We start from the raw sequence: 71,674 nt of genomic DNA, 5'->3' as shown, positions 1-71,674 counted from the left end.
GCATCTAGATGTGGTGAAGACGACTTGAAGTTCAAACCGAGCATCAGAATGGGGAAGAAAGGGGATTTATGTGACTTTCAATGTGGAATGGTTCACTGCAAAAAAAAAAAATAATTAAAAATTTTAACTTAAAATTAAACATTTTTAAGGCAACCAGCTTCATCAGATTTTTGAGTTTTCTCAACTTGTTGTTTTAAGTTTATACAACAAGAAGTTGAGAATCTCCTACAAAAATAAGTTGAGAGAATTCAAAAATCTGCTGAAGCTGGTTGCCTTAATTTTAAATTGGCTCAACTTTTTTTTTTTTTTTTTACAGTGTATATATATATATATATATATATATATATATATATATATTAGATACAGTCTAATATTAAAATAAAAAGAGAAAATAATATGTACAAAAGACATAAAAATATTAATTATAATATTAATTGGTAATCACAATGGTAATCTCATTCAGGATTTCTTTTTAATCATTTATGAATGTTAGAGCCAACATGTGTAATTGGTATAAGAGAGACTAAATGTTTTTATGTCAGCAATGCAGTAGTGTACTGTATTCATCTACTTCCAGAAATTGTGTTTTGTAAATAATTCACAATAATTGCACGATCAAATCAAGAGTCAAGACTTTGTATCCTGCTGATCTCATGCTAGCAATGTGTCTCATGTACGGTCATGAAACCCACTAACAGACGACACAACATAAAGTACTGATGATTAATATGTGAACAGCCCATGACACTTTGCTTAGAAATCAAGAACTTAAGTGTGTTGAAAGATAATCAAAGATTGTCACGGTGCAGTGTGGTGGGAAGAACGCAGGAGATGCTGGACTAAACGGGCTTCGTTTTAATAAAATAAATAGACGAGTGAACGGACAAAGACTCAGGACTAATAAACACATGGGAAGTAATTAAGGAGAACAGAAACAGGTGCCAGGAATGATCAAATTAACTTAACAAGAAAAGGAACATAATCAAATAAGGAAACTCAGGAAGGACAGGGGTAAGATCAGGCAAAACAAGTCCCAATTCCTGACTAAGATACTGCCCTTAATATCTACTTTTATTTTGTGGAACACAACTATTATTTTCTTTCATGACCAGTTAGGATCTTAGTATTTTGACCTCAGTTAATTTAGCATATTCCTGTATTTATTATATTTTACATTAGTTTGAGGTTAGATCCTAAAATGTATTGCAGTAGTGTATCACTTCTGCCTTTGAAAATGTGAAGATCTTTGACTCCTGGTCTTCACTGTTTATACTGTTCACTCGCTCAAGCAACATTTCTCAACAAAACCCATGAAGAAAATCAGTCTGGTTAACCATGAACAAGAAAATGTAATGGGTTTAATGGTTATGATGGGAATTGTATTGGTTTTAATGGAAACTATAATGGTGTCTACTGGTATGTGATGGATTCTATTGGTGGGATGTTAAATGCCCAAAACACACTACAAAAGGGAATTTTCTAATGGTTTTACTGGAAAAAGCTAATGGTTTATAATGGTATTTTAATGGAAACCATTTCTATTGTTTGTTTTTTTTTAGCAGGGAGAAGGTTGGAATGGAAATATGAATCACTAATAGTGGGATGATTGTCACTGTGAAAATGTAAAAACATTGTGGTACATGCTTTCGAAGACACTTGGAGACAAAATGATTAATCAGTTTTCATTTGAAGTTTTGGCAGTCAAACCTCAGGTTTCATAAAAAAAAAAAGAAAAAGCTGATGAGATAAAATAAACATTTCAGAACCTTTTCTGAAAATTATGTTATCATCATCATCATTATTATTATTAATAGATAGCTTTTTTATTATTATTGAGAACTTCTAATATGCAACCTTTCAAATGTTTTGGGGTTATTAATAAAATGCCATTTATGACACAAACAAAAGATCCTAGAACGAACTTCTTCAGTAACATTGCTCTCATGTATGCAATGGGATATATTTATATATATATTTCAATGAAGTGTCACTTACTTTGGTATTTTGAATTGTAATATATAGAATTGTATTATGAAAATTAATTACATTTTAAGAGTAATTTAAGTGTTCTTTGTGGCCACTGTATAAAATGAAAATAAGAAATTAAGCTCTTAGGTTTTGTTGAAACCTGCTTACTGGTCAAACGTTTGGACACCTCTGTGTGTTATTTATTATTAATAATGTGCCCATTTTGAATAATAGTATCACATAAAATAAATATAAAGTACAATAATTGAACAATTAGATTTTTTTTTATTCACATGTATTTATATAGTGCTTTATAAAATAGAGATAGTTTAAAAGCAGTTATTTAAAATAATAATTAAATTATTATTATTATTATGAAAGTTTTACCAAGGCTCATCAAAACTGCATTTATTTCATAAAAAAAAAAGAAGCAGAATAACTTCCTTTTTGTGACTTTTTACAATTAACATTCTATTTTAATAAATTAAAACATCGCTATTTCTTCACAAATCACTCTATATGCTGATTTGGTGCTCACACAATATTTCTTATTATCAGTGGTGATATATTTGTGGAAGCCATAATGCGTTTCAGGATTTATTTATTTAGTATTTTATGAATGATGAGCATTTTTATTATCACAATTCGTTTTGGTCACCCAGAAATAGTGCAGAATATTAATTTTAGTTTGTTATAACATTTATTTGTTAAGATAATAAAACATGCTTTATTTAATTACTTTTTAGAAATTATTTAAATGTCCAAATATTTTGTGGCCGCTGTATAAAATCAAATAATGAAGTAAAATGAAAATGAAGTAGTAATTGTAAATGTGTCGCTCCACCGCTGCATGTGACGCAATGGCTGGGCGGGGCTTGTTTTCCGCTGCATGTGACGCAAGGGCTGGGCGGGGCTTGTTTTCAAACCCAGACGCTGGCTCACGGCACTGAAGATGGCGGCGCTGGGGTCCGCCAAATCCGCTGGACTGGGGCAGAGAAGCGCTCCTCTGAGTCTGGAGGAGGCCCGGTGCCCGGTGTGCTCCGAGATCCTGCTGGAGCCGGTGACGATGCCGTGCGGACACTCGGTGTGCCTGCAGTGTTTCCAGCGCACGGTGAAGCTGACCAGCCTGTGTTGTCCGCTGTGCCGGCTGCGGGTGTCCAGCTGGGCCCGCAAACAGTCCCGGGAGAAGAGCCTGGTGAACGCCGAGCTCTGGGAGCTGATCCGCCTCAGTCACCCGGAGAGATGCAGGCGGAGGATGGAGCAGAGAGACGGACAGATCGCAGACGGAGGTTCGTGGCGCTTATATTACATGATCATGAGTCTGAGGTTATTATTTACGCTTCGACTAATCGCGGCATGACAGTTTTCCAGCTTCACTGATTTCAGTCCAGTCGATACATTTGAGTGGTTAGAAATAAAACTAAAACATTTATTTTATAAATGTAATAATTTTGCACTGGACAACGTAACAACGCAAAGGTTAAAAAAACAAGTAACTTAAGTAGGGTTTAAAAAAGTAAACAAACTGGATTCTGGAGGAAAAGCAGCGGTGTTTTGTAGAGGGGCGTTCACACTCGACGCGTTCCGGCTGTTTATAAACGCCCCGTCGCGTCGCGTCGCGTCACTTCAGAAACATGTCTTCCACTGGCTACTCAACTAAAATGTTAAAGGCTTATTTTACACAAAACGTTAAACATAAGTGTTGGAATATGTAAATATTCATCTGATTTTATGTCAAACTGTTCATCGCAAGAACCTCATGGGAGCAATCACTCTAATTTGGTAAAACCTGATCAAATAATTTATTATGAACTAAGTACTTAAAATATTTTTTTCTTTTTTTAAGGGAAAACAAATGTTTATTACCCACATCTGACTTGCTATAACAAGACGTTTGTCAGTATTATTTATATAGTGGTATATATCCTGGTTGTGGAGAGTTGTCCAGGCATGTGTGTGTCCAGTGGGTGGAGCTAGTGACAGAACCCAGATTCTAGACAGTGTGTTTATTGTGGTCTGGTCAATTTAGTGAGCCAGTTGGCTATTTATGCTTTCATTTCTTAGACAGTTTTCGTGCACCTGTACCAATCCATAAGTCTGGAGAAATGCGTCAAGAGTATGAGAAACAAAAGATGAAGGTAAGCTACCGAGTAAAGTCAGTACACTCTTCATTGCAGTTTTCTCACATTAACATTAAAAAAACATATGTTTTTGGTACTATGGACTATGATAATACAATTCCTGAACTATTCCAACAAAGTGGAAACATCCACAAACGTCTTTTGTACGGCTGTAAAGAATAGCCTGCACTTATTTTATATGTAAAAATGCAAAGCACTTCTGATCTCTAATAAGCTTGTTTTATTATATGCTCTCTTTATAGCCTGAAATACAGTAAAAGTCATATATAAAGCTCAGTGTTATCTCTTTAGGGTGGAAGCAGTGAAGAAACAGAAGAGAGAAAGAAAAAAATCCACAGAAAAGAAGAGTGTGGGATGCTGAAACTTTGTCACTATCCTGTATGTTCAAAACTCTTCTTTCTGTCGTTAAACACGGACACATTCAGTTAATTCACATACTTCATCATTTGGGATATTTCTTTTATTAAAGGGATAGTTGACCCAAAAATAATATTTAGTCATCATTTACTCACCCTTATGTCGTTCCAGACCTTCCAAGTGTCTTTCTTATGTTGAACACAAACGAAGATATTTGAAGAATTTTGAGGAACCAAGCAGTTGTTAGTCCCCATAGTAGGGAAAGACATACTATGGAAGTCAACGGGGGGGACATCAACGTTTGATTACCGGCATTCTTCTAAATATATTTTATGTTCAACATAAGAAAGTAACTCATGCAGGTTTAGAACGACATGAGGATGTAAATGATGACAGAATTGTCATTTTTGGGGTGAACTATCCCTTTAACTGTTTAGTTACCGCTCAATTATGTGTGATCGTCCGTTTCTCACGGTAGTTTACTGTGTTTCAGCTCTGTGGTGTGTCCGACTCTGAGAATGAAGAGCCGGTGGGAAAGAGGACCAGACATGTCTCAGCATTTGTGCGAAAAACAAGATGCTCCCCTGCTTTCAATAGAGGGTATTGCACCTATATTTACTTTAGGATTTGACATGATCATTTTCTGATTTTTTTTTATTAAATATACTCATTATTAGTGGTCAAATTAATTTTTATTGTCTCTAGAGTGGAGGGCCTGAAATAATGGGGATACACTACTATGAAAAAAAAAATACTAATACTGTAGCAGTATAAAGGCAATTGTGAATTAAATTTTGATGCTTCTCTCAATAAATAGTTTTCTTATTGTGTTAAAAAGAGATACACGTCCATACGGTCATTGTGCTGTATTACAGTTGTCTTCATAGCAGTGCTGTTCAGAGGAGCAGGAGCTGTACAGACTCTGAGGATGGAAGAGGAAAAACCAGAGGTCACACACATCATGCCGTTCCTGACAAGGTATTATATTTCAGTTAATGCTTTAATGAGTATATTCAAATAATCAGCAGTCTAATTTGTTGTTTAGGGTGAATTGTTTGGGGGGGGGGGGGCAAAAAAAAACAACACCTGTCCTGTTTCAAAAAATGTATTTGGTTCTCATCTTTAGTTTCAGTGGTCTGAAAAAGTGTTGGCCCCCTTCCTGATTTTTTTTATTTTTTTTGCATGTTTGTCACAAATTTAAATATTAATCAAAGATAACACAAGTAAACACAACATGCAGTTTTTGAATGAAGGGGTTTTTTTTATGAAGGGAAAACAAAATCCAAACCAACATGGCCCTGTGTGAAAAAGTGTTTGCCCTCTAGCCACACCCAGGTCTGATTACTGCCGCACCTGTTCGCAATCAAGAAATCACTTAAATAGGACCTGCCTGACAAAGTGAAGTAGACCAAAAGATCCTCAAAAGCTACACATCATGTTGAGAGCCAAAGAAATTCAGGAACAAATGAGAAAGAAAGTAATTGAGATCTATCGGTCTGGAAAAGGTTATAAAGCCATTTCTAAAGCTTTGGGACTCCAGCGAACCACAGTGAGAGCCATTATCCACAAATGGAGAAAACATGGAACAGTGGTGAACCTTCCCAGGAGTGGCCAGCCGACCAAAATTACTCCAAGAGCACAGCGACGACTCATCCAAGAGGTCACAAAAGACCCCACAACAACATCTAAAGAACTGCAGGCCTCACTTGCCTCAGTTAAGGTCAGTGTTCATGACTCCACCATAAGAAAGAGACGGGGCAAAAATGGCCTGCATGGCAGAGCTCCAAGACGAAAACCGCTGCTGAGCAAAAAGAACATAAAGGCTCGTCTCAGTTTTGCCAGAAAACATCTTGATGATCCCCAAGACTTTTGGGAAAATACTCTGTGGACTGACGAGACAAAAGTTGAACTTTTTGGAAGGTGTGTGTCCCATTACATCTGGCGTAAAAGTAACACAGCACTTCAGAAAAAGAGCATTATACCAGCAGTAAAATATGGTGGTGGTAGTGTGATGGTCTGGGGCTGTTTTGCTGCTTCAGGACCTGGAAGACTTGCTGTGATAAATGGAACCATGAATTCAGCTGTCTACCAAAAAATCCTGAAGGACAATGTCCGGCCATCTGTTCGTGACCTCAAGCTGAAGCGAACTTGGGTTCTGCAGCAGGACAATGATCCAAAACACACCAGCAAATCCACCTCTGAATGGCTGAAGAAAAACAAAATGAAGACTTTGGAGTGGCCTAGTCAAAGTCCTGACCTGAATCCTATTGATATGCTGTGGCATGACCTTAAAAAGGCGGTTCATGCTCGAAAACCCTCCAATGTGGCTGAATTACAACAATTCTGCCAAGTTGAGTGGGCCAAAACTCCTCCACAGCGCTGTAAAAGACTCATTGCAAGTTATCGCAAACGCTTGATTGCAGTTGTTGCTGCTAAGAGTGGCCCAACCAGTTATTAGGATTAGGGGGCAAGCACTTTTTCACACAGGGTCATGTGAGTTTGGATTTCGTTTTCCCTTCATACTAAAAACCCTTCATTTAAAAACTGCATGTTGTGTTTACTTGTGTTATCTTTGATTAATATTTAAATTTGTTTGATGATCTGAAACATTAAAGTGTGACCAACACTTTTTCACACCACTGTAAAATTTTGTAGTAAGTAAAACTATATAGAAGCAGACTTATTTATCCAAAGCAACTTTTCTTACTTTTCTTCATATATAGCACCAGAGGTCCACTGTTCTGCAGAGTTTACACCCAACTCTAATTAAACACGCCTGAAAAAACTAGTCAAGGTTTTTCAAGGAGTTTGAAAAACCTCCAGGGTCAGATTTAAAGAACCCTGGTCCAGAGCAGTGGTTTTTAACCTTGTTCCTGGAGTATCTCCTTTGAATGAAACACCTATTTCAGATCCTGGAGTCTCTACTAATGATGATCTGAATCGGGTGTAGTAGTGGTTGGAACAGTATATCAATAAGGCTGATGTATCAGTCGATACTTACCATTTTTTTTAAATTATCAGCGGATACGTTTTTCTGTCGGGTCGACGTTTCAGAAAATGCCAGTCTCTGAGTGCACAGAGCAGCCATTCACCATGTTCATGAATTTTCTTATTAGATAGAATTATAAAGAGAAAACGTATTACAGCGTTTCCTTTGTTACTGATAAATATTGGTCAACGTTGTAATACTTTAATCATCTACTGTCAGCATTCAGCAACAAATCTAAACTTAATTTCAGAATTTGTTATGCATGTGTTTTTACTATTTTTAATTTAAATAGTGTGATATCTGCTTTCAAAGATAGCAGCATTGGCCATTTAAAAAAAAATATTTGACTACTTATCAGATGTGTTTAAGGAGCCATGCAAAATGTGCACTGTTGGTGGGGGACTCCAGGAACAGGAACAAAAACACCGCCCTAAAGAAACCTGAGGTTATAGGCCCAGGTATGTTCCGTTCCATTATGCACATTTGAGCACACAAACCTCCTTTGACCATGAGCATGGCTAGAATATTTCTTTCCAAGTGTTCAAATCACATGTGGCACTGTTGTCTGCATGGTCACACAGACAGGCCACTATCCGGCATGGATTGTGGAAATGAGAAGTTCGGCCTTGCTTACGTCCACACGGATGATGGTTCAGACCAGCCTTACTTTGTTTAAACTACACCAAAAAAACACTGGCTAACACATTTCATTTTGAAAAGTGACACTTGGTCATTCAACCAAGTTTTAACATCTACACCACACCAAAATGAGGTGTGGTGTAGATGTCCACATCATCACATAGCCTTCACCATACCTAGAGGTTGGCATGGAGTACTTTCCATAAGATCATTTCTCAATGCAAATCAAACCAGCTATTAGGCTAACTGAAATAAAACCATGCCAATCTCTAGGTATGGTGAAGGCTATGTGATGATGTGGGGCTATTTTAATTCCAAAGGCCAAGGGAACTTTATCAGGATGCATAGTATCCTGGATCCATGCAGTAACTGGCCTTTAAAAATAAAAATCTGCCTGCCTCTATGGGAATTTAACATAGGGGTGCCCAGACTTATGCACCCTGTATTTTAAGGAAGAACATTTATTTATTTACGATACATTATTCATTCACAAAGAAAATTGGTGTCCTTAAAGGTTGGATTTTTCCAAAAAAAAATTTAATTAAGGCATTAAGTTCAATTTCCAAAAGATGATTTTTTTTATTTCTCTTTTTAGTCAACTTTAGCATGGGTGTCTAAACTTATGCATAGCACTGTATATCATAGATGCAAACTCCTCACATTTCACTGACAACTCACTTTTTTGAGCTCACCTATGAGATTTTCTTAGATCCAATGAGAAAGTGTTTTTATGGGGGGGTCTTACAAGGGTAAATAAATAATTGTTTAGACTAGTCTTAAAGTTAGTCATCTAATTTTTAACTCTTAACATGGTGGCTAGGTTCATGCAACTGGCCCCTGGTTGTTTCAGTAAGTTTGTATAGTATTTTCTTTACTTCAAAAGCTGTGTCTAAAAAGGGTAATATTTTATGTATTTGAGGTTTGAGATGAAGGGACGGTAAAGAGAGAGAGAGGGCAAACATTTTGCATTTTAGGTCAGCATTGCCATAAGCCAATATTGTCTTTAATAGCCTGCATAGCACTTCATTTTTTTATAACATGGGATTTTGACCAAATATATTCAATCATTTTTGTAAAATGTTGCAATTTTAAAAAATAAGATAAAATTGTGAAAAATTACAGTGGATATATAAGGTAATATAAAAATATATATATTTATATATATAAAAAACTTAAAGTAACTACAAATGAGCATGTAATGCAAATATCTTTAAAGGAAATTCCCCGATCCGTGCAATGTTCTCACCTTTTTTCCGCCTTACCTATTTTCAACTCTATATTCTGCTTCTGAAGTTTAACTCCAATCCTGTTGAAACACACCTGAACTTCTAATTAAAATCTTTAGGATCACTGGAAACTTCCAGACAAGTGTGTTGGGGCAGGTTGGCATAACACACTGCAGGGTGTTGGCCCTTTAGGAGCAGGACTGGACACCCCTGTAGTGGAAAATAGCAAATGTTGTGGCAGGATTGGCAAATTAGTCATTTATAGTCAGTGATGCTACTCTACTGCTCTTTCCCCACTCTAGGCTATCATCACTCATAGTTACAACGCTGGAATCCTTCTCTCCTCTGAAAACAGTCGCTCTTTCTCAGCCCCGGTACTGAGCCTAGATAAGAGACACCACTGGCGGGGCATCCACACCTCGTCTGCGTCACTCGTGCTTCAAACGAAACCAGAGAGGTCCATTAGCCCCGAGAGCAACGATAGCATATCGGAAGAACTCAACCATTTCAAACCTATTGTCTGCTCGCCGTGCACTCCACCCAAAAGGTTGCCAGATGGGCGACTCTTGGAGCCTACGATTGTGAAGTCAACCCCTAGGAACTTGGCACGCACTCTGCACAAGTCCACAAGCTACGAGGCCAGCCCGACCATCTTGCAGAAGTGGAAGCAGATAGAAGTTGATCGTCAGTGCATGAAGGTGACCTCAAAAGGTACAGTCACGAGTCCGATCGCAGAGGATCTAAGCCTTAAACTGAGTCCCGTTGAAGAACAGGACAGCCGACTCTGCAGCTGTGCTGTAGCCAAGGACAGCTCGCAGGATCATCAGTGCATTTGTGATTCAAGTGCTAAGGATCAGAAGGAAAAACCTGTGATCTGTAATAAACGACGGCTTGTATTTGATCAGTGTAACAAAGAGGAAGGTACACAGCCTGCTAGCACTCACATCAGGTCGACAACTCAAACCATCGCAGATACTTTATCCGCAAAAAGGCGTAGCAGATGTGAAGAACTCTGTGAACCCACAGAAATTTGTGAAGCGATGCTTGATAAACAGGCTGGACACTGCAATCAGGGTACGAAAGACCCCGAGAACTTCGTAAATGAGCCTACCACCAGGAGCTGTGTCCTTAACAGACCTACCTCAAGAAGGGGCAAGAAGAGAAGCCACAAAACTAAACATTTGGAAGACACCCTACAGACAAAAATGTCCCGGACAGGTGCTTTTGACAGGCTTGATGATATGATTGTCCAGCGAATGAATCAGGAAAAGGAGGATGGAGAACTGGCACTAAAGCTACAAAGACAGTTTGACAGAGAATGTCAAGAAGTGGACAGACACAAAATGAGTTGTAACAAATACGAACTCCGGTCCTGGGCTATAAATGATGGGACGGTAGGACACAATACACGCAGATCAGGAAGAATCTCCAAAAGAAACGAGCACTTTAACTACAGCTGTTAAAGCGACCTCCGGTTATGGTAGTGTTTTATTGTAATGATTTGTTGCAGTCACAAACATTTTCTTTGTTGAGGCACTACAGAGGCTTTCTAACATCTGGATTAGTATTGCAAGATAAGGTATTTACTTCATCCAAAGCAACTTGCATTAATTGCATCCACCTAGAGCAGAGGTGGCCAATCCTGTTCCTGGGGATCTTAAAGTTCAGTTTAAGCCCTGATCGAACCCAACTGAACCAGCTATTTACGATCTTCAGGAGCATTAGATAATTACAGACAGTTGTGTTGGATCAGGGTTGGATCTGAACTCTGCAGGTAGGTCTCCAGAAACAGGATTGGGGACCCCTTGTCCTAGAGCAAGCTGGGGTTAAGTGCCTTTGCTTGGGGCAAAATGGTGGTAGGACAAGTTTGGACTCTCAGCAACTTTCCCATGTATTGGGAGCTGGATTTTAAGCTGCAATGTCTTGTTTCAAGCTCTGCTACTGTTAAACTGGCTTCTACTACTCAAAAAGAGAGGAAACTGTGTATGTGTTGTTCGGGGGAAGAAAAACATACAGAATTATTTATAAGGCTTTTTAGTACTTCAAGCCAGTGACGACGATACTCCTTACAATCTCTTTGTGCTCATCACAATTGCTCCTCAAGAAGTTTGTTTGCATGTTTAAAGGTTATTATAAGACAGTTGTTGAAACTGAAGGTGTTTTGTACAAAATTGTAGCATAACCCTTTTTCTTTTGCGTTTCCTGTTTCCAGTGGCTTTGAAAGATTTCTCTTGACTTATCCATCTATCAGACAACTCGTACAATTTTTTTTGTGAACAATTTACGTGGAAATTAGTAAAAATTGTAGACTTAGGCCAGAAAACTACTCGACACAAGTACATAGATGCAAATGCTTGCTCAACAATTTGCAAGACCGCAGTCCTGGATGTAATCTGTTTACTTTGTTCTTGTTGTACTGTTGTGGAAACAAACCTCAGTACTCAAGTATATTTGTGCCATTAACCAAAATGTATTTTTTTAGCTGACTAGTTATGAATATGTTGGCAGTTAAAGGCCAAAATACACTCTTAAAAATAAAGGTGCTTCACGATGCCATAGAAGAACCTTTTTGTCTAAATGGATCCATAAAGAAGCTTTAACATCTGAAGAACCTTTCTGATTCACAAAAGCTTCTTTGTGGCGAATAAGGTTCTTCAGATTATAAAAAGATAAGCAAGAGATGGTTCTTTAAAGAACCTTTGAATGAATGGTTGTTTGTGGAACCAAAAATGGTTCTTCTATGGCATCGCTTGAAGAACCTTTTGAAGCACTTTTGGAGTGTATACTTGGGTTTTTACACGTATGGTGTACAGACGCAAATTCCACCATCAACATAGTACTCGAATCATCCAGTTTTTGTACTTTGTACATGCAAGTCACACATGTGCATTGACTTGGCTTTGCACTATTCAGTTGTTCTACAAACAGGCAGCAACAAAATAGCAGAGACTGCAACAACAACAGCAGCAACTGTAGTTTAAAAGAGTACAAGTTTAGAGTACAATATCTGTATCATAACTTCTGGAGAAAAATGGAGCAGACGTTGGACGAAGATGAAGCTTTCTAGAGCACAGGTGTCGACCACCTGCGTTTGCGCATGCTATCAAAAGGAGTATACTTTGAAAGGCGTACGCGTCGTGTACAAAAACACAGTATACTTTGGGCTTAAGGCAGATTCTTGTCATAATTTGGTTATCTGGCTATTTATATGGCATCTGAAAACAATGATTGACTGTTGTACAACTCCAATAGCAATTTAGTTACATCAAGGCAATAATTTGATTGGTTTATGAGGATTGGTTTATGTTTTTTTGGCTGTGAAGATTGGTATCTCCCCGTACAGTTAAACTTGTTGATGTAGGTTATTTACAGAGAGGGCGAAGGAAACTAAACATCAAGGAAGGTGGCGAGTCGTTCACCATAGAAACGCCATTGAAGATGGCAGATAACTGATTATTCCTGTGCCTGCTAGCACCCCTTGTGGCAGTGAGAAGAATGCAGGCAGTACTCATTTTGTTACACACTTCATGTAAAATCAAACTTGAGTAGCAAGAGTTGCATTTGCATATTTGTGTGGAGTATGTTTTAAGCCTAACTGTGCTAATATGTTTTACACTATTAAATAAAATATATATAATATGTTTTTTAAAACGCTAAAAGGCATTGTGTAACAGTGTTGACAGTTAATATTTCTAAAGAAATCTGATTGTTTTATTTGTCTTTATTTAAAATCTATGTTTTCCGTTTTCTCTCCAAACTGTCCATTTGGACACTTCTTCAGAAGATATAACACCACAACAACAAATCTAGCATGCTCACACAAGCAAAACAAGTATGAGACTTTGCTTTAAGACATTGGTTTTCTGTCGTTGTATTTTTTGTAGTTTATCCATGTTTCAATTTTAGCTTGATGGTTCACACTACTCTTAAGGGCTACTTTCATTTCAGAACTTTATCTATTAAGCTTTGATTACCAGAAAGATCTATTTTGTGACTTATGTCTGCTAAGAAAGCTTTAATGTTACTTTTGCTGAAAAATGACACATTCATTTGGACCACATGTAAATGCACATTCATTTAATCCTGTCTGCCATCGATCCTGATCTTTTTTTTTTTATTATTATTACAAACACATTGATTTCTATACTGTATACGTCTTTGTAATGTGCCAACATGTTTGATTTCTGCAAATCAGGCAGTCTTTCCTTTTGTGTTTTTTTTATTTTATTTTTTTTTATTTAGGTAATTTAAGTTATGTACAATTCTGTAGGCTACCGGGTGTACTATTGGAGAAGATAAAACAGATTTTTATACATTACTGTACTATTTTGGAAATATGACTTCCCTATATTGAAACTGATGCAAAGATGTTAATAGGAACTGTTTCTGACAGGCCTTCAAAGCACTTGGACTGTCTTCCATTGTTGAAAGGTATTGCTGGATTTGAAAGAAAATATTGCATATGTTTTGATTCTGTGGAGATGTAAAGCACACATTATATTTATTTCAACAGTACTTTGCCATAATGTCATCTTTTTAAATATTGCATTTAAAAAAAAAAAAAAAATTCATTCAGAATTTACAAATAAGTTTTTGCCTTTTGTGTTTTCAAAAGTAAAGTTTTTTTTTTTTTTTTTTTTTTTTTTCTTTAAGTATACTTACCTTGCTCCCTTATGACACATTTAGTCTTTTCTAAAGGTGGTCATTGTCAACTTTTTTTTTTTTTTTTCACTTGATACGTTTGCCAATCATTCTTTTCATATTTTGTCATGTTTACCTTGAAGGAATTCATTGAAGAAAATCAAGAAAAAAAAAATTGAATTAATAAAGGAAGATAAAAGTTAAATCTGAATTAGAGGTCTTGGCCTTTACTTCATAGCTTGACAAATATACCTCTGTAAAGAAAGGTGCTAAATGTAGGCAACCTGAATGAAATAACTCTAGGGCCCGGTTTCATAGACAGGGCTTAGACTAAGCCAGGATTAGGCTATAGTTCAATTAGGACATTTAAGTAATTTTATAAACATGCATTAGAAACAAATATTACTGCTGTGCATCTTGAGACCAAACAAAGGCACTGATATATTTTAAGATCGGTCGATGCAAGTTTCTTTCATTTGAAACAGCTCAGACTTACATTTTAGTCTAGGACTAGGCTTAAGCCTTGTTTGTGAAACCGGGGGTAGGTATATTATCTTGGTGGAAACCCTGGATCAGCGTGGGCTCAAAAAGTGAAACGGATAAATCTCTTGAGCAGATAAGATTTTTTTCTTTTTTGGAAGTTTAACCAAATGTGACCCTGGACCACTTAAAATAGCCAAAAATACACTGTATGGGTCAAAATGATCATTGTTTATTTTATGTCTAAAATCATTAGGATATTAAGTAAAGATCATGTTCCATGAAGATATTTTGTAAATTTCCTACAGTACATATATCAAAACTTCATTTTTTATTAGTAATATGCATTGCTAAGAACTTCATTTTGACGACATTTTTTTTTTATATATATATATATATATATATATATATATATATATATATATATATATATATATATACAGACGTCTCTTATCCTCATCAAGCCTGCATTTATTTAAAAAATAAAAACTGGAGTAATGATGCTAAAAATTCAGCTTTAATCACAGGAATGCATTATATTTTATTAATAGAACTATTATCTTGAATTGTTATAATATTTAACAGTATTACTGTTTTTACTGTATTTTTGATTAAATAAATGCAGCCTTGATGTGCATAAGAGAAATCTTACTGATCCCAAACCTTCATATGTGACCCTGGAGCACAAAACCTGTCTTAAGTCGCTGGGGTATATTTGTAGCAATAGCCAAAAATACATAGTATGGGTCAAAATTATAATTTTTCTATGTCAAAAATCATTAGGATATTAAGTAAAGATCATGTTCCATGAAGATATTTTGTAAATTTCCTACCGTAAATATATCAAAACTTCATTTTTGATTAGTAATATGCATAGCTAACAACTTTAAAGGTGATTTTTTGCACCCTCAGATTCCAGATTTTCAAATATGTTTCGGCCAAATATTGTCTGAATTTATTATTGTCACTTAAGACGTGGTCCAGGGTCACAAATAAATGCTTAGGTTCTCAAAGTTAGCCTAGGCCAAAATCTAAATGTGTTGTTCTGATAAAGCATTGTGGTCTGGAACAAGAAATAAAAAATAATATTTCATCACTGTCTTACAGCAAAGGGCTTTTTCTAACTTTAAAATGTAACGTTGTGGATGTTGATTTCAAGTGACATGGACTGGCATCTCAGCAAACTAAAATAACAAAAGGAGGCTTATTTCTTCAAAAGATTGTAATCATATGACTGCAACCATCAAATCTGTTTTTTTTTTTCACAGGTTTAAATAAACGTCATCGCGTCTAGCCAATCAAAGAGCTCGTCCTTGCCTCTTAATCCCGCCCTCAAGCCGCTCTCTTTCAGATCGATTTCTATTGGACGGTTTTTGTGTGATTTTAGCCAATCACACTCACCCAGGTCACAGCAAATGAACAGGAAGAAAAGATGGCGGCGAGGAACGGAAAGAATGGTCTACTGGAAAAAGTAAGACATATTTATTGTATGCTGCATTTTTAGAGATACGTTTATTTATTATTTGCGCAGCCATCCTTAGAGCCCAACAGAAATGTATTATTTTATATATGTTTCATCATTTGCACTCGTTGCTCGGATTGTTGATGCGACCGTCGCTTGTGTTTGCGTGCCAGGGGCCAAAACGCACATTATTCATTGTGCATTTGTATGTTATTAAACGAGCATGTATATTAAACAGCTTTTGATGTCGTGCACATGTGGAGATACAGAAGATTACACAACATTGCATAAGTTTTGAGTCGTGCTCATCATCATCATCATCTTCAAGCATATGGTGTTAGAAACTAGGAAGCTGATGTCAAATGTGGCTTTATGTGTAGTTCATTTGTCTGTCATTTACTCAAAATGCATATTACAATGCGCATCGCTGTCAGAAGCGGGTTTAAATAAAACACGTCATGTATTTAAATGCACGAGCTTTTAAAAATTCTTCCCTTTTAGGATAAAATGCCAAGGGGAAAAAAATCAATAACCCATCTTACAGTTACCAACCATATAATTTAAAAGGAAAACTATATTGCATGCACTTTTATGCAAGCTTTATAAATGCAAAATACCCTTGCGTTTTAAAAAATAATAATTTTTAAGGTGTCCCGCCCCCATTTGCTTTCTATCGCTTGTTGCAAATGTTTTCCAACTAAAATAGTTGTTAATGTGTTGTAACATCCTGTCAATACTGGTTGATGTTAGTTCACTATCTCCTCATTTGGTGAAGGATTCATTGAACTGATAACTTGTTAATAACACAAGTCTTTTTGAGGGATTCATTAAAAGAGTCATGCTGCACTAGTTATGTCAGTGAAGACACTACAATAGACTGACAGCTCCGAAAACTATGATTTACTCTATGCCTGTGAATTTAGCAGCAGCTCACTCAGACTGTGTTTAGTTTGCATTCCTATCTTTTCTGCAAATATGACCGTTTTAAAAGTAATGTGGGTCTGAGAGTGAGATCTAAAATCGTGTGTACCTGTAGTGTATCTTCATTAATTCCTTGATTTCAGTGGAGGATTGATGAAAAGCCAGTCAAGATCGACAAATGGGATGGTGCCGCGGTGAAGAACTCTCTAGATGATGCAGCTAAGAAGGTGTGTGTTTTTCTATATATAAAATTATGGTATAATAAATTTAATGCATTTATTTTTTAATATGATAAAAACGGTAACTTAACAATAAGGTTCGTTAGTTAACATTACTTAACAACATTAGTAAGAATGAACAATACTTCTACATTAATCTTCAGTGTTTACTAAGTTGTGTTTAACATTAGTTAATGCGCTGTGGACTGACATGAATAAACAACGAACAACTCTATTTTTATTAACTAACATTAACAAAGATTAATAAATGGGGGCAGTCGTGGCTAATGGATAGAGAGTCAGACTTGTAACCCGGAGGTCAATGTCTGTTCATGTTAGTTAATTCATTAACAAATGACACCTTATTGTAAAGTGTTACCATAAAACAGTAATATTGTGAAATTATGTAAAATATTTGTGACCCTGGACCACAAAACGGGTCAATTTTTGGAAATGTAGATTTATACATCATCTGAAAGCTGAATAAATAAGCTTTCCATTGATGTATGGTTTGTTAGACTATATTTGTCTGAGATACAACTATTTGAAAATCTGGAATCTGAGGGTGCAAAAAAATCTAAATATTGAGAAAATCTCCTTTAAAGTTGTCCAAATGAAGTTCTTAGCTATGCATATTACTAATCAAAAATGAACTTTTGATATATTTACTGTAGGAGATTTACTAAATATCTTCATGGAACATGATCTTTACTTAATATCCTAATGATTTTTGGCATAAAAGAAAAATCAATAATTTTGAGCCATACGATGTATTTTTGGCTATTGCTGCAAATATACCCCAGCGACTTCAGACTGCTTTTGTGCTCCAGGGTCACATTTGTTTGTGTCATTACTCCAGTCTTCAGTGTCACATGATCCTTCAGATATATTATTTTATATTATATCATATTACAGAAATTCCCTAATTCTGATCTCACCTGTATGTGCGTGTATATATTTATCATTTGGTTTATTTGCATATTTTTGTAGTAAACTTATGCATCAGATGAGTTTTAAATGAATCACCTTTCTGTTTCAACCATAGGTTCTGATCGAAAAATATGGCTACATTGAAAACTTCAACTTAGTCGATGGACGTCTGCTCATTTGCACGGTCTCCTGCCTTTTCGCCATTGTAGCTTTAATTTGGGATTACCTGCACCCATTCCCAGAATCCAAGCCTGTGCTGGCCTGCTGTGTCGTTTCATATCCTTCACTGAGCAAACTCCAAACAGAATGGAGATTACAATTTGAATCGGAGGTTTGACGGTGTAAATTAACATATATCACTGCTTCAGTTCTTATCCTTAACTGATCCACACATACTTCATAATGATGGGTATTTTGACCCTCTACACCTCTTACAACGAGAAGAACATCTTCCTCGTGGCCATGCAGAAGGACCCAGCTGGCATGGACCCGGATCACAGCTGGCAGCTCTCCTCCAGCCTAAAAAGGTTTTTTATTTTAATTTATTAAAGGGGATAATTCACCCAAAAGTGAAAATTCTGTCACGTATTACTCGCCCGTATGTCTTTCCACACCTGTAAGACCTTCGTTCATCTTCAGAACAATCAGTGGATAGTGTTTTAGTATGAATTGGTTATTTTGAGTAGAAAATCAACTCCAGATGTCACAAAACAGTAAGTTACTAAACCTAACAAAAACAGTGTCAATACATCTCGAAAACAGCAAACAAGTTAACCTTATTACTTATGCATGCCCAAGTGCATGATGGGAACACCAGGATCATGACTTTGATATTTACTTAAAGAATTATTGTAAACATAACAATTCCAATATAATATACTTATGTTCAAACGTTATTTTCTACAAGCTTAAATTGAGTACTAATATAGAATGTACTTTAATACAATTTTTGCCTATATATTTAATGTAGAAATTACATTTGTTTTTATGTAGTATTTACTTCGCCAAAAAATAATTTTTATCAGGGTCTCTGAAAATATCCGGATTTTGAAATCATCCCGCAAACTCTCATTTTATTAGGCGTTAAAGTCAACTAGATGATTACAGTGCATTGAAAATATACATAACCGGAAATAACTGAGCCGTAATATTTGAAAACGGAAGTGCGTCTGTCCATTGGTTGCAACTAACGGACTTGTTTCCATTAGGTTTGATGACCAGTATACGTTAAGAATTAGTTTCACTGATGGGAAAACCAAGCGGTCGAGGGAGATGGAGTTTACCAAGTCAGTCGGGGTGTTCTTCGACGAGAACGGGACGCTGGTGATGGACCAATATGAGAGATGTGTCTCAAAGCTTCACGACACACTGGCCACAGACAAGAAGACAAAGTAAAGTTTAGTAGAAACTGACGGCGCCGGCCTTCAGCGACCCAGCACACTCAGTAACGGTGGCTTTAGTGGGACAAAACACAGATGTTATTCAGGCTAGTGAGTGTTATCAGAGTTTAGCTCACAGATGTGACATTACATAAGGTCAACAGTGTTTTTTATTGCTTCTGTTAAAGAAATGGTCCAGTTTTATTTTAACTTTTTTTTTTTTTTTTTATGCAGTTTGGTGTTTGAATTTAATGTTCTTATTAAAAATCCAGACGTTTCTACAACAAGCATGGATCACAAAAACAGCGTTCTACACTATCATTAAATTTAAATTTCACCCAAATATGAAAATTTGGTCTATATGTTTTTTGTTGGGTTTTTTTTCCATTGTAATCATGAGCAGAAGTTTTTAGGTGTTGGGAGGATATTTATATCTTCATAAAGCAGAATATGTCACTCCTTACTTTAAGAGTGATTTTGGAGGTGACCTACATTAGTTCTCCCATATTTCATGATGCCTTGTGAAGATATGTATATGTATATTTTGACCTGAGCCTTATTAAATGTGTCTTTTCAATCTGCACTTTTTTTTTTTCTATTCTGAATTTGACTTGTTTAGGCTTTGAGTGACGGTGGGCTTTGTCCATCTGTTGTGTTGTCCCCTTTCTGCTTTGATACTTTTGTTTTTGGCCATTTAAGCTTAAACCAGGGATATTTGTTTTATGATCTTTTTTTTTTTTTTGGACCATTGGATCAGTTTTGACCTGTTTTCACACTCAGGAGTGAATGGACCTTAAATTTCTGTTTTTCTTTCTGTGTTCTGTCAACAAAAAAAATCAAGTAGAATTATCTATAATTTATTTTGAAAGAACAGGACGTCTGGATGCAGTTTGTTTCTCCACATTGTGAAATATTAGGCTTGCTGAATTCAACAAAGCATTTCTAGCATTTTTGTCCAATGATATTCAGCTTTAGCTACCCGTATTGTATGTGCCTGTTATCAGTCAAGAAAAAAATACAAAATAAAGGCATTTTTACATTTCTGTTCTGATGTCAATGTTTTATTTTAGTAACTTTTTTTTTTTTTTTTTTTTTTTTGGCCACCTTTACTCATTTTCCAGTTAAAAATGCATATTCTGATTGAATATTTACATGACAAGATTATTGCTATATTAGTCACCATTATAAAAAAAATAAATAGGAATGCACCATGTAAATGGTTTCAACATTTAATGTAAGCCACTTTTTTTTTTTTGGTTAAATACAAAATTACTGTAAAGTTACACTGCATAGGTGTCACATTAGTGCTTTGGAAGTGGCATTTGGGTGTATTTACACACAGTATTTCATGCTGCTCGGAGGTGAAATGAATGCATTTACACAGCATACTTGATGCTAGAGGCTGAGGTGGGTCAGAGCAGGCATAATTTAGTCTGGCTCTTATGCAGCATTGCATTTTTACACATTACACATTTTTCTTGCAAACACTTTTTTTTTTTTATAGTATCCACTTTTTAAAACAACAATGTATGTCTTGTATGAATGTATTGCTTGAATTTACATAACTATTTCACCCAGACTTGCTCTCAGACAAACATACAGAATATTTGATAAAAACATAAGTATTTAGTATAAGGTGTTTGTTATCCTAAATTCCAGTTGACTGAGAGAATTCTGGAAACCGTAATATTAACTTCACTGTTTATATAATGCAAATTAAATATACCACCATATTCCCATAAAATGTTATTTTTTGAGCTCAGAATTAAAAAAAATTAATAAACTTTCTTACAATCAACTGCAAGCACTCATTTAGATCTGCCTCCATCCACTCAACAGCCGAAAAATAGACCCAAGTTCTCCTACATTTTTTTTTTCAACAATCCTTTTATCTCAAATGTATCACCATATGGAAGAAAAATACATTACAATTTTAAGATCAACTGTGTAAGGTTTGCATGTTAGATTATATACCATATAACAACTGTAGGGTGCAACAAATGATATCTGAAAAACACTAGTAGAATTTTTTAGCATAGGCCTTGTATACTCTGAAAGTGAGTCTGTGGCCTAGACATTATTGTGACGGCAGAGCCTGTGTAAACAGATCTGCGGGGGTTTGTTCCATTGTGCTTCTAACATGCTGACCGACTAGCGTATGCACCGATGGAATGACTCACATTTGGCCCCGTCCAAAAAAGTGGATCTGTGAGTGATCCTGCACGTGCCTAAAACACTGCATTAGTTACACTCCACCTTTGAACTTGGTGGATATATAGTTTAGATTTGTCTTTTAAATCTGAATATGACCCATTTCAAAGTCCCACACATTTACATATTTTGAAATGGCTTAACATAACATTAGGGCCTATGGAAGCTCATTTCTGCCACAAAAAAAAAGATGTTTACATCTCTGACAGAATTGTGCGATATAAACTCGTAATTGCGAGTTACAAAGTCAGAATTGCAAAACTCACAGGTCTGATTTTTTTTCTTCCGAATGTCCAGATTATATATCGCAATTCAGACTTCACACAGTTAAAAAAAGAAAGAAAATATCATAATTGTAAGCTATTTTTAATCAGAATTGGACTTGCAGTCTAATAATAGACAATAGATCAATCTATTTTGAGTACATACTGGCTGATCCTTTTGACAATCAAAATGTATATCTTATTAGCTGTAGCTTTTATATCAGGTGATGGTTTAACTGAGGTGCTGACAGAAGAGTGCAAACTTTTGGTGACGTTTTGCAGCAAAAATCATTCTTGAGGTGCAGGATGGGGAATTTTGCATGAGGGTGAAAAAGTTGAAGTAGATTTCACTCTCGTGAATTAAAGCGATTTCGCCTCAGTTACCAGAAGAAGACTTCTTGGTTTGAACGTGGCTTCATATATCTCTACATTATTGACAATAGACCATTTTGCATGCAAAATTTGGCTAATGCGACCTCACCTTTATGCTAACATTCATAAATCAACACAGCATTTCTAATGTTCTGTGAAAGAAGAGGTTCTGCAAGCCGTCTTGGTGGAAAAGCTTCTTCATAAAGGTTAAAATCGCAAAGCACAGCACCTAAAAAAAGAATATAACATTTAGAATAAAACATTAAATTGAGAAGAAAAAGATTTCCTTTTCGGCAGGGATATGCTATTGCAGGTTGCTGTAATCTATTTTTGACAGATTGTTTCATACTCCATTGTAAGTGAATTTACATTGTAATAAATCATTGTATAATTCACAGCATGCAATGACGTCCACTGAAGAACATTTGAGTACCTGTATCTTCGAGGGCAACCATGGTAGCCAATCATGTACTCCTGCGCATAGCAGTGCTTCCTGCACAGCCCTCGATATCCACAAGTCCAGCGCTGCACATCCGTGTCGTCAGCTTTCAGGAAAAGATCAAACATAAGCCACAATCCACACTGTTCAGCAGTCATAACTCTTGTGTTGGCCAGCAAGTAGTAAATAATGTCATTAATCAACAAATGCACATCAGCAGCCAAACATTTCTTGGAATAATAGATGAAGACTTGTTATATTGTATGGTGCACATGCAGCTGTACCTTCACCCGCTGTCAGCAGCAGCAGAGTTATGATAATCAGTCCCAGTGCCCTCATGTTGTAGCTCATAGCATCTCTGGCCAGACGGCTGCCGGCGCTCACATTTATATTGTACATCAGCTCTGGTGGAGGGGAGGGAGGGTGGCTGTGGGCCCTGTCAGTGCTACTGTAAATAACATAGTTTTCATTCCACTGATGAATGTGTGTCTGTATTCTCTGTCTAATCACAGCACGTTTTGAAAAGAACCCGATTTACCCATAATGTAAAGCTTGTCTGCTGTTTCATAACTTATGCCCGTTGCATATGCATATTTGTATTAAATGTAAAAACTGCTTTTATTGGTTTATAATAATCTGATCTTAAATGTGATAGTTCAAAATTGACATTTTGAAAAACTTTAGCCTTAAAACAAGTATAATAGGCTGCTTATGTCATGCATGTCAATATAGTGATGTAACGCTGCATTGTGGTTGCAGGCTTTTCTTTCAGTACTATATACACAAGCTCTTAATATAGATGGTAAATTTTGCCTGTGTAAGTACAATTGTTTTAGGAAGTGTTTTATCCCTACCTCGATCACACTATTACACAAAAGTACAGATGGTAAAATTAATATCATTTTAGAGATAAATGCTACATTTAGAACTACATTTATTTAGTTAGTTTTAGTTTATTTATTAATTTATTAGAACTATTAGAATTGATGGATGTGTATTAATTGGTTATAACTGTAACAGAATTTCTTTCTTTCTACTTAATATATATTTCATATCACTTAATATGTTGCATTGTTTTGTACAAGTTATGGGGCATTTTACGCTAATACTCCTATATCAGTCAGCTATAGGACTATCATTGTTAATCTAAAAAGTAGACTGCACCATTGTGTGTAGAATGACCTGATTTCACACTTATATATGGAAACTCATTGATAAACAGGTAGTTGTGCAACTGCGTACAGCCAGGAATGCTGTCAGCAAAAAATGCACTATTCAGGACCCACTGCAGCGCAACAGCAGCTCACATGCAATACCTTGTGACTAGGACACACACACACACACACACACACACACACACACACACACAATCCATCCACACTCAGAAAACGTGTTGGGTAAAGAAACTTACCTAACTGAAAATTCTTCCATGTTATGCATGTACTTATGTATTTGTTCATTTATTTTTAATATAGTAGTAGTAGTACAGTCTGTGCAGTATTATTAGGCAAGTTGATATTCTCATATTTTTTTTTCCAAGAACATTTGACTAATTCCAAACCACATCAATGTTAATAACTACTACTGATTTTGTATTTAATCATTTATAAGTGATATATAATACAAACGACTTATTTCAGGTGTGCAGAATTATTAGGCAGGCTGTATTTTACAGATAAAATGAGCCAAAAAAGAGATTTGAACTCAAGAATAAAATTAAAATAAATTAAATGCCCATGAGAAGGATGCAATATTAATGCAATAATAGAATTAGCAAAGTTAAGGCATGACCATTGGGCAGTAAAATGCTCATTGGGTCAGCACGGTCAGAAAAAACAGGTGGAGAAGAAAAGACACGTTAACTGCAAAAGAATGAAGAATTAATGTGAAGAATTAGGTGAGAAACCATCAGGAACCATTTAGTCTCCAGCACCATCATTTTCCAGAACGGCAGCCTTCCTGGAGTCTCCACAAGTGCAATGTGTCAGGTTCTCAGAGACTTTGCTTGGGTAAAAAAAAATCTTTAAAATGGCCCTCAATAAGAATTACATGCTGAAGTGTTGTGAAATACATGAAGACTGATTTTGTATAGGCTTTATGGACGGATAAGTTGAGAGTGACTCTTGAAGAACCAGCATCACATCCTCTTGAACTGTTTGAAGAATTTATCTTCCAGAATCTGGCCGTAAGTTTTGGGATTCTTGAGTTCAATCTCTTTTTTTGGCTCATTGTATCATTCTTTTTCCAGTCAGCTCCGGGCTCTTCACATTTTTGAATAGCTCTGTTTATGCGTTCATCGCTTCTGTAATTTGGCCACCAAGTGACACCTTCCTCAAACCATGACTCATTTAAAAAGATGATCCATAAGATATATAAAATTTAAAACACCCCTTTTGAGATTTTGCTTCATTCCATATATTATAATTATTTGATAAATTCTGTTATCACCAGTATAGCTGGATGATGCAGGACCCCTCCATTTTGTGGTGGATTCCCACATCATCCTGGATGGTATAAATAAATATATTAATGAACATCATTACTTGTGGATACTCACATTGTCCACAAGTATCCAGAAATCTTTGTGGAGTTCAGCTGCTCTTTGTCAGTTTGTGAGTTTTAAGTCAGCAATTGTTTAGTCTATCACTATCTAACCCTCACCACCAACAAACCCCATCTACATCCTGCAAGTAATAGATCTGTGGGTGTGCAAAAGGGGCATGACAACAAATCTATATTTGTAAGGAAGGAGCAAACACTTGTGACAGACCTGTGATGCTTTGGCAACCTTGAATGCTCCTGTAGGTTGAGAGACAATATATACTCTGAGAAAATCTGAGGTCATTGGATAGCTGTAGAAATTTTCCATCTGTGTGAAAACTTTAAACGCCACATATATTCCATACACAGACTGAATGATGTTATGATGACACAAATGTCTTTGTCTATAGCAAAAACATTATCCCCTGTGGAAACTTTCATTGACCACTGTTCAGTCTTCAGCTGCCTGTACTGTGCTGTAGCTTGAAGGCCATCAGGAACAGGTCCAACATAATGTTGCATTCTTAAAACTTTACAGGGCAACTCAACATTACTGATTTCTTCAACCTCTGATAGGCTTCTTATTATCTGCGCAAGAGGAAATTCTGGCTCTCTCACAAACTTCTTCAGGGTACGGAGGTAATTTTCATAAGGAAAGGCTGAGATGGAGTCTAAAGAACCATGCACCTGGGCATCAGCTGACAGGTGGACCAGGGCATGCACATTATACACTAATGCATCTTTTCCATAAAGCTCCCCAACATGACTTACAAATGTTGTGAGCAGCGTGTTAAACAAAGAATACAGCTGTGGACTGACAAGGATGCTAATACCAGTATACAATAACAAAGTTATTATATATAAAGTACTATCTAAATATGGTAACAGAGCTAATATACAACAGAAACTGTCTTAGTTCCGTGGCTTTCCAGCGGTCTAGCTCTCTGAGAGATCTGGGTTTCCTTGCAAACTCAACTGGTATGTATGCACGCATGTGAATCAAACTTTGAGAAATCTGATCAACAAGACTGGAGGACAAGCGAAATTTCAAAGGACCCCGTAGCCAGGCATTTAACAGTCTACGTGTGACACCTAAACATGCAAGATGCATGTAATCTAAAGGGAATGTAGTCACCATCCCCACATCTACACCAGAAAAACCATGTGGTCCATCATAATGATGCTCCTCATCAACTCTGTCTGAAAATGATGAATCAGTCCATAACTCAAAATCATTTCTGGGGTATGTCATTCTGTTAATAGACACCTGGCTGGCAACACTTATCACATCCGTGATATCCATTGTGACCCTTTTTGTTTTTTACAAAAGCATGGGTATCACATTCAACAAAATCTAGTACAATGAACTATTTTTTTCCTCTAAAATTGAATCCACCCTGCATCTGCTTTAATTCATGGGTAAAGTCACTCAAAAATTAATCAGGGGCTGATGTTTTTTAGTACCACATGAACAGCCCAATGACAACAGGTTCTTTCATTGGGACACTCAACAAAAGTCCTAAAATGGGCCATAACTGTAAATTTGAGCTCTTAAACAATGGCAATCAATATTTATTTGCAATCTGAAAGTAAAGCCATCTGCAACATTTTCAATTAGCTGGGTTAGGATGCTATGCAAAGCTGTCAGGACACCTCTGTAATAATATAAACCACCACACTTTTGCTGGATTTTATAGTCAGTTTTTGTTTTAAGGATGCTTCAGAGTCAGAAACATGGTGTCTTTCAGTCACTTCATCATACACGCCATCATCAGTGCAATCAGGAAAATAACTGTCTAAATTGTCATCTATCTGAGGGAGTCTTGAGTTATCGCTGCATTGTGTGTCATTGATAAGGAATATGAATAATCTTTGTGAGTCGGTTCTGGTTCTAACAGACTTCTGCAATGTCCTGCAGTCTATTTCGAGGGAAATGCGAGCCCTTCTTCTGACTCCTGAGCTTGCTGAAGGTGGCTCCCTCCTTTTCATCGTCTCTATAAAAAATGTGTTTGATATTTTGTTCACAAACAGCTAAATAACTAAACTGTAACTGTCTTTAAAAAGTACAATATAACGTGGAGGCAAACAACACTGTGCCCTGTAAAAAAAAAAAAAGCCTAGGTAATATATATATATATATATTTAATTTGATTCATATTCTGACAATAAAATGGGTATACATTTAAATGAGTATGATTATGGCTGTTCACTTCTCTGCCAATGAAATGCCATTTTCAGTAATCAGCCACCAGAGGGAGTGGGTGAATTAAAGCAGTTCTCTGTGCATGCGGTATTGATATAATGAAGAGTTGAGCAGTGCATTGGCTATATTTAAATTCTGTTTAAAGGTTCTGAGTAATGAACTGATATACTCAATTATTTACAATATCGTAGCTCATACATTATAGCATATATACTATAACGTACTAAATAATGTAGAATCCGTTTTAATAAACATTTTTATTTAATGCATAGGCCTATGTACATAGAGTAGGCTACTAGCTTTATTTGAACTTTGCATTTTAATTCTAGCTTATAGTAGAAATATAGTTACACGTGACATTTGCGTTCTTAGTCACTTGTTCAGTGCGTGGCGTCTCGCGTCACGTTTTATCACAACAGTACAGCTTTTTAAAACGCGCCTGGCAGACTATGGAACGCCAATTTGCCAAAAACATGTGAATTTTAACGCGTCAACAACGCGTTAAATACGTGTATTTAACGTGTAAACAACACGTATTTAACGCGTAAAATACGTGTTGTTAACGCGTTAAATATGCGTATTTAACGCGTTAAAATTCACGTGTTTTTGGCCCTTTTGGCCTTCCATAGTAGACCTCTCCGGTGCGTTCCGTTTCATCGCAGAAACGCGTCGCGTGTGTATTGCTGCTGTGACGTCACCCTCTAAACACGGAGCGCAGGTAGGTCGCGTGTAAACAATAACAGAGGCGAGGAGCGCGTGGAGGACTCTGGAGAGCTCAGGTCCAAACAGATGCTACATCTCTCTGCACCTGACACAACCGGAGTTTGTCGCAGCACGTTTGACAGGAATGGCATGTCTTATGGCAGCCTTTTCAGTCAACAATACAACAGTGACCAACTCCATCATAATGGTAAGATTATGTTTTAGCTTGTTTTTAAACATTTTTTATTTAATAATCAGATTTCATATTTGTTAAACACATTCTTAATAAGCTGACATGTTCAGTGTTTAAAACATGCTTCAGTGATGTGTTTTTCAGATGAATTAGAGTAAGTTAACCCTCACTGACTTATATCAGTGCACTTTCCTGTTGTCATAGACTGCGTGACTTATTGCAAATGCACAATTCTTAGTTTGCAAAATAAATATTTCCCTTCAAAATGTAATGCCAGGACTACATTTGCTCAAATCAATACATTATTACAATTTCATATATGATGATGATGTGGATTTTAATATAATTTCATATTACATCATACAGTTTTAATATGAAAAACACTAAACTGACATTTGGGCAGTACTGTTTTCCCAGAGCTTAGAATAAGCTTTGTCCGATAGTAACCTCATCTGTCTTCTGTGGCCAGAGGGAGACGGATTAGGTCGCCTCTCTTTATATTTAGCACTGATGAACTATTAATATAAATATTATAGGCTACTATACCTTCCTCAAATTTTCAACCTTGACATGTGTTTCATTAAACAATCAAGTGGATATACAGGTTAAATTGCTGCATGGAGTTCTGTTACAAAAATACTGTCTTGTACAGTGATGTTATTAGAGAGCAATAACACGGTCATTTGATGGTAATGTACTTCAAAATATACCATGGAAATATTGTTGTACACCACATAATATAGTTTGGCCAAGAAATACCGTGGTTAACCACTGTGCTTACAATGATATAGTTTGTAGGTATAAAATATAAGTTTGGGATCCGTGAGATATATATATATATATATATATATTATACAGAAGTCGTTTATCCTCATCAAGCCTGCATTTATTTAATAAAAATAAAAACTGGAGTAATGATGCTAAAATTTCAGCTTTAATCACAGGAATGCATTATATTTTATTAATAGAACTATTATCTTGAATTGTTATAATATTTAACAGTATTACTGTTTTTACTGTATTTTTGATTAAATAAATGCAGCCTTGATGTGCATAAGAGACTTCTTAAAAAAAAAATCTTACTGATCCCAAACCTTCATATGTGACCCTGGAGCACAAAACCAGTCTGAAGTCGCCGGTATATTTATAGCAATAGCCAACAATACATTGTATGGGTCAAAATTATCAAAAATCATTAGGATATTAAATAAAGATCATGTTCCATGAAGATATTTTGTAAGTTTCTTACCATAAATATATCAAAACTTCATTTTTGATTAGTAATATGCATTGCTAACAACTTCATTTGGACAACTTTAAAGGCGATTTTCTCAATATTTAGATTTTTTTGCACCCTCAGATTCCAGATTTTCAAATACTTGTATCTCGGCCAAATATTGTCAGATCCTAACAAACCATACATCAATGGAAAGCTTATTCAGCTTTCAGGTGATGTATAAATCTCAATTTCGAAAAAAATGACACTTAAGACTGGGTTTGTGGTCCAGGGTCACAAATAGTATTATATGTAATAGCATGCAATTGTATATCATCTGCAATTGTTTATCTCAGTATTCAGTAGTCATCTTTTTGTGGTGTACACTTTTTCTGTGTGACTTCTGATAAAAACCTTTGATGTCTTCTGAACATCTCGAGTTTGTCAGCAGAGAGCTCCGTACAAACTCCTCAGGTCTTTTCCCTCTGGGTTGTAGTGTGTTACATAAGCGCTCTGTCTGTCCTCCCTCAGAATACAAATGGACCTCCCGATCTCATGCTAGACCCCAGAACCGTGTGCGTGTCCATTGATGAGCTGATGTCCAGTCACGTCGGCAGTCAGCAGATGCCGCTGTTACAGGGACACCTGAAGAAAGTAGAGAACAATCTGACGGAGGCCCAGCGCTTTTCCTATCTCCCCCGCAGATCCGCAGTCAACATCCAATTCAAAGATCTCTCGTACTCAGTTCCTGAAGGACCGTGGTGGAGAAAAAAAGGTAAAGTCTGACCTTCAGTCCTTGAAGCATTGTAAATGTCATTCGAATGTAAATATCATAAAAGTAAAGAATTACTATTCAGGTTTTACTACAGAATTTTTGATGAGTTCAGAGAGACCCTTGTGAATAAGAGGTGCCCTTAATAGGGCTGACTGTGCACTTGTAGTCAGGGTGCGAATTACCGGGATGTTTGGGGGGGGTCTGACCCCCCTAAAGAAGGGTTTATCCCCCCTGATGGACGTCAAAACTACATGTATGGGGGGTCAGATAGAAAGAAGGCTAGCTTACACATAATATGGAGATTTACTTGTAAATATGAAGAATACGCTACAGCGCTCATTCAAGGACGTGCATTTATTGCTTGGAACGGAGCAAGACCACCTAAAATGCATGTGTAGATTCAGTCAAATGCTAAAGTTTACCCGTTTCAATACGAATCGATTTGTTTACAAACAAGGCACAATTCGACGTAGGATTTTCAAAAAGATTGAAACTAAAAGATGATGCTGTGCCAGCTATATTGGATCCGACAGTAACGTAGCACCACACAAGTGTGTGTAACTGTTTTATTACTGATCACTATTGCTTTGTCTCTTCTTAAGATCGCTTGATATGAGTTATTTACACGTTTTTGACCTAAAATCTTAGCAGCGTCCATCTGTGAAGGATGTAGACTGTCAAACATACACAACTGTTAACCAATTATAACAGTGGGTGTTTACTTCCGAGTCTACAATCCTCCACGCCTATTCAAACAGAGTGTTCTGATGAAAAACAGGACAGAAAGTAGCTTAATACTCCTAAATTATGATGTTTCCTTAGTGTAAAAATCTCGATAACATTATAAGTGGACCTCAGAGAACAGTAAAAGCAAAAACAAACACAAAGGCAGTTCATGATCCACATTTAAAGGGTTACTTGACCCCAAAATGAAAATGTTGTCATTAATCACTTACCCCCATGTCATTCCAAACCCGTAAAAGCTTCTTTCGACTTCGGAACACAATTTAATATTTTTTTTAGTTTACCATAAATGATTGTCAGTATATCCAGCAGTGCACTTTTAATTATATTTGAAAAAATACATATAAGTATGTACTTAGGTGAGTCAAAAAAGCATTCTAATGTTCAGATAATAGCATTTAAATTAAGCTGAAACTATAATACATTGTCATTTATTTGCAGTTTACATGCAATTAAGTGTCCAAAAACATCACATTCAGTTCACAAATAACATGTTTTAAAATCCATCTTTTGTGTGCTTTCTTTGTATCCAACTACAAATTTTACAAACTGATTTGAATGAAAACGTTAATTTCTGCACTACTCAAACATCTTGCTATTTATTTTAATTTAATTTACATCTAGGGGATTTGTTGGTTTCTATTGTAAATATTGTGGGAATTGGATTGATTTCAGTGGGAATGGTTTGTTTTGTATATAGCTTTGCAAGCGAGTGCACATAAATTGTCCAGTGATATAGAGAGCATGGACTTCGCCAAGAATGTCTTTATTCTTTGGCTCCAAAAGTGTCCTTTTCGATGGATGTTATCCTGAAATGCCTCCATGCATAACTCAGAAGGGAATTCATTAATTAGACACTATGGCTGACATAACAGCCCAGCTGTCTGCTTTGCCTTGGCTTTACTCTTCTTACTTTATCTTAAGGATCAGGGTTTTACTGACGGGCAGTGATGTCTTCATTAGGCTCACCATCTGGATTGTAAGATTGTAATTTGATTTTAAGTTTCTTGGACATGCCAAATGTTCAGCAGCAGAAGCTTTGTCACTGGCAGTAAATCCTGAGCTGCCAAGCCTAAACAGAGGGCAGAGTTCAGCTCCAGAGATGGGCTGTCTTCATCCTTCAAGATGCACAGTTTGTTGTTTTTACCACATTTTGTCATCTTTCCCCTATAGCCCTAAGTATTTTTGGATGTTTTTATTCACTGCTCAGTGTGACTTAGGCCTTCTGATAAAAACAATGAATTAGTTAGTGTTTAGCACTTAGTTTGTTTATTCTTATCACAAATAGAAAGTAGTTTATCCTGATAGGGCAAAAGACTGTCATGCATGAATGAATGAAGAATAGATGGATGGATGAATAAAGGAATGAATAAGTAAATAAATAAAATATAACAAAATATATAAACACGTAATTAAAAATAACTAACTAATTGAATGAATGAATGACTTCCAGATAAATCTAATGATTTCTGACTAGTTTTTAGAAAGCAAAATAAAACAAATTTCACCATTGTGCCAGATGAAGACCTGACTGGTTGAAATGTTGCACCGTTTTGTTAAATAGTAGTGCTGTCAAACGATTAATCGCATCCAAAATAAAAGTTTTTGTTTAAATAGTATATGTTTGTGTACTGTGTATATTTATTATATATATATATATATATATATAAATAAATACACACACATAGTATATATTTTTTAAATATTTGCATGTATTTACATATAATTTATATTAAATATTTATATTATATAAACATAACATATTTTTCTCAAATATATAAATGCATGGGTGTTTATTTATATATACATAATAAATATACACAGTACACACACATATGTGATGTAAAAAAATAATAATAATTTGGATGCGGTTAATCGTTTGACAGCACTAGTAAATATATGTTTAGAGCTCTTTCTTTCTTTCTTTCTTTCTTTCTTTCTTTCTTTCTTTCTTTCTTTCTTTCTTTCTTTCTTTCTTTCTTTCTTTCTTTCCCCCTGCTCTCTAGCCCTATTTGGATTTTTTTTTTCATGTGTACACCTTTTATTATTATTATTATTATTTTTTTTTTTTTAGATTAGTTTCCAATAAATGTAATTAATATAGTTAATAATATATATATATATATATATATTTGTTTTATTTAGTGAACTGTTTGTATTTGAAATGTTCCATGAATGAATGAATGAATTTCATGCTTAGTCAGGGAAATTTAGGAAATTGGTCTGAGAATTTTGTCATCACTTTTATAGTGGCCTCAATAAATTGTCCTTTTTCTTGGAAAAATCCTTACACAACATTGTGCGGGTTGTGTATGCCATGAGAGAACATTTTTAATTTCTGGTTCAATTATTCCTCTGTCAGTTTGAAATCAGTTTGAACTTGCCATTCAAATTGCACTGCTTTGTGAATAATTACGGTCTGAAATGTGGAAACTTTTGCCTGAAGTACAGAAGCAAGTTTCAATGACACTTCAGTGCCACACTCCAGTGTCATGAAATATACATGCGTCCAGATCCCATAGCCAACTGGCTCATCGTTCTGGTGGCTCACTCATCGACTTTAGTTCAATCCTCTTAGATTGCCATCAGCTTTTTTGTCGTTCTCCAAAAAGAACAGCGTGCTCAACACACAGCCCTGCCTTAATATCATGCAATTAGCATCGGAAACAGCCAGCAAATGCTCTGGACTGGCAAACAGCCGGGCATGGATAAAAGCATCTTGTCATGAAATGAGCAGGGATAGAACCATGATATTGTCACATAGTGGAAGTATGGAGCAGATGAGGACAGGGCTGATTTTGATCCTGGTGTTTTGTGCCATTGCAGACTACAGCGGCGATAAAAGCTTTCAGAGCCTCGGGCTGAACAATGAGACTGAAGCATTTATGCAGCTGATGTGTTATTGTCAGCTGATGTGCTATGCTATGTAATTTGATGCAGCTAACTAGGTTAACATAAACGTCTTTATTGAATATGAATATATAATTGAAATGCATTAAATGTATGCATTGAAATATAATTATGAATATTAAACATAAGCTCTTTTATATGATAAAGTATCCAATTGCTATAAGGGCATCACAACAAACTGGAAGTTTAAATCTTCATGCAACTAATCTCGAGATGCATGAAATTGCATGCGTCAACCATCAAACTTATATAAAATGTTTATATACGGTATCTCACAGAAGTGAGTACACCCCTCACATTTTTGTAAATATTTTATTATATCTTTTCATGTGACAACACTGAAGAAATGACACTTTGCTACAATGTAAAGTAGTGAGTGTACAGCTTGTATAACAGTGTAAATTTGCTGTCCCCCCAAAGTAACTCAACACACAGCCATTAATGTCTAAACCACTGGCCACAAAAGTGAGTACACCCCTACAAAACTGAAAATCAGTAAAGACTGAGGAACAAATAATTATAAAACGCAGAACGTTTATTAGTGAGATGGAAAGTTTTGAGGCACGGACTGCATACACCTTGATGTAAAATAATGGGGAAAATATCACAGTTTAAATAAAATAAAAATCAGCAAATACTGTGGAACCAAATAGGCTAAATGAGAAACGAATGTTTAAAAAATAAATAAATAAATAGACCTTCCAATATCACCTTAGATAGTATCACCACATTCATGGTAATTACGTTTGCTGGGGCTTTTGCTTTATTGCGTGTATTTGAAGCAGAACTCTTCATCTGTGCTGACGGCTCCTGCTGCTGCGGGACACTAAACACCGTCGAGCTGCTCTTGACAGTCGCAGCAGCACGGACTCATGTTATTTCCACCAGCGCGGCAATTTTTTTTCATCAATAATTGATGGATGTCTAAAATATAAGGATAAGGAGAAGCCTAAAACAGGCCCGAGGCCAGGCCCGTGTCTGAACTATGACGTGAATATTGGCCCGAAGCCCGGCCCTAGGGACATAAAAAAGTTTGAAGAGTCAGGACTGATGTTTGCTATAGTTAGGCCAGAGCTACTAAAATATCAGTTTAATCAGTGAATCTTAGATTTTGTATTCTCCTGGGTGCACAAACTGCACATTATATGAAAATTATAATATACAAATATGAACTTATCGGTATCGGCCACGAGAAGGACTTAATTATCAGTTATCGGTATCGGTTAAATTTTTTCATATCGTGCATGCCTAATATATATATATATATATATATATATATATATATATATATATATATAACTGTACTTGCGGGTAGTAGAAATTTAATGAAATAAAAGGCCACTTAAGCATTTGAAGGGAGTTCACTTTAATTACGTTAATGCATTTAAGTACATTTTTTAAAAATTGCACTTTGTTATAATGTCAAAAACATCACAATAATCACATCAAAATAGGGTCACTTATATTGATATGTTGACTAACATTCTAAGGGACTGGTAAAGTACTCGGTTATAATACAATTAAAGTTAATATATTTTAAATGTACTGAATTTCAACTTTATCATTTCAAATGTGTAATTGCAAATATATTTGAGTGCATGTAATACATGACATACAAGACTGTATATACACTGTTTCAACCCAACTTTGGGTCAAATATGGACTAACCCAACTTTTTGGTTAAAAATGCAATGTACAAATTCAAGCCAACAGCTGGGTTAGTCCATATTTGACCCAAAGTTGGGTTGAACCAGCCCAGCATTTTTTAGAGTGTAGTATATTTTAATTTGCCATAAATGCTTATCAGTACACTCTGTAGTAAACTCATCTTTAAGACACTAAAAGTAAATTACCTTTTGGTGAAATATTTTGAGAAAGCCATACACCTGGAATTGAGTAGTAGCCTACTAAACAATATACTGTGTCCTACTATAAAATAAGAACTGTGCAACAATAAACATTTCACAGTTGTATTCTACACTGTTTTTCACATAGACATATTATGTTTGTCACATGACTTCGTTATGTTCATGTATAATTCAACAAATGGCATTCAGTTATCGTCTCGGAAATTAAAACAAATTTGTGTTTTAAATTTTAGAATGAGTTCAGAAAAATGTGGCTGATATTATTTTCAGTTCATTTGAGACACTGGAAATGAAAGGTCAGGTCAAGTGCATTCATTGCCGTAAACAAATATTCCACGCAGTGTGCTTTGCTGTGCACTGCACATTATGGCAAATATAGTAGCACATTCAGGCATATAATAATGTTCACAGAGGCATCATTCGTAGGAAATGTATTAGGAAAAATACATATATAGGACCAATTTTGTTTTCATGATGACTTTAAGAAAGTCTGTCTGGCATGCTATCAACAGCTTTGTTTTACCAAAAAGCTATAGAGAGTGATGGGCAACTTCGGCTTGTTTATTATCACTGCAATAGAAACCGGGACTGAGCTGTCTAACAAATCCTTGTAATCCATACTTAGAGGAAAGAGAGAACGTGCAAAGGCACTGCCAGCAGCCCAGCTCCACTCTCACAGCGGGTTACTGTCGGTCAATAAACTCCAGTAACGTCTGCTGAGAGATGAGGGCGCGCTGGAACAGGATGAAACCATCAGCTGTGCACTTGTGAAGATAAGGCTGCTAATGAGCAATGCTTGTGGAGGAGGCACGTTGCTCTGTCGCTAGATAACTTGTCAGAATTTCTTGGATGTAGATTGTTAACTTTAGAAATTACTTAATTTTTCCATCATTAATGGATTATTACTGTTACACAGTGCATGTTCCTGTCTTCATCATGTATACACATCAAATGTCCCCAGGTTCTATATGCACTAACTATTAAAGTGAAAAATTGGCACTTTATTAAGAATTATTCTATTTTTTTTTTTTTTTTTTACTCTTTCAAACAAAACTTTTTTTTTTTGTAATAATTTACATTTTATTTGTAAGTTTTTATTTGAGTTTTATATGAGAATGTATTATTAGTGAACTTTTCTGATATATATTGCTATTACAATGGTAATATACCCCTGGAGGCCAATGCACAATACCTAGGAAGTGACATTCAGTTGAGCTCATTTATTATTTACTTTATTGTACCTGTTCTGCAACATGATGTATGCTGCTATTCTGCACGTTTCAATCAAAATCAAACATCAAGACATCAAAATTTAAATGAGACATAACCGTGAATATCTTATTGTTTAAATATTTTGATCACTATATCTAGATGTTGCCATTAAATTTCTAAGACCTAATTTCTTAGGTCTAATTTCATATCTGTCAAAGTCATGTGACCACAACTTCATGGCTATTTAATGGGCATTTGGTTAGCTAATTTTTAGCTAAGCTCCCGTGTACTTTGCCATGCCTAAAAGCAACATTTTTCACGATGTTTGTGTGGGTCAAGCTTTTAATAGAATTTAAAAGCCCTTAAAGAACCTCGCACAGCCTTGAGTAACCACCTGTATGGTTGAAAATGTCACAGAAAATAATGTCTATGCCCAGCCTACTGAAGCATGTAAAAGAGCAAAGTGAACTCTGTGGTCCCTCTCCTCCTCCTCTGGTATTTTTACCTCGACTGATCCCGCGTGTTGTAGTAGCTGCATGGGAGAAAGTGAAGTGTGTGCCAGGGAGGACTAATAGCTTGATGGCTCAATTACCCATGAGATCTCCTTCATCAGTCAGAAAGACCTAAATAGCTGCCTGTAACATTGGCATGGAAGCAACGTTGTTTTGAATCGCACATTTAGATCGGTATTGAAATGAAGCAGTGAATGAGGTAGCCAAGCTCTTTCCCGTCTGACCTCAAGCTTTCATCACTGAGCTGTAACAAGCAGATAAGCTTTCATCACTGAGCTGTAACAAGTAGATAAGGCGGCATTGAACCTGGACTGTAACAAATAGATAAGGAGTTACTGTAAATAACTACGATAAATTGTAGCCAAGACATCTAGGCACGATTCAGCATTGACACACCATACGCATCATTCTGTGTTTGCAATATAAAGTTTAAGGCATTCAAATGAAGCATAGACTTTATTTATGGCATATCGCACTAGGCAATCAAAGATTCAGCCTTGTACCCATGACAGTAGAAATCCTTTACGATCCCAGACATTTTCAATGTGGTCAGAATCATACTTTAATAGATATCATGGCACTGAATGATTGATATATTCATATACACCTTGGTATTTCTGATAACATGACCGTGGCATAGTACCGCTTTATGACTCTATTATGGGAAATGTGTACACAAATATGTCTAAAGTAAACCATAGTAAAATCTAGCAATACCATGGTACGTTCCAATACCGTGGTTCTGTTGCATTTGTGTTTTATTTTGATATGGTGTTTTTATAAAATTTTTACTTTGCTGTTAGTTATGTGCACCCTGTCCCGGCTTTCAGATAATTGCAGTAAACGGCAAAACTATTTGCACTACAATCCAGTGTAAACATGTAATATGAAAACAAATACCAGTTTGCAACATCAAGCAGCATAACAGATTGGTTTTTTGCAGCAATGCAAGAAAGAAGACGCTTTGCACATTCAAGTTAAAAAGGCTGTTTTGGTGTTATGTTAAAAATGGATAAGACAAGAGTCATATAAAGCTAAAAGTTACTGTGGGATAGCTGTCATGTGTTAGATAAAACAATAAATATGGACTCTACATTAGAAAAAGTGAAGATATGAGCCCAGCCTGTGAAGAGGTGCTTCTAGCAGCTGAAATCATAATCAAGCTCAACTATATCTCAACCTTTGCTGACATAATCATGCATATGGCATATGTAAAATCAACATGAATGTTAAGTACATTGTTGATGCTCTAAATGATTTGGTTGCGTAGGATGTGAATGTGTGTAGGCGCTTCATTTGACTACTGGTCAAACTTACATTTAACCCCAGGGCACAAATTTGTGTTTGCCAAGCGATTTGAATGTTGCTATGGGGCATAACATATACCTCATCTGATTAAACCCAGTGCAACATAAGCATAAGAGTAACAGAGAATAGTTTTTTACCTTACTGTGGTGGTGCAAAAGAAACCGTAATGTAGTACCACAGCATGGTGTTCTATAGTACTTTGATTTCTTGCACACTTGATCGTGACCCAAAGTAACCTCGGCATCCCTCGTGGCCAGGAATAGCTCTCTCTTCTGTCACATGCTGCACATCAGGTGCACTAAGCAAAATCATCCTGCCGTTATTTGCTAACCAATTGGCTTCACCTAGAGACTGTACCACTTCAGAAACAGTGTGATGCACCTTTCTGTATTTTTGGGGTTACTATAGTGCACAATCAGAGGGAGAAGCCCTGGAATCCTGCACTAAAAGAGGACGGGGAAGGTCAGAGGTATTTGTGTATTGCTCTGACGGATTGTAAACACAATCCAATTAAGCTGGCAGCCACTGCAATCAAATAGATTAGCATCTCAGCTTCAGATACTGGATAAATAACAGGTTATAATCGGTCATCCTGTGGATGTCCTCTTTTTGCTGCATAAAAGCATGTTATCATGGTAACACTTTAGATTAGAGAACACTATTTACTATTAACTAGTTGCTTACCTACAGTACCTTGCTTATGATCAGTAAGCAGCAAATTAGGAGTTTACTGAGGGAAATTCTTAATAATTCATTTATAATTAATAGTGTTACTGTTATCATTTCAAAACTGTCTTAGCACCTTACAGTGGCATGCGAAAGTTTGGGAACCCCTTGCAGAATCTGTGAAAATGTGGATAATCTTACCAAAATAAGAGAGATCATACAAAATGCATGTTATTTTTTATTTAGTACTGTCCTGAGTAAGATATTTTCCATAAAAGATGTTTACATATAGTCCACAAGACAAAGAAATAGCTGAAATTATTAAAATAACCACATTCAAAAGTTTGGGAACCCTTGGTTCTTAATACTGTGTGTGGTTACCTGGATGATCTACGACTGTTTTTTTGTGTTGTGATGGTTGTTCATGAGTCCCTTGTTTGTTCTGAACAGTTCAACTGAGCACTGTTCTTCAGAAAAATCCTCCAGGTCCTGCAGAATCTTCAGTTTTCCAGCATCTTTTGCATATTTGAACCCTTTCCAGCAGTAACTGTATGATTTTGAGATCCATCTTTTCACACTGAGGATGATTGGGGGACTCAAACACAACAATTAAAAAAGGTTCAAACATTCACTGATGCTCCTGAAGGAAACACGATGCATTAAGAGCCGGGGCGTGAAAACTTTTGAACAGGATGAAGATGTCCAAATTTTTCTTATTTTGTTGAAATATCATATTTTTCCATTTAGTACTGCCCTTCTGACGCAACAGAAGATACTTGCATGTTTCCTGGAAGACAAATGAAGTACAATTTACCTTGATCTTCAAATTCAAAAAGTTTTCACCCCCGGCTCTTAATGCATCGTGTTTCCTTCAGGAACATCAGTGAATGTTTGAACCTTTTTTAATTGTTGTGTTTGAGTCCCTCAATCATCCTCAGTGTGAAAAGATGGATCTCAAAATCATACACTCACTGCTGGAAAGGGTTCAAATATGCAAAAGATGCTGGAAAACTGAAGATTCTGCAGGACCTGGAGGATTTTTCTGAAGAACAGTGATCAGTTGAACTGTTCAGAACAAACAAGGGACTCGTGAACAACCATCACAAAACAAAAAAACAGTCGTAGATCATCCAGGTAACCACACACAGTATTAAGAACCAAGGGTTCCCAAACTTTTGAATGTGGTTATTTTAATAATTTCAGCTATTTTTTTGTCTTGTGGACTTTATGTAAACATCTTTTATGGAAAATATCTTACTCAGGACAGTACTAAATAAAAAATAACATGCATTTTGTATGATCTCTCTTATTTTGGTAAAATTATCCACATTTTCACAGATTCTGCAAGGGGTTCCCAAACTTTCGATCCCCACTGTATATACTGATATACTTATATACAAGAGAGGCCATATAACCCTGTTAAAAAAAGTAGCTATTTGGCATATACTTTAAAAAAGAGTACTTTAAAATAATATACTTAAGTAGTGTTTTTTGGACACTTAAGGTCATTGCACAATGAGTCCGAAATTTTCGCATGCGCTTTTTTGTTTTTTCGTATTCCCCATCCTTTCCTATCAAAATGCATGCTACGGAAGCGAAAACGCAGAAAATCGAACCTGATCCGAATTTTTTTTGATGGACGAAAGTTTCGTAGGCAGTGTGCAAACGTGATTGACACAACGTGAGGTCGTATTTATTTTTTAACGTACGAAAAGTTTGGGTTCAGTGTGCAGTGGCCTTATATCACGTTAATTTGAAAATGTATTATAATTTACATGCTAACTGGAATGAGCTGAACTATAGATTTGTATTGACCCACTTATGTAGGACTTAAGTGCATCTTTATATGTATTTGCATAATTACTTTTATTGTGTTTTTAAATATGGTTGGAGTGTGCTGCTAAGTGTGATGACAAGCATTTACGGTACACTAAAATTTACTCAAATGTCTATTCTGTTAAAACTAGTGTGTCATGTATTTAAATATTATTGTTATTGTTGTTATGCGTCGGTGGTTGTAGCAATAAAGCTCTCGACGAAGGAATGAAACAAAAAGGAATATTCTTTAATCAATGGCATCAACTCACATAAGACATTATTAACTTAAGATCCGACAAACATAAAGGCAAAACTGAGGACTTATAAAGGGGCTGGAACAAACGCGGAAACAAGGTAATTGAATCAAACACAGGTGATGAATATAACTAATTAACAAAACTAGGTCATGAACTAAAACAGGAAGAACCAAATAAGGAAAAAAGGAAACTAAACAAACAGTTCTGTTACAGATATCGCCCCCCTCCCGGAAGGTGCGTCCCGCACCATAACAGTAACATCGGGGAGGGGGGGGTGGGCGTCCTGGAGGCTGGAGCAGGACCAGGCTGGGACAGGGAAGCCTCCAGGACGGATCAGGAGCCTTGGGAGACCATGGCAGGACTGGAGATTCGGGAGGCCATGGTGGATCTGGAGCCTTGGGAGGCCATGGCAGGACTGGAGATTCGGGAGGCCATGGCGGATCTGGAGCCTTGGGAGGCCATGGCAGGACTGGAGATTCGGGAGGCCATGGCGGATCTGGAGCCTTGGGAGGCCATGGCAGGACTGGAGATTCGGGAGGCCATGGCGGATCTGGAGACACGGGAGACCATGGCGGGACTGGAGACTCGGGAGACCATGGCGGGACTGGAGACTCGGGAGACCATGGCGGGACTGGAGACTCGGGAGGCCATGGCGGATCAGGAGATTCGGCATGCCACGGCGGATCGGGGTCCTTGGGAGGCCACGGCGGATCGGGGTCCTTGGGCGGCCACGGCGGATCGGGGTCCTTGGGCGGCCACGGCGGATCGGGGTCCTTGGGCGGCCACGGCGGATCGGGGTCCTTGGGCGGCCACGGCGGATCGGGGTCCTTGGGCGGCCTTGGCGGATCGGGGTCCTTGGGCGGCCTTGGCGGATCGGGGTCCTTGGGCGGCCACGGCGGATCGGGGTCCTTGGGCGGCCACGGCGGATCGGGGTCCTCTGTGGCCTTGGCCCTTGGCCTGGCCACACAGACTGAGACTATATGGCCCCCCCCCAAAATTTCTTTGGGGAAGTTCCCCTCAGGCGGCCACATTGGAGGAGCGAGCGCTTGGGGGCGCTCTGGAGGAGCGGGCTTTTGAGGGCGCTCTGGAGGAGCGGGCGCTTGAGGGCGCTCTGGAGGAGCGGGCGCTTGAGGGCGCTCTGGAGGCGCGGAGCTGGACGGAACCAGCGGAGACGAAGGAGAGCTGGACGGGACCAGCGTAGATGCAGGAGGGCGTTCTGGCAGCGCGGACTCGTGAGGGTTCTCTAGCGGCGCAGACACTTGAGGGCGCTCTTGTAGCGCGAACACTTGAGGGCGCACGGGAGGCGCGAAGCTGGATAGAACCAGCGGAGACGAAGGAGTGCTGGATGGGACCAGCGGAGACGCAGGAGGGTGCTCTGGCAGCACGGACATTTGGGGGCGCTCTTGCAGCGCGGATTCAAAGGGGCGCTCTTGTAGCGCGGACCTTAGAGGGCGCTCTTGCAGCGCGGACATTAGAGGGCGCTCTTGCAGCGCGGACATTAGAGGGCGCACGGGAGGCGCGGGGCTGGACGGGACCAGCGGGAACTCAGGAGGGCTGGACGGGACCAGCGGGAACTCAGGCGGGCTGGACGGGACCAGCGGGAACTCAGGCGGGCTGGACGGGACCAGCGGGAACTCAGGCGGGCTGGACGGGACCAGCGGGAACTCAGGCGGGCTGGACGGGACCAGCGGGAACTCAGGCGGGCTGGACGGGACCAGCGGGAACTCAGGCGGGCTGGACGGGACCAGCGGGAACTCAGGCGGGCTGGACGGGACCAGCGGGAACTCAGGCGGGCTGGACGGGACCAGCGGGAACTCAGGCGGGCTGGACGGGACCCTCTTGCGAGGTGCAGGGATAGGAGGACACAGACGAGGGGCAGGCACTGGATGGCACCGGCGAGGAGCAGTCACTGGTGTGAGCATGGGAGCCGAGAACTCCGGGGGAAGAGCCTCATCCAATAGCCCCCTTTCCTGAATCTGAGGCGTGGGCGGCGGAACCCTTTTCACCGCAGCTGGCGCAACGTTCATCGCCCTTTTCGGCGGCATCCTCCTCGCCGCGGGCGGAACATTCATCGCCGAACACGGCGGGATCCTCTTCGTCACGAACGGCGCAACGTACATCGCCCTTTGCGACGGTTTCCTCCTTGCCGCGGGCGGAACATTCATCGCCGTGCATGGCGGGATCCTCTTCGCCGCGGGCGGTGGACCTTTATGGTTGGGCAGGCGGGAGGAGTCGTTGGAGAGGTATGTGGAGGATCCTGGCGTGGGAAGAGCTGGGGAGACGCAGTGCTTTTCTGCTGGAGCGGGATGACGAGTTTGGGGAATTTCCTCGACTTCTTCGTCGATTCCACTAAGACAGAAAATTAGATTAATAAGCTCGATCAGGGGAAAACTACCTTTGGGAAGCTCGCAGCGAATGATCTCGTCATCCAACCCCAGCAGGAAATGTGCACCTAGAGCCGCGTCGCGCCAGCTCACCTGGTTGGCGAGCTCGAGGAAAACCTCCACATATCGCTCCAACCTCAGGCCGCCCTGCCGCAACCCATACAGCGCGACTTCAGCCGGAGTCATTTCGACGATCTGTTTAATCTTCTGTGTCGGTCGGATCTTCTGTTATGCGTCGGTGGTTGTAGCAATAAAGCTCTCGACGAAGGAATGAAACAAAAAGGAATATTCTTTAATCAATGGCATCAACTCACATAAGACATTATTAACTTAAGATCCGACAAACATAAAGGCAAAACTGAGGACTTATAAAGGGGCTGGAACAAACGCGGAAACAAGGTAATTGAATCAAACACAGGTGATGAATATAACTAATTAACAAAACTAGGTCATGAACTAAAACAGGAAGAACCAAATAAGGAAAAAAGGAAACTAAACAAACAGTTCTGTTACAATTGTGCTCAATGTTGAAATTGCAATTTCTGTACAGTATGTTTAAAATAGATAGACAACACATCAAAATAAATGTACTTCTTTAAAGCATGACAGAAGATTATTAAAACATTGAAAATGTGCTTTAAAGTTATCTATAATTAAGTGGAAAAATGGAACACTCACTATGGCAGTTGCAGTAGTTAAGTTTTGATTTCCAAATGAAAGAGCCCGTCACCAATCGGAAAAGTCCATGCCTGGTCTTTACAACAGTTCTTGCTCTGTCAGTGCATCTGCTGTTAAAAGTTGCACTCAGCATTTATTCAAATGTGAGTTTGGCAGGCAGTTATTTATTTTTTTTTGGATTGAGGTATTTTCCTATGCAGTTTAATAGAAACGTGCCTGATGGAATATAGCTGTTGAGTGCATTTTCAAGATGGACAGTGATTGAACTGACTTGCATGGAAAGGTATTTTGCTATCCGTCAGAAATTTTCCAAATGCTTGTCTTCCGGCAAAAATGCTGCATATTGGTTTGAAACATCTCACATCTCAAAAGATTGTCACATTTTTTTGTTAGGACAAGTTACCACATTTCAGTTTCATTAATGATTATGTGCATTATATTTGTGCTAAAATGTCTTTTTTTTCCCCCATTGTGACAAAGACATAATGTGACGACATATATGATATTCAGTCATCTTGTAGTCTAATGCAACAAAAATGAACCAACGGACTAATACAATTCATATATTTTAATTAGATCTTAAGTGTCAAATTGAGTCTAGTTTACATTAACCAGAACCCAAAAATTGTTCAGTTGCTTATAAATCTGCACACAAAGCTGCTGTAAGATGGTGAAGAATGCATTATATATCTTGACAAAAGAAAATTAATGGATATTGGAGAAAGCGTTATAGCATCAGCTCTTTATTCTTTGAAAGTTAGAAACAAAAAGGTCAGTTAGAGGTAAGAAGAGGGTTTATCTAAAGATACGCACACTGGCAAACAGGTTCACTCACCTGGAAAATTTCAGAAACCCAATGGTGAACAAATAAATAGCCCTTTTCACCTCCAATCACAGACCGACCATTATTTAAGCAGGAGAATTTGGATGAGACTTTGGCAGGGACATTATACTATTGTGCTGAATGGCTCAGGTTGTTCATTGTGCTTATTGTCCAGACTGTGGAAGGTTTCTCACAGGGGTACCTCTTTTTCTGTTCTACCTTGTGTCAGGTTACAAGACCCTTCTGAAAGGGATCTCTGGGAACTTCACCAGCGGTGCTTTGGTGGCCATCATGGGACCCTCAGGGGCCGGGAAGTCTACATTAATGAACATTCTCGCAGGTTATAGGTTAGTATAACCATACAATATTGCATCAAACATGAAGCTTGTGGCACTAACTGTTTTACATTTCGGTGAATTGGTGTGAAATTTGTATGAAGATCCATCTGTAATCACAACTCTCAGTGGGACACCGAATTTGCCACCAATCACTAAACAGTTATGTCATATCCAGCACAGCCATCGTACATTTTGCTGCTTTTTTTTCTCATCTCCTGGTAGCTTTTCATTATTTATTTCAATGTATTCTTTTTGTGGACACTTTTATGCAAAGCAGTTTACAAATGAAGAATGCCTGAAGCAATCTGGAAGATTTAGCGGTTACTTTTGATATGACGCTTCTAGCAGTGCCTTCTATCTAGTAAAAAAGTAATATTTAAAATACATTTATATATAATTCAGATCTATTAACATATTTACTGACATATCGCTCAAGACGTACTGATATAAAAAATTATAATTACACTTTATTTGGAGTACTATTTGTGCACGATGCACATTTCTTAATATTAAGGCTAAAATATGTTTTATTGTCACTATTGATGAGGATTCACTATACTTGCAATAGTTCCACTTTAGCTGGACTTCAGCACTACTTCTGCACAATTAAAGTTCGTTAAGCTCAAAATTAGTTGTTCCAATTTAGCGGATTTTAAGTATACCAGTTTAATATACCAAAACTGCAGGGTATGTTTATTACGTACATAAGGTAACACTTTGTCCTTGTTACACATGTCATATGTATGCTATTGTAATAACAATAAATTATGGATATTTACATGCAAGTAACCCGAAGCCAAACCTTAATGTAGTTCATTAATATTACTCAGTACCTAAATGTATAATTACACTGTAACAAGGACACCTTAAAATAACTATTTTAAATGCATTTTAGTAAATGCATTTTTCATTAAGGATATAGAGTTGAATGTAATTGAATACAGCAGTTACTTGAAATGTGTGGGATATCTTGAACATATGCTTTGTCACACAGGGAAACAGGCATGAAGGGGGAGATCCTGATTAACGGGCAGCCCAGAGATCTGCGATCTTTCAGGAAAGTGTCCTGCTACATCATGCAGGATGACATGTTACTGCCACACTTCACCGTACAGGAAGCCATGATGGTGCGTGTCTGCTGAAATTATATCACTGAGCTGCGTTAGTGACACGCAGCAGAGGCTAATGACGCACACGACGATAGCATATCCAGGAAACAGTCTTTTAATAAGTAAATCCAATAGGAACGGGGAAAAAACTCAGGTGTAGGGAAACATAACCACATATAACGCTGACAAGATCAGACACTGAACAAAGAGAACCAAGGGCTTAAATACACTAGTAATCAACTAGAACTGAAACAGGTGCGTAATTAATTAGGAACCACTAATGACCAGGAACACAGGCAAAATGGGCACAGGGAAAACAAAACTTCATGAAACAGACAGAGATCATTACAGTAGATCCCGATGTATCAGTCAATACAATTAAGCACCCTTCTTTTCACAAGGGTAGGTACTGTATAGGCAAAAAAAAAAAAACGAAAAACACAGAAAATTGAAACCCATCCGAATTTATTTATTTTTTTATATTTTTATGATAGACAAAATTTTCAGGCAATGTGTAAACATGATTGACACAACATGAGGTCGTATTTATTTTTTAACATCCAAAAATTTCGGATGTGAATTTCGGACTCAGTGTGCAAGGACCTTGAGGTTAAAAAAAAAAAATTAAGTAAACTTTTTTTCCGTTGCAAATAGCCCATTTCACACAGACTTTACTGGAAAATTACTGGTAAATTACCATTAAGAGATCATGTGTGAACAGGCCCTTTTTAAAAAAATCCGGTAAATTCATTACGCCAATTTACTGGTATGAGAAGTTGTAACGTTACCAGTAAATTGCTGGAATGATTCTGTGTGTACGCAGATTGAAGATTACTGGTATGAGCATGTACGAGTTCAGAACACAGTGACATAAGACGTCTGCTCTGGGCCAATCCTGTTGAAATTCAAAATTCAATCATAACATTCTGACAGATGACACATTTACTCCACGCTGTGTTGTTCGGTTTGAAGTCCTCTAATACAGTGTCGCTGGGCCAAAAGCACAAAAATGAAAACATCAACAAAAACACTGACCTCATATACCCCTCCATGTTTACAAACACAACACCAGGGGCCTGTACCATGATGGTAGATTAACAAATTCAGAGTTACAGGATTAGTTTCCAGTTGACAAAACCAAACCACTCCAATCCAGCTTTATTGGTACCGTGATGCTGATCAACAATTTTCTTAGTCAACTTTCAACTTTCTTAGTTTTCTTAGGCTTGAGTTTGTTTAGCATGTGCACATGAATGTGTGACATCACTGGCGAACAGCCAATCACAAGCCTTGGTTAAAGGTTAAAGGTTTTGCTAAAATTATCTTGCTTTATCAGTGCAGTCACAAGTGAAACTTGTTAAATTAGTTTATATAGTTGGAAATATAGAGCGATACAGACTCAAACATGTAAGGTCACATGTAGTCATTTTTAAAGCATTATCTATTGATTCTATAACTTATATTACATACGATCTGTATATATTAACATTAATTTAAAATAAATGATTTATAATAACTGTTAAACTAAAATTGCTTTAATAATAATATAAATCATGTAATTATATAAATCATATAAAAAACTAATAAGTAATTATCATTAAAGCCAGACAATTTTTTTAGTACTAGTGACCTTTAATTTGGAGCAAGATAAACTGGGGGAGTGACTTTTTGTGTGTCAGACATATGTCACTTTGCTCACATCTGATTGGTCCAATTTTTGAGATCTCTAACTCAGAACATAACCTGCCCCGGAGCAGGTTAGCTGTGCAGTGTAAGTTACTATGGCAATGAACACAGCTAAAAGCCAAGCCACTTTCATGGTACCTAAAACCCAGGATTGGTGCAAATTAAACTGAAACTTACCTGGCTAGCCAGCTAATCCTGCTTCATGGTACAGGCCCCAGGAGGCAAAGCCATTAAGAGGTCATTTTTGTTTAATGATGTCACATAATTTACTGGTAATTTAAAACCGACGTGTGAATGGTGCCTTACTAGAAAAAAGACAGAATGTCGTTGCTTGTCTAAACAGCACATTTTTTAATTTACCGGTAAAGTAATTCTGGTAACTTTACGTAATCTGCTAGTGTTACTGTGTGAAATGGGCTAATGTTATTGTGTAAAAGTATGAGCATTCGCTTTCAGTAGTAATGTATAAATCATCTGAAGTGCTTAAAATAATTTACTTTACAGCCCTTGTTGCATATAGCCTCTGTATACACTCTAAAAAATGCTGGGTTAAATGCAACCCAGCGCTGGGTAAAATATGGACAAACCCAGCGATTGGGTTGTTTTTGACCCAGTGGTTGGGTTAAACATTTTACCCAACTGTTGGTTGAAAACAAGCGTATTGCTGGGTTTGTCCATATTTAACCCAGCATTTTTTAGAGTGTAAGCTTTATATTAAGCTAAGAAAAACACCAAGTACATTACCTCATGGCACAATATACACAACCAGAAAACATGTAATCAGCTCTCACTGCTAGTTTCACTGGAAATCGTCTCATGTAATTGCAGTTGTTGTTGTGTTGAGTTCATGCAAATCCCTCTGTTAGCTTTAGTTGTACCGCTAATGCTCACCATGATCTAAATCGCTCACTCTCCCTGCTCAGGTATCAGCTAATCTCAAACTCCAGGAAAAGGATGAAGGCAGACGTGAAATGGTAAGTGAGAGGCGTGTGAAGTTTCCCAACTGGTTATGTATGAGCGGCCTAATCTTTGGGACCTTTGGTAAAGGTCAGCCGTCGGTGCCTTAAACATTACTTGACCTGCATGTCCTAATTAGTGAAATCACAGTAAACAAGTACACCACCATTTATTTTAAATACTAACTATATTTCAATTTTTTTTATGTATTTCTATTTTTTAATCCAATAAAATGCAGCCTTCATTATCCTAAGAGGTAGTTTTGTACATAAAATACTAAAAAAATCGTACCAACCACAAGTGTTTGAACGGTAGTTTAGATATGTATGTGCATGCTGTCCTTATTCCAGTGCACAATTATGCATATGTGCTGTTGTTGTAGGTTCGCGAAATCCTGACCGCTCTCGGTTTGTTAGAATGTGCAAAAACACGCACATCCAACCTGTCCGGGGGTCAGAGGAAGCGTTTGGCCATCGCTCTGGAGCTTGTCAACAACCCACCTGTCATGTTCTTTGATGAGCCCACAAGGTGAGCCTCCTCCATACTTAAGAAAACTTGTGTAGCATTTACAGTTTTCACTTAGAAACTGCTAGTGAATTTCACTCGTAATCTTTGTTTTATTTACAACTTTGAAAAATCATAAAATGCATGGCTATGATGCGGACTACAAGTGACGTTCCTGATCCAAATATATCTCTTACCCATGAGGTTTCTCTGTTACGTCCTTGCAATGTGTAAATGCAGTTTAATTGCATATTCACTTACAGGCTTTGCCCAGTTGGGATACTATTGGACAGTTGAGACCTGGTCTCTACGGGCTCTGTTAAGCTCTTCATTCCTCTCTGGGATTGCCTGCTAAGAACAAAAACGATTCTCTGATTTTCTGGAGATCGGCAAACTAAATTCATTTTGGCATAAAACGATACTTTCGTAAATCACATTTATACGATTAACATGCTTATCCAAGGATAAACAGATTCTCCTAGCTAGCTTCTGTAGGATGCACAAGAGCAGTACCGTTATTGTTAATATGATGTCACAGAGTTAAATAGGACACATTCATGCCTCAAAGGAATACATTAGCTGAGCGCCCAATCAGAAGCTTGTGTGTATGTGCAGTGATGTCATGGTGTTTTGAAGGCTACAGCCTCATCCTGTCCTTTAAGATAGACACTTAGTCTTCCACTTTATCCAGCGGTGTCTTTGTCATCTGTGATAATTAATATGGCCTTGATAGAGAGAGGTCAAGATTACAATCTAATCTCGTCTCTTTAACCTTGTCTGGCCCAATGATATTCATACTAGGGCAGCGCCATAGTAATAATGCAATATTGTTATATACTATAAGTAATATAATACAATACAATATATCAGTGCTATTTTGATATTTGAATGAGTTCAAGTTTATTTGTATAGCGCTTTTTACGATACAAATCGTTGCAAAGCAGCTCTACAGGAAATTAAGTTTCCACAATATATTTATATATTGCAGAACCTTAATATATTTAACTTATGGCAAAAAGTTGGGAGCCAAATGTGAAAAAGCTCTACCTCCTTTAGTGGACTTTGCTATCCTAGGTACTACCAAAAGTCCAGAGTTTTGTGACCTTAGGGAGCGGGTTGGATTGTAACGCAGGAGCTAAATTCGTCAGTTTGTTTCGATGTGACGTCGAACGTAACTAACTGAATGGGAATGATAGATAGACTGACTGTCATTTCTCTGTTTTTCTTTCTGAAGTGGACTGGACAGTTCATCCTGCTTCCAGGTGGTGTCTCTGATGAAGGCTCTTGCTCAGGGTGGTCGAACTGTCATATGCACCATTCACCAGCCCAGCGCTAAAGTGTTTGAACTCTTCGATAAGGTGATCATGATTTTATATTCATACTTGAATATTTTTAAATGCATGCTGTTATGCGAAATGCTGTCTCTTACACCTCATTCTTGGTGTTTTTTTCCAGCTTTATGTCCTCAGTCAAGGCCAGTGTATTTACAGAGGAAGAGTATTGAGCTTAATCCCTTATCTCAGAGAACTGGGGCTCAACTGTCCCACCTATCACAACCCCGCAGACTTCAGTAAGAAAATAACGCTTTCAGAACACAGTGGTCCAACATTAACACACACACACACACAAAATCGGTAAAAAAAAATTATAAAATAAAATAAATAAATAAAAACTTTCAGGAATTGCAGGAGTTTTGCTTTCAGAAGTTGAAGAAATCCAATTGGAAATCACTGAAATAAATTATTATTAGTAGTAGCATTACTGTTGTTCCCTTGAATATTTGCAGTCTGTAAAGTTACAGTATAAAAAACTTCATAAAATTTTGAGTCGGTAAGATTTTTTAAAATGTTATGTTCACCAAGGCTGCATTTATTTGACTGAAAGTGCAATGAAAAACAGTAATATTGTGAAAATGTATTACCATTTTAAATAACTGTTTTCCATTTTAATTGTGATTAAAGCTGAATTTTCTGCATCATTACTCAGTCTTCAGTGTCACATGATCCTTCAGAAATGATTCAAATATGATTTGCTCCTCAAGAAACATTCCTTATTTATTATCAACGTTTAAAAACCGTTGTCCTGGAAGTTTTACCAGTTCACTCACCACTGACAGATGCAAAATGTAATTTTTGGATGCTATCTATATGTAAATTATTAATATAGTGAGAGTAATAGAGATAATGAAAATAATACACATCTGTATTCTCAGTACAGGTGTCTTTTTGAGTTGCTCAGCAGAGTCTGAGAGTGTTTTTATTCATTTCTTCAGTAATGGAGGTGGCCTCTGGTGAATACGGTGACCAGACGGCTTGGCTGGTGAAGGCCGTTCAAGAGTGCAAGTGTGAGAAAGACTACAAAAGTGAAATGAATGGTAACGGGGTCCATAATCCCTTACTGTGGCACAGACCATCCGATGAGGTATGTAAATACATAAAGCCTTTATGTAACATGATGCAGTGGGTGTTATGTCATATGGGATCTGTAGTATCTCTATACAACGCTTTTTTTTTTGTGAAAAATTGCAGTGCAAAAATTGTTCAAAAGCACAAAAATTTAAACTTTAGGGGTACAACAGCTTTTCTCTGGGGCAGTACCTTCAAACAGACAACTTTGTAGCTTTTTTATTCCAAAACAGTTAATAAAAGTACCAACTTATTGCATATCGCTACCTTATAGATACATATTACTACTCTGAGGTACTTATATGCATCCTTTAGGAGTAAAGAAGGTACAAAGGTGTTTTTTTGTAGGTACTGCCCCAGTAACAAGCTGTACCGCAAAATGTACAATTTTGCACTTTTTTTTTTTTTTGAGAGAAAGTCTATAAATGCAATAATTTAACCCGTTTTCTTTAGGACTCTTCATCCGCAGAGGGTTGCCATAGTTTTTCTGCCAGCTGCCTGACGCAGTTTTGCATCCTTTTCAAGAGAACTTTTCTCAGCATCATGAGAGATTCGGTAAGCAGCACTGCCACCCTGTGGGGAAGTTTAATAACCCACGAAGCAGAGCCAAATATGCCAAAGAGATCATCAGCTGTTATGCAACAACAACAAAAAAGAAGCTAAACTTATCCTGTAATAATATAATGATCCTAATTACTTTTTAATATTAGTAGCGAGGTAATTGATTTAAATTTTGTGAGTTTTTACTGAAATTTACTGAATTGTTATTCAAAGATATTTCTTTTTTTTTCTTTTAATGTTTAGTGTTTTCTACTATGTTTAGTAAAAGGATTATTAAAATATAATGAATTATGCATAAATGGATAACAGATTGCCATTTCATTTACATCATCCAATGTTCTTGGAAATGCCTTTTATTGCCTGCGTGAATATTAAAAACGTATTATATATATGTATGTATAAATGATCATGGTATATTGAAATATATTGAATATGATAGATTAGAAAATACACATATAGCACATAACAGCAGAATTTAATTCTATTGAAATCTAACTTCATTTCAGATTAAAATTAAAATGAATGCATCCTGTTTGCTCTCTAAAATCATATTATTTTGAGTAACTGAGCTGCAATTCAGAAGCCATTCTCAGTTCAGTACTGATTGACACATGATAAGTAAAAACAGAAGGAACATAGGTTTGATCTGAACATGGTTTTTCTTGGTTTAGGTGTTGACTCATTTGCGCATCATCTCTCATCTTGGGATTGGAATTCTGATCGGTCTTTTATACCTGGGCATTGGCAACGAGGCCAAGAAGGTCCTTAGCAATTCCGGGTTCCTGTTCTTCTCAATGTTGTTCCTCATGTTTGCAGCTTTGATGCCCACCGTCCTCACATGTGAGTCTGTATGATTTGTGTACAAATGTCCATTATATTCTTTATGATGCACACTTTCACTAACATGATAATAACATGCTATCCTTGCTCATGTTCTTTCTGATTGTTATTATAGTTCCTCTTGAGATGGGCGTCTTTCTGAGAGAACATCTGAATTACTGGTACAGCCTAAAGGCATACTACTTGGCCAAAACAATGGCGGACGTCCCGTTTCAGGTAACATGGAACAAAAGAAAACGTGTGGTTTCCTCCTGAAAAGGTGCATGCTTGGTTGTTTTGCTCAACAAAGATTTACAAAGTGGATAAGAATAAGATTTACAGTCGAGTTTCCTTAGACAGTTAAAAATAGAACAAAAAGCTGTGGCATAAACACGTTATTGGAGCTCGAAGCAGATTTACTTTTCAGGTCAAATCACTGTTCACCCAGTTTAGACAAATCCTGCTGCAACATTGCATAAGCAGCCTTTGGTCAGAAATCAGAAATGTCCTCTAGTGTCTCTACAAGAAATATTCTCCAATTAGGTGGGGAAAAAAGTTACCAAACATACCAAAAATGTTTATTATTATTATTATTATTATTATTACTCATGAAGTAATAAATTCCAAGGCCACTAATCAAATTCGCAACATTGAATGTTAAGGACGTATATTCAGATTGTCAGTCTTTTCTCTAAAACAGATACAAAATACTTTCAGAAAAGGATCAATCTGAGCAATCTTTTCTTCCTCACAGATTGTGTTCCCAGTGGCCTACTGCAGTATAGTGTACTGGATGACATCTCAACCTCCAGATGCAGTTCGTTTCATACTTTTCCTGGCTTTGGGGACACTCACGTCACTGGTTGCACAGTCACTGGGACTGTTGATAGGAGCAGCATCCACGTCATTACAAGTAAATACCACAATATGTTTAACTCATCTGGTATTTTTCATATGCTTGATATTATGTGAACAATTTACCTCATTATTAATACATTTCGATGCCGTAGAGAATTAATGTTATATTGATGCAGTATTGTGTTTCTTTGACAGGTAGCAACTTTTGTCGGTCCTGTCACAGCCATCCCTGTGCTGCTGTTTTCAGGCTTCTTTGTCAGTTTTGACACCATTCCAAAATACCTCCAATGGATATCATACATTTCCTATGTCAGGTAAAGCAACCTCAGGAAATGTATTGAGCTGTGATAGATGCACCAAATTCATTCTTCTGGATTTTTTTTAAATTAGGAACAGCAATTACCTTTAATATGTATCATCTGCAATTATTTGTACTTTAGTTATTTATACCTGAAGACAGCAGGAAATAAATGATTGACCAGCAATATTAGAGCATGTTATGTGCCCTTGTGAAGAGGGGGGATAGTTTTAAAAATACTATTTAATATGGAAATAATATACTTTAAAAGAAAATACTTAAGTGTAAACTGAATGTAATGTTTTCAGATACTTAAACACGTTATTTATCATGTATTAAATGTATAGTTTTTAGCTAATCAGACTTTTATATTTACTTATATCCATATCTGCCATCATTCACATTATAGCATATAGTGGATCATTACTCCTTGTAATACCAGGCATCTCCTGGGCATTCTTTAGTTCGCTCTAATTGGACACTATATTGCTCTATAGCAAGACTCAGAACTACTTTCTTTCGAAGACCAGGATATTTAAATGAAAATTCATAATGATCAAACAACAGAGCCTAATACATTAATATATTTAGAATAATAAAAAAAAAATTGCAGGACAGTTCAGTATTTTTTTTATTATGTGACCTAAAATATTAGAAAATATTATTATTAAAATATTACATTCATGTTTTTATTATTAAATATTTGGATTACAATAACTGTCAAGTGTGCAGTTCAGTCATTTGTATTATTAGGTGCCCTAAAATGTTAAATTATTATACGTTTGTTTTTATTATAAAAAATATTTGTAATCAAATTTCCTGTTAAGTGTGGTAGTTCAGTCATTTATATTATTATGTGCCTTAAAATGTTAAAATATATTATTCATTTTATTATAAAAATATTTTTCATCGAAACTACTGTCAGATGTGCTAATATATCATTTTGTGCCCTAAAATATTATATTTATTATATAAAATGTATTGTAAAATATTTAGCATTAAAATTAGTCAAGTGTGCCAGTTCAGTCATTTTTATTATTATGGGCGATAAAATGTTAAAATATTTTATTTTTGATTATATACTTTTTTTTTTGCAAAATATTTGGACGATTGCACAGTTCTTAAATATTTTTGCTGATGATTATTATTGGTAAATGCAAAACAAACTTGATCTTGTCCTACACACTTAGGACTCTTAGTACATGTTGATATGTGATTTCATAATTACTTCTATTTTCTTTGAATTATGCTTAAAGTGTACTGATGAATGTACTGACAAGCATTTATGGTAACCAAAAGTGTAAAAATGGAATCTGTATTAAAACTTGTATTTGAATATATTTATAATTGCACATTTGTAATGATGAACTTTCAATTTAGAAAATGAATTATTTTTAAAAGTCACATAAACAAACAAACAAAAAAAAACACTGCAGTTAAAATCATAATCAAATACTTTACGGCCTGGTTGCACAGACAGGGTTTAGACTAAGCCAGGATTAGGCCATTTAAGTAATTTTTATAAATGTGCCTTAGACAAAAACATTACTTGTGTACATCTCGAGACAAAACAAAGGCATTGATATATTTTAAGATCAGTCAGTGCAAGTTTCTTTCTGCTGAAACAGCTCAGACTTACATTTTAGTCTGGGACTAGGCTTAAGCCTTGTCTGTGAAACCAGGGGTACATGTTCTTTAATATGTCAATCTACACAAAAAGTGCACTTCTTAAAAACATTACAAAATGATATTAAAATACAGTTACAAAGTGTACTTTTTAATGTGTGCTTAAGTGTGTCAAGAGACAGTCATTAAAGTTACTTAGTAGCCTTTATTTAATTAATATGATATAATCTGCAAGTGTAGTTTTAACAATATACTTTTAATATTTGAAGTACACTGCAAGTGAATATTAAATACAATTAAGTTCACGTCTCTAACATCACAAGGGTGTTTAACTCCTTTACAATGCAGTCAAATCCTGATGCATAATATAACATTATTTCCTGAACAGGAATTCTACTTTACTTAGAAAACACATCTCATTATGGAAATTAAATATTTTAATTTTAATAAATTTTTATTTTAATCAATCAGAATCAAGTATTCCAGAGACCTTTATAATTCAACAAAACATGGTACCAGTATATCTGATATCTTAATATCTTCTTCTAAATCCCTTTAGATATGGTTTTGAAGGAGTCATTCTGTCCATCTACGGGCTTGACCGCGAAGACCTGCACTGCGACAAAGATGAGACATGCCACTTCCAGAAGTCAGAAGCCATTTTGAAGGAGCTGGATGTTGAGGATGCAAAGCTCTACCTGGACTTCATTGTGCTGGGCATCTTCTTTGTGTCGCTCCGTCTGATCGCCTACTTCGTCCTGCGATACAAGATCAGTGCTGAGAGGTAGACTTGTGGAAGACCCGATGACTGTCGAGACTTTACTGCCCAGGGAGGGCTAGGCTGAGAAAGCCAATGCAGAGAGGGTTTGTTCCCCCCAAACTGACCATCGCCATGTTTTCCCACACTGGACAGAAACCTGGGCTCAACTTGAAGCCACAGTATGTAGATGCCCAGCTTTTGCGTGCTTTTATAAGAAAACAGAGCTTAGAACGCAACAGTTTTGGGGCTCAACCAAACGTCTCTATGGATAGAGAGACATGGCCGCTCTGAAGAAAACTCGTAGAAACTGATGAAAGACTTTCACAGGAACAGTTCTGATTTTGACTGAAAAAGTAATAATGCTGTTTTGCCTGATGGTATTGCAGAGCTGGAATCTGGCCCTTGTGAAAAAGAAGTGTGTTTAATTGTATTAAATGTGCACTTTTAGTGGACTTCAATCTTAAAACGTACTTGTAGATAATATAATATTAATTAAAATAAAATACCACTTAAGAGAGTACACTGTCATGAGTGTTTCTTAATACATTTAAGTACACTTTGTAATAATGTAAAATCAAAAGACTTAGTTTAATATAAAGTACTTGATTATAATTTAAACTGTAGTGTGTTGTTTAATATTACATTTCAAAGTATATTTTAAATGTGCTATATTGTAACTTATACATTACAAACATGAATATACAAATCCATATACAAATACATGACATGCAAGTTTTAAATAGAAACCACATTAAAGTATATTTTGTTTTACCATAAATGCTTTTCAGTACATTCAGCATTAAACTTTAACCATATTTCACTGACAACAGAAGTAATTACATATATTAGTGTACTTAAGTGGGTCAAAAAAGTGCTCTAAAATTCGGGCTGATACAAACATACACAAATGCCTTTTCATTTAATTGCAGTTAAAATGTGATTAAGTGTGCAAATACAGTACAATTGGTTTACAAGTATATTCTTTTAAAATAAATTATTTCTTCAATAAGTACTATTTTTAAAAAGTATGCTAAAGTGTGCTTCTTTTTCACAAGGGTGCATAGGTTGAGCACATAGATGTAGATTGTTTTTGTTCCTATTTATGGTTTGATGTAAAGGACGATAATTAATTGCTGGCATTTAATGACATTCCTTCTACATTACTGAAAAGCTCTCATTCTGTCGGTAATGGCTGCTTCTCTTGTGGTGGAATAATAACTTGAAAAAATGGGTTTCAAGCCCATCATAGGAACAAATAAAACCGTAGTATGCACATACTGTGATCATTAATATAACATTGAAAGAGAGCTAAAAACCCAAGATGACTTGATCTCATTAGAATGAAAAAAGAAAAATGCATCAAATCCTAACTGTGTGCAATTTTTGTGCCACTAGGGTCACCAAACACAACTGCAAAAATAATGACAGTTTTCAAAAAGGTTTCTTGAACCCCTCCTGCCATTGGTTGAGCAAACAGATAAGTCTCGCCTCCAACTCACAGATGTTGTAAAAAGTAACTGGCTTGCTGGGTAATGTGGCATGTGGTGACATTTAATTCATGCTGACATTTTGGGTGTGTATTTAAAAAAATTAATTTTGGATTAAAAAGTACATGCATCAGGTTTAAAGCTCAATACAGCATGTTTGGATAATTGGTCTATAGACTTTAATGACTTTTGCTTGTGTTGATGGGGGCACATTATCTGATAAACCATCTTCATATGCGAATAAGAATTTTGCCAGCTTTTGCAAAATGCATGGCTTTTATTTGTTCATTGATTGGATTTCACCACTGTTAACAAATTCAAAGTTGGCAAACCATAAAATTTTCTTCCTACATTCAGAATTGTCTTTTGGATTTACAATTTCACGTTTACTATTCTAAATGCCTTTAATTTTCCTGAATTATTGATTCAAAGGTCATATAAGTAATCATAGAGGATCTCAGACACCTCCATGTGGCATTTATCAACCAAACATTTATTATTCACATTAAAGGGTCATTGATTAAAGCTTTATTCTTTGTTGACATCTATGCACAAATTTCATACTTTCTGGTTATGGGACAATAAAAAAATAATTATTTTTATGGGACGAAAAAAATGAAGAAGAATGTTATTTATTATCTGTGTTCTTTGTATTAATGTCCACATTGTGACCTTCGAGCTGTTGGTCCACAGAGCATTATTCACTAAACATTGCAGGCACAACGTGAATGCTGAGCTTTAACTCAAGTGTTATGACCATTATAATCATACCAAACCTTTGCTGTGGATCTTGATGTGGAAATCGATGCAATCTTGCTAGATATATTACCTCTGTTCTTTTGGTATTTCTGCATAGAATGTAGAGCATATTTTTTATCCGTTTTTAAATATATGTTAATTGTATATTGTTTTTATTATTTAGTTGGCTTCTTTGAATCTTGTACTTACAATATGAAATTTAGAACTAAAATGAAAGAGGTTGCTGCAGACATTAAAAGTTATTTAATATGCCACATCTGAAATGGTCTTCTACGATATGTTTCTGCTACACAAATTGTTACATTTTAGATATAATAATAATAATAAAGATTAATTGTTTTCAAAGTGCTTGTGCTTGTTCTGTGCTGTTTTATGGATCTGAATGCTTCACAGGTTTGTTTGTTTTTTTGGGTGGAGGGTCTAGCCTCTCTCTTTTACTCTCTTCACCACACTTCTCTTCTTTAAGCATGCATGCTAGGGATACTGGAAGGTAAAAAAATAAATAAAAATGGAAGAAAATTATGAACAAGAGTGAAGGGATGAAGAGCATGTATCAGAACAGAACAAATTAGGAGAGGTAAATGAGGAAGTCAGACAGTCAACAAAAAAAAAAAAACTGTAATTGAGGGAAAGAAGCAGTAGAGTAAAAACTGAATCAAGTCCAAAAGTGTAGAAAACAAGAATACTGCATTCAACCCAGGATCACTGGAAATATGGGACTCAAAATATGTTGCTTTGGGTACATTTATATATAATTACAAAAAAGTTATGCTGTAAATTCTGTTTATAGTGTAACCATTCTGTCTACAGTGTACCCATTCAATACCTCCATGTAGATATAAGGGAATAATATGTGACGTTTGGTGAATAAAGGGCTAACAACCTGTAAAATAACAAATAATTTATACTGTAAGTATTATGAAACTATGGGGTACCTATTCAAATATTACGTGGTAGGCTATGTATGACATACTATTCTAAACAACAGTCTTATGTTTGGGAGTGATTTAGAAAGACAATATACTTTTTATAATTTTATATTGGTATATTATTATAGATCTAGGTATTTTTAACCATATTCTATTATTAAAGGATACATTATTGAGATTACTGCACAACAAAACTGGACATCTAGTGAAATGAGTTAATGAGTTTCTGCTATGATTTATATTTCACAGGTGAGCTTACCTTATGAAAGCTTATTCGTCGATATCTGCAACTTCACACCAGCAACTTCCCAACACCACTATCACCAAATAACTTTGCATGATATACCATCAAGGTTCAACGCATCTTAAAATAAGCTTACCTCTTTCCAGCTGTTCGCAAAAAATAAATAAAAAATACAACATGATACAACACTTGTATTTAAGTGGATGTGTATACTGGCTGTGCAAATCTAGACTTTTTCTGTTCCTCCCTTGTTCCATGTATTTACAGGGTAAATACAAACATTTGCAGGCTGTAATTTAAAGTGGTGCCTGTTCCCCCTTATTCCATGTAGTTACAGGATAAATATAATATCTTCGAGCTGTAATTTAAAGCTTGTTCCCCCTTATTCCATGTAGTTATCGGGTAAATATAACATAGTCTAGGTGTAATTTATAGTGGTGTTTATTCCCCCATTATTCCATGTAGTTACAGGGTAAATATAACATTTGTGGGCTGTAATTTAAAGTGGTGCTTGGTTCCCCTTATTCCATGTTACAGGGTAAATATAACATCTTCGAGCTGTAATTTAAGGAAGTGAAAATAGCATATAGCTGAAACTTCACAGACACATTCTGGGGACACCCAAGACCAATATTACATCTTTTAAAAAGGAGCATAACATAGTGCAAATCTTGGTTTTGTCCCATTGTAACCCACCTCCTCTCCACATGGAGGGATGTTGAAAGATGTTCACAACTAGCTACAAAATGGCATAGGCATTCGCGTTTTTTTCCACAATAATAATCTTTTGTCAGGCAGTACTCCATTCTGGGAGATATCTATGATGATAGTGGTTTTGTTACAGGGTGTATGCTACAGGAGCGCACGACGATGGCAGGTATACAAATAATAGTATCTCACAGAAGGAACAGGAAATCCAGGAACATGAAGTAGCAAAACACAAAGGTTAACGTATAATAGCGGACAACGGAACTGGGGAGAACACAGGCTTTAAAGGCTGAACACAATCAAGGGGAAATAGAAACAGGTGTGGAGCTAATTAACTAATAACCATGGGAACAAACTAGAAAGGCTGAACACAGACATAACTAAACAAAAACAGATCATAACTGTGACAGGTTTAAAATCCTTCCAGAATCTTAAAACTCAATATAATCTGCCAGGCACCTCCTTCTTTATGTATTTGTGTATTAGATCGGCCCTACGGGCATATGGGGTGCCTTGGAACTCTCAACTGCCTGTTCACCCTTTACACAAACTAATCCTTCCTTCTGAGGAATCTCCCTCCTCTGCTTAAGTCATCTATCTCTTTCTTCTTGTGCATTCATACAAACCTTTATCTATTACAGTTAATTGGGCTAAGGATCTTAATGAGGATGTCCATGTTTTATTTTCGGATCAGATATGGGGTATGTTTAAATTGTCTTCTAAAAACCCTAATCACCAAATGATTAATTGGAAATTGCTGCATAGGGTTTACTTGACTCCAATGAAACGTTTTTGTATGATTCTGTCGTCTTCTCCTAAGTGTAATCTCTGTTCCCAATGAGTTTTAGGCACGTTTTTGCATTTTATTTGAGAGTGCCCCTTTCTCTCACCTTTTTTAACTATTAGTTGGGTACTGAGATATGTTTGACTCCGCGTCATTTTTTCATGAATGACTTTTGGGACTTCACCTTGTCTGTCCAACAAAGATGTTTACTGTTAGGTGCTCTCACAGCAGCAAAACAATTGCTTGTAAGCCGTTGGAATCCTCCTCACACAATGGGTAGACGAACCTGGACTGTGTATTTGTTGGACATTATCTCGATGGAACTCTCTACTTCTCATATACACAAATCTACTGTAAATTCATGGCATTCAGCTTTTAATGTTGTGTCATCTCTTCTAAAATCTTTGTAAAAAATATTTTATTGTTATTTATCTATTAATATTAATTAATATATTTTTTATTAAAACATCGCCCCTAACACGGGTCTGGTGACGGAGCGTGCAGCTCTCGCCTGTAACGCCGTGTTTAAAAAGTGGTGTTGAGGATAACTTATCTTCACCTAGACACAAAATACAAACGACTGTTTTAGGAATAGGAAAAAAATGAAAAATTATTCTACAATATGACCGAGGCATCATCACCTAAAACCCCCGAGAAGACCGTTGAGGGCGCTATGGCTGATCTCACTCTGGCACATAGTAAGATGAAACACGGCCCGTGTTTGACCAAATTCCTCCACGAACCTTTGGATAATGTTAAGCGCGAGTATCATTTATCCGGTAATTGTATTTGCTGTTACAATTTTGACAAGACCGACAGGGAGGTCAGGCTGAGCACCATGGATACCGATAAAAGATTCTCGTACGACACCAGCGATGACCCGATCTGTTTTTCACCATAAAACACTGGTGTTTATTTTACAACTACGTTTGGCGTGATTTAAAAGACGGATGCCATGATCCTCTATTCATAGGGGAATGGAACGGTGTCACACCTGGAATGCGATGCAGAGTGTTAAGGGATCACGTAAACAAGCACAGCGATGACTACATTTATATACTTTGTAGCGATAGCACCGTCTGTCTGAACGCGTTTGACCGATATCTGAAGAGGACCATCTCAAATACTATAACATTAAATTCTTGTTTCAATGGAAAGACGTACCTGCGTTAGAAGACATATTGGGAAAGATTGACAAATTGTTTAAGTGGTGCGATGTGTTTGATAGATACAACAACATAAAAGTGAAATTGTTTCACCCTGAATGGTGCGTGACCAGTCGGAGATGCGTTCACGTTGCATCGCCTACATTCTATAACCATTAAATACAGACCTAGAGGACGCTCAGAGGAAATAGGCTTCAACCGCTAATGTCAGCAACATGACCCAAGAAAACATTTCAACGACTCCTAGTTTTGTATTCGACGATGTCGCATCCGCTGCGGCGGCATCTACGGACAACATCACCTGGTTGAACAAATTTTGCACAGAGCTCGGATACCATAACCTCGCTTTCCTGGCAAAGTACGGACCGTTGCAATCTGTGGTGGGTGACACTACAACCTCTGATACCGTCTCGGACAACGTCGACGGGTGTATCGGTGTAACCGGGCAAAAAATCATTAAAGCTGTTGTAGGGATCATTCTGGAACATCTGGTTGACAGACAGTTAAAAAAATTGCTATGGTTGTACGGTGGATCATCCTTCGCAAACGCAACATTCATGTCTCTATGAGGCTCCTGCGTACTATTTTCTCGGATGTTTTGAAGAACTAAGGGGTAAAGTGTGTAAACCTGATCTAAAACACATTCTGTCCCGAACCTTGAAACTGTTTGGTTTATCCCCACACCTCCAAAGGATTCAGGGTGTTGTCGATGCTGTTCTGTGCGAGCTCAGAGATGAGATGTTCATAGTGGGGGGATTGGCTGAACTCAGGACGAAGCTTGTGAACGAAACCTGTGAACAGGCTGTTTATGACGCTGTTGACAACTGGAAGAAAAGTGTACCTGCGGATTTTGACTAAACTGAGAACATGGGAAACCTCTGCAACACGACCTGTCTGACAAAACTCTTATTTAAACAACAAATTAAGAGAGAAATAATTGTCACGGCACGCCGCGAGGGTGCCGTGGAAAAGATGGAGTCTGGGTCCAAATGCAGGTGAGGGTATTTAATAGAAACAAAAAGGCCAACACGGCACAAAAAACAAAACAGAAAAGGACTGTGCAGGATATCAGAGACTGACTCAGACAAAGTGAAGATGCGATCAGAACATTGAAACCTGAGGAGCTGGAATTCAGAGAGGCTCCAAGAAACAGGATGTAGTAAATCTAGTCTGAAGCAAGCAAATTAACCAGCAAGCCTCTTTCACAAAACAGCTTTCAACATTGAGACAAAAGAACACTTATTGATAATTTCAATTCAAGAAGGAGACTGTCAAATTTGTTGCAAGTAATCAAGACTGATGGTCACATGTAAGCCTGTGATAGAAAATATAAACTCTCTCTTGGGCGGGTCTCCACACATAGAAGACAGACCAAACCAAAATTCCTTTGTCTAAAGAACACGCCTTCATTCACCATAGAACTATACAAAGACTTTATTTTTCATATGCACATAAAATCATCCTAAAAGGACATTTCTATGCAGAACCCCATATTATGTTGTACCCGCATATCATGTTTTAATCAAATAATATGTATGTCTTTTTAATCATTATTGAATAGCTGAAGGATTCAAATGCATGTTTAGTATGTATGAGTTTGAAAATTCATGCTTTAAATGTTTCTTCCAATCAATTCTTTGTCAAATGCATCATAGTCTTGTTATTAGAACAATCATGGACAAGAGTATACTTTGCAAGGGCCTGTAAAATTCGGACCATGTGACTGATAACAAGCTGATTAAGGCACACCCCTAGCTAAGATAATAGCCTATCTAATTGGTCAAGACACCAGAGGGGATGTGTCCAGAAGCCGAGTTAAAACTCTTGTCCCTCCTTCTCCTCTCTCTCTTGCCGCACTCTCTTTACGCTCTCTGGCTGCGCTCTCTCTCTTGCTCTCTCCTCTTCTCTTCTGGCCCACGTGCCATAATGAGAAGAAAACAACTTAGTCTCATTACATCCTTTTATTTTTATTCTTTTACTTTAGTTTCTTTTCTTTCCGTGGAGTTTTGTGTTCTAATGTAAGTTTGCTACAAAGTCCAGCTCCGACTGCACTTGCTTCAAACTTCGACCAGACCAACTCCGCATCCTCAGCCAACGCCCAAGACCTCACTTCAAAGACTACTGAACTTCCAGCCAATCAGACACTTCGGGAAACCCCCTGTCTGCAATGAGGACACAACCCCAAAGCAATCAAGCACACCTCCAGGTTCTAACTGAATCAGGTGCAGTTGAAATAAATTTTAGCCTCATTGAGAAATTCAAAGCGAGGGTTAAATAAGTGATTGATCGTTGTTCAGGTCTATGCAATTGAACATATTGCTGTAAACTTGGGATATCACATTTCCATTCTCTTAAACTCATCCTTTCCTCACTTTCTCTCTTTCTGCAATGTGTGAATGTGTGAATGCTTGTGTTCATGTGTTAGATTAGTTTATGTCTTAGGTTTATATAAATAAAATCTGACTTATATTGAAAAGAGAAGTATCTTGTGTTTTCTGCTCACAAGTTAATGTCTTAATCTGCCGATTTTGTTACTGTGCTATTAAATAGTGTTTTCACTATATTTTGGATTTTAATATCCAGTCCAGAGTTTGTTATACGGCTCGTTCAGTGAATCGCCGTAACACTGATTCTGTTCAAATCCCTATAAAATCATAAATGATTCCCTTTGAGCTAAATTAAACTATTTCTTTAAATTACATATTAATATTATATGTATTAAGCTTACAACTGGTATACAGAAACAGCAACGAGGTGCGTGTATCCCAGCCCAGAGCAAACACTCGAAACAAACAATACAAACACAATTTCAAAAACACTTAAAGCTATGATCTACGATTTCAAAGATTGTTCATTATTAATAACCTCGTTTAGAAGCTGGTTATGGTTCTACAGTACAATCCTAATAATATGAAGAGAAAAAAGAATGAAAAAAATCCATTCACTCTATTGGGTGTACACCCGCAGAGAAATTGACCAATGTAAGCTGTCCGGCCGGACAGCTTACATTGGTTAACTGCTCTCATCCAATCCCCTGCTCCACTCGCGTCTCCACCCACTGCACCCCACCCCGCCCCCTCCTGCGACATGAAATTTCGCGCGAAAGTAGGCAGCATCAACTCAGCAATGGAGCAAAACCAACAAACAGACAGCAGCAAGCGGCCCCTGCTCGCCCCAACAGTCAAGGTTGGAAGAAAGAGAAAGTCAATTGAGGAAAGAGCAGAGATTAAAAAAAAATGTGAAGAACGCCGGACTCAAAGCCGAATCAATATAGGGTCCACCATTGCCCGTTGGAGGAAGCTTCAGAGAAACCTTGGACTTAAAACCGACGCTGACATGGCTGACTTTTTGTTGAGCAGGTAAGCATTTATTTATACTTTTATGGTGTGGTGTATTACATAAATAGCTTTTTATCAGTCTGACAACATGATCATGCTACCGGTCGGCATTGGAATGTTAGCCGTTCAGCATCGCCTATCACGGGTCAAAGTAATTGTATTTCTTGAAGTGCTTGACTATTTCAGTAGACCTAACGTTAGCGGTTTTCTATTCGAGCCGATAGAACATTGCATGTGTTGCTAATCTTGCGTGTGCGTGACCTCAAACGTGTGCCTCTGAGCTATTTTCCATGTTTACTCCTGCTTGACTGAGTGACGTTGTTCAGGTCGTTTCCCGGTGGGAGGGATCAGGTAGCACAGAGGGGAGGGGTGTGCGTGTGGAGGGGCGGGATGAGTTTTTTAAAAATTCTGGCTTTCTCGACTGATTTTCAACATTGTAGACTACAGCTTTAATGGAACCAGGCAGAGTGGTGGGAGAGTGTTGTATAAATAGTCCATGACAATGGGGAACAGCTGGGGGTGTAATGAGTGGGACAGGTGTGTGTGATGTGACTGGTGTATGTGTTTACGGGAGATGAGTCCAGGAGGAAGGGAGATGGTGACCTCTGGTGGAGACGGGTAGAACTGCCGGGCCCGGACTCATGACATTCCTCCCTTAAGGAACGGCTTCCAGACGTTCCAGCAAAAAACTCCCAAAAGTCCGGAGGGAGGTGGAACAGGGGGAGGGATGGCGGGCCAGGCCCGTGCAGCGGCAGAGGGCCCAGAGACACCTCTGTGCCAGGGTGCCAGGCAGGCGCCGGCAGAGCAGGAGGCCAAGGTGGGGCAGGCAGAGCAGGAGGACCGCAGGCAGACACCGCCGCTGCCTCGGAAGCCCTGTGAGCGGGCACCGCCGCCTCGGAAGCCCTGTGAGCGGGCACCGCCGCCTCGGAAGCCTTGTGAGCGGGCACCGCCGCCTCGGAAGTCTTGTGAGCGTTCACCGCCACCTCGGAAGCCTTGTGAGCATGCACCGCCCCTTCAGGAGGATCGTGAGTGGCCACCGCCGCTTCGGAAGCCTTGTGAGGAGGCACCGCCACCTCGGAAGCCTTGTGAGCGTGCACCGCCACCTCGGAAGCCTTGTGAGCAGGCACCGCCGCCTCGGAAGCCTTGTGAGCGTGCACCGCCGCCTCGGAAGTCTTGTGAGCGTTCACCGCCACCTCGGAAGCCTTGTGATCATGCACCGCCCCTTCAGGAGGATCGTGAGTGGCCACCGCCGCTTCGGAAGCCTTGTGAGCAGGCACCGCCACCTCGGAAGCCTTGTGAGCGGGCACCGCCGCCTCGGGAGTATCATGAGCGTGCACCGCCGCCTTGGAAGCCCTGTGAGCGGGCTCCTCCACCTCGGAAGCCTTGTGACCGGGCACCGCCGCCTCGGAAGTCTTGTGAGCGTTCACCGCCACCTCGGAAGCCTTGTGAGCATGCACCGCCCCTTCAGGAGGATCGTGAGTGGCCACCGCCGCTTCGGAAGCCTTGTGAGCAGGCACCGCCACCTCGGAAGCCTTGTGAGCGGGCACCGCCGCCTTGGAAGCCCTGTGAGCGGGCTCCTCCACCTCGGAAGCCTTGTGAGCGTGCACCGCCGCCTCGGAAGCTTTGTGAGCGTGCACCGCCGCCTCGGAAGCCTCGTGAGCGGGCACCGCAGCCTCGGGAGAATCATGAGCGGGCACCGCCGCCTTGGAAGCCTTGTGAGCGTGCACCGCCGCCTCGGAAGCCTAGTGAGCGTGCACCGCCGCCTCGGAAGCCTTGTGAGCGGGCACCGCCACCTCGAGAGGAACGTGGGCAGACACCGCCACCTCGGAGGAACTGTGAGCGGGAACCACTGCCTCGAGAGTCCTGTGAGTGGACACCGCCACCTCAGGAGGAACGTGAGTGGGCACCACCGCCTCGGGAGGATCGTGAGTGAGCAGTTATTGTAAATGAAATGATCACAGATAATCATTTTGATGTACTCTGCCTGACTGAAACCTGGCTTAAACCAAATGAATATTTTGGTCTAAATGAGTCTACTCCACCAAGCTACTGTTATAAACATGAGCCCCGTCAGACTGGTCGTGGCGGCGGTGTTGCAACAATATATAGTGATATTCTCAATGTTACTCAGAAAACAGGATACAGGAGGTTTAACTCATTCGAAATACTTCTGCTTAATGTTACACTGTTAGATATGCAAAAGAAATCTCTCCTATCTCTTGCTCTGGCTACTGTGTATAGACCGCCAGGGCCATATACAGATTTCCTAAAAGAATTTGCAGATTTCCTCTCAGATCTACTAGTTAATGTTGATAAACTGCTAATTGTCGGAGATTTTAACATTCACGTTGATAATACAAATGATGCGTTAGGACTTGCGTTTACTGACCTAATAAACTCTCTTGGAGTCAAGCAAAACGTCACCGGGCCCACTCATCGTTTTAATCATACGTTAGATTTAATTATATCGCATGGACTTGATCTTACTGATATAGATATCGTACCTCAAAGTGACAATGTTACTGATCATTTCCTTGTATCGTGCATGCTGCCTATTACTGATATTAGTTATATGGCTCCGCGTTATCGTCTGGGCAGAACTATTGTTCCAGCCACCAAAGACAGATTCACAAATAACCTGCCTGATTTATCTCAACTGCTCTGTGTACCTATAAATACGCATGAACTAGACGAAATGACTAGCAACATGGGCACAATCTTCTCTAATACATTAGAAGCTGTTGCCCCCCTCAAATTGAAAAAGGTTAGAGAAAAACGTACTGCGCCATGGTACAACAGTTATACCCATTCTCTCAAGAAAGAAACTCGTATTCTTGAGCGCAAATGGAGAAAAACTAAATTAGAAGTTTGTAGAATTGCGTGGAAAAACAGTATGTCCAGCTACAGGCAGGCTCTAAAAGCTGCCAGGGTAGAGCATATCCGCAAACTCATAGATAATAACCAAAACAATCCAAGGTTCTTATTTAGCACAGTGGCTAGACTAACAAATAAACAGACACCACCCGATCTAAATATTCCCTCACAGTTTAATAGTAATGATTTTATGAATTTATTTTCTGATAAAATAGATAACATCAGAAATACAATATCAAATGTAGATTCTACTGCGTCTAGTATTTCAGCTTCATTCATCGCACCCAAAGAAAAACTGCAGTGCTTTACAACTATAGGACAGGAAGAGCTAAATAAACTTATCAGTGCATCTAAACCAACAACGTGTTTATTAGATCCTGTACCTACTAAATTACTGAAAGAGTTGTTACCCGTAGCAGAAAAAACGCTTCTCAATATTATTAACTCATCGTTATATTTAGGTCACGTCCCAAAACCATTCAAGGTGGCGGTTATTAAGCCTCATATTAAGAAACCACAACTAGATTCAAATGAACTGGCAAATTACAGACCCATTTCAAATCTTCCGTTTATGTCAAAAATTTTAGAAAAAGTTGTGTCTACTCAATTATGCTCCTTTTTGCAAAAAAATGATCTCTATGAAGAATTTCAATCAGGTTTCAGGCCCAATCATAGTACAGAAACTGCACTTGTTAAAATTACAAATGACTTACTACTTGCTTCAGATCAAGGCTGCACCTCATTGCTAGTATTACTTGATATTAGTGCTGCGTTTGACACTATAGACCATAATATACTCATAGATCGTTTACAAAACTATATTGGTATTCAAGGACAGGCTTTAAGATGGTTTAGATCCTACCTGTCCGATCGCTACCACTTTGTTCATTTAAATGGGGAGTCATCTCAATTATCACCAGTAAAGTATGGAGTACCACAAGGATCTGTCCTAGGTCCTCTGCTATTTCCAATTTACATGTTGCCCCTTGGAAATATTATTAGAAAACACGGGATAAGTTTTCATTGCTATGCTGATGATACTCAATTATATATCTCAACAAGACCAGATGAAACTTCTCAACTATCTAAGCTAATAGATTGTGTAAAAAGTGTAAAAGATTGGATGACCAATAATTTCCTCCTACTAAATTCAGATAAGACAGAGATATTACTTATTGGACCAAAAAACAGTACACAGAATCTCTTGGATTACAATTTGCAACTAGACGGATGTACTGTTACGTCCTCTAAAGTCAAAAATCTGGGTGTTATTTTAGACAGCAACTTGTCCTTTGAAAATCATATTTCCCATGTTACAAAAACAGCATTCTTCCATCTCAGGAACATTGCTAAGCTTCGAAGCATGCTACCTGTTTCTGATGCAGAAAAGCTAGTTCATGCATTCATGACCTCTAGACTGGACTATTGTAATGCACTGCTAGGTGGTTGTCCTGCATCTTCAATAAACAAGCTACAGATAGTCCAAAATGCAGCGGCTAGAGTTCTTACCAGATCAAGAAAATATGATCATATTACTCCAATTTTACAGTCTCTGCACTGGCTACCTATTAAGTTCCGTATCATTTACAAATTATTATTACTTGCCTATAAGGCCCTAAATGGTTTAGCACCTGCGTACCTAACTTGTCTTCTACCACGCTACAATCCAACCCGCTCCCTAAGGTCGCAAAACTCTGGACTTTTGATAGTACCTAGGATAGCAAAGTCCACTAAAGGAGGTAGAGCTTTTTCACATTTGGCTCCCAAACTCTGGAATAGCCTTCCTGATAACGTTCGGGGTTCAGACACACTCTCTCTGTTTAAATCTAGATTAAAGACACATCTCTTTAGCCAAGCATACACATAATACATTTTATAATCTTGTACTGCAGTTATATCTGATCAAATGTACATTATTATTATTCTTTAGCTTGGGTTGAACAATTTATTTTTGCTTAGATGGAACAGCAGCTACGCTAATCATGTCTCTGCTTGTCTCTACGTTTCTGCCACGGGAT

General features: G+C 37.7%; 6 protein-coding genes across 6 annotated transcripts; 4 read left to right on the top strand and 2 right to left on the bottom strand.

Annotated features, from left to right (window-relative positions):
- The first annotated feature begins 2,902 nt into the window (after positions 1-2,902).
- On the top strand, positions 2,903-13,834 carry LOC306853946 (E3 ubiquitin-protein ligase RNF169-like). Its single transcript, XM_079391668.1, has 7 exons — positions 2,903-3,257; positions 4,033-4,106; positions 4,401-4,487; positions 4,960-5,066; positions 5,342-5,444; positions 9,623-12,619; positions 12,682-13,834. The coding sequence occupies exons 1-6, from the start codon at positions 2,921-2,923 to the stop codon at positions 10,781-10,783; spliced, it is 1,869 nt and encodes a 622-aa protein (XP_079247794.1). The 5' UTR covers positions 2,903-2,920; the 3' UTR covers positions 10,784-12,619; positions 12,682-13,834.
- A 2,006-nt stretch (positions 13,835-15,840) lies between these two features.
- On the top strand, positions 15,841-20,394 carry LOC306854561 (signal peptidase complex subunit 2-like). Its single transcript, XM_079392693.1, has 5 exons — positions 15,841-15,912; positions 16,968-17,051; positions 18,088-18,248; positions 18,365-18,499; positions 19,181-20,394. Exons 1-5 carry the CDS (start codon positions 15,874-15,876, stop codon positions 19,365-19,367), a joined length of 606 nt encoding a protein of 201 aa, XP_079248819.1. The 5' UTR covers positions 15,841-15,873; the 3' UTR covers positions 19,368-20,394.
- Positions 20,254-23,080, bottom strand: LOC306854562 (uncharacterized protein). Its single transcript, XM_079392694.1, has 3 exons — positions 22,921-23,080; positions 22,631-22,742; positions 20,254-22,426 (listed from the first exon to the last, which is right to left on the bottom strand). The coding sequence occupies exons 1-3, from the start codon at positions 23,033-23,035 to the stop codon at positions 22,405-22,407; spliced, it is 249 nt and encodes an 82-aa protein (XP_079248820.1). The 5' UTR covers positions 23,036-23,080; the 3' UTR covers positions 20,254-22,404.
- A 4,717-nt stretch (positions 23,081-27,797) lies between these two features.
- Positions 27,798-58,643, top strand: LOC306854091 (ATP-binding cassette sub-family G member 1). Its single transcript, XM_079391904.1, has 15 exons — positions 27,798-28,290; positions 30,023-30,266; positions 45,676-45,793; positions 46,779-46,911; positions 49,503-49,553; positions 49,919-50,064; positions 51,275-51,398; positions 51,496-51,610; positions 52,313-52,461; positions 52,899-53,000; positions 53,678-53,846; positions 53,962-54,062; positions 54,580-54,738; positions 54,879-54,997; positions 57,167-58,643. The coding sequence occupies exons 1-15, from the start codon at positions 28,228-28,230 to the stop codon at positions 57,393-57,395; spliced, it is 2,022 nt and encodes a 673-aa protein (XP_079248030.1). The 5' UTR covers positions 27,798-28,227; the 3' UTR covers positions 57,396-58,643.
- LOC306854094 (uncharacterized protein) lies at positions 41,532-42,919 on the top strand. The gene is made up of 2 exons (XM_079391909.1): positions 41,532-41,964; positions 42,046-42,919. The coding sequence occupies exons 1-2, from the start codon at positions 41,914-41,916 to the stop codon at positions 42,760-42,762; spliced, it is 768 nt and encodes a 255-aa protein (XP_079248035.1). The 5' UTR covers positions 41,532-41,913; the 3' UTR covers positions 42,763-42,919.
- On the bottom strand, positions 41,532-44,461 carry LOC306854093 (uncharacterized protein). Its single transcript, XM_079391908.1, has 3 exons — positions 43,201-44,461; positions 42,046-43,025; positions 41,532-41,964 (listed from the first exon to the last, which is right to left on the bottom strand). The coding sequence occupies exons 1-2, from the start codon at positions 44,129-44,131 to the stop codon at positions 43,006-43,008; spliced, it is 951 nt and encodes a 316-aa protein (XP_079248034.1). The 5' UTR covers positions 44,132-44,461; the 3' UTR covers positions 41,532-41,964; positions 42,046-43,005.
- Positions 58,644-71,674: the final 13,031 nt, after the last annotated feature.

This window comes from Barbus barbus (genome assembly GCF_936440315.1).
Source record: "Barbus barbus genome assembly, chromosome: 34".
NCBI lineage: Eukaryota > Metazoa > Chordata > Actinopteri > Cypriniformes > Cyprinidae > Barbus > Barbus barbus.
This window is presented reverse-complemented; position numbering and strand designations above follow the sequence as displayed.

What these genes read in the sequence shown, in the direction of transcription:
- LOC306854091 (XM_079391904.1), top strand. Translation starts at nt 28,228, where the DNA reads ATGGCATGTCTTATGGCAGCCTTTTCAGTCAACAATACAACAGTGACC. An exon ending in ACCGTGGTGGAGAAAAAAAG is followed by an intron (nt 30,267 to 45,675) that starts GTAAAGTCTGAC and finishes ACCTTGTGTCAG; the next exon opens with GTTACAAGACCCTTCTGAAA. An exon ending in CAGCATCCACGTCATTACAA is followed by an intron (nt 54,739 to 54,878) that starts GTAAATACCACA and finishes TTTCTTTGACAG; the next exon opens with GTAGCAACTTTTGTCGGTCC.
- LOC306853946 (XM_079391668.1), top strand. Translation starts at nt 2,921, where the DNA reads ATGGCGGCGCTGGGGTCCGCCAAATCCGCTGGACTGGGGCAGAGAAGC. An exon ending in CGGACAGATCGCAGACGGAG is followed by an intron (nt 3,258 to 4,032) that starts GTTCGTGGCGCT and finishes TTCATTTCTTAG; the next exon opens with ACAGTTTTCGTGCACCTGTA. An exon ending in TCCCCTGCTTTCAATAGAGG is followed by an intron (nt 5,067 to 5,341) that starts GTATTGCACCTA and finishes GCTGTATTACAG; the next exon opens with TTGTCTTCATAGCAGTGCTG.
- LOC306854094 (XM_079391909.1), top strand. Translation starts at nt 41,914, where the DNA reads ATGGCAGGACTGGAGATTCGGGAGGCCATGGTGGATCTGGAGCCTTGG. An exon ending in TGGATCTGGAGCCTTGGGAG is followed by an intron (nt 41,965 to 42,045) that starts GCCATGGCAGGA and finishes GAGATTCGGGAG; the next exon opens with GCCATGGCGGATCTGGAGCC.
- LOC306854561 (XM_079392693.1), top strand. Translation starts at nt 15,874, where the DNA reads ATGGCGGCGAGGAACGGAAAGAATGGTCTACTGGAAAAA. An exon ending in AGAATGGTCTACTGGAAAAA is followed by an intron (nt 15,913 to 16,967) that starts GTAAGACATATT and finishes CCTTGATTTCAG; the next exon opens with TGGAGGATTGATGAAAAGCC. An exon ending in CTGGCCTGCTGTGTCGTTTC is followed by an intron (nt 18,249 to 18,364) that starts ATATCCTTCACT and finishes ACTGATCCACAC; the next exon opens with ATACTTCATAATGATGGGTA.
- LOC306854562 (XM_079392694.1), bottom strand. Translation starts at nt 23,035, where the DNA reads ATGTACAATATAAATGTGAGCGCCGGCAGCCGTCTGGCCAGAGATGCT. An exon ending in GCTGCTGACAGCGGGTGAAG is followed by an intron (nt 22,743 to 22,920) that starts GTACAGCTGCAT and finishes TTTTCCTGAAAG; the next exon opens with CTGACGACACGGATGTGCAG. An exon ending in GGTTGCCCTCGAAGATACAG is followed by an intron (nt 22,427 to 22,630) that starts GTACTCAAATGT and finishes TTCTTTTTTTAG; the next exon opens with GTGCTGTGCTTTGCGATTTT.
- LOC306854093 (XM_079391908.1), bottom strand. Translation starts at nt 44,131, where the DNA reads ATGACTCCGGCTGAAGTCGCGCTGTATGGGTTGCGGCAGGGCGGCCTG. An exon ending in GCTGGTCCCGTCCAGCCCGC is followed by an intron (nt 43,026 to 43,200) that starts CTGAGTTCCCGC and finishes TCTAATGTCCGC; the next exon opens with GCTGCAAGAGCGCCCTCTAA.